Source organism: Pezoporus wallicus, unplaced genomic scaffold (assembly GCF_028554395.1).
Source record: "Pezoporus wallicus isolate ANWC-B61680 ecotype Strahan unplaced genomic scaffold, APGP_CSIRO_Pwel_v1 contig_227, whole genome shotgun sequence".
Classification (NCBI taxonomy): Eukaryota; Metazoa; Chordata; class Aves; order Psittaciformes; family Psittacidae; genus Pezoporus; species Pezoporus wallicus.
In genome coordinates, this window is record NW_026635704.1 from 12,261,019 (window position 1) to 12,333,107 (window position 72,089).

The 72,089-nt window shown below is 37.8% G+C and overlaps 1 protein-coding gene across 1 annotated transcript; it reads right to left on the reverse strand.

Moving 5' to 3' along the window:
* Positions 1–22,024: 22,024 nt before the first annotated feature.
* On the reverse strand, positions 22,025–42,623 carry LOC130592809 (desmocollin-2-like). Its single transcript, XM_057397379.1, has 15 exons — positions 42,544–42,623; positions 39,718–39,920; positions 39,109–39,234; positions 37,721–37,876; positions 36,729–36,873; positions 35,429–35,595; positions 34,210–34,344; positions 32,748–32,933; positions 31,063–31,322; positions 30,723–30,865; positions 28,994–29,209; positions 27,166–27,402; positions 25,084–25,205; positions 23,652–23,888; positions 22,025–22,892 (listed from the first exon to the last, which is right to left on the reverse strand). Exons 3-15 carry the CDS (start codon positions 39,151–39,153, stop codon positions 22,695–22,697), a joined length of 2,247 nt encoding a protein of 748 aa, XP_057253362.1. The 5' UTR covers positions 39,154–39,234; positions 39,718–39,920; positions 42,544–42,623; the 3' UTR covers positions 22,025–22,694.
* Positions 42,624–72,089: the final 29,466 nt, after the last annotated feature.

Consider the following 72,089-nt stretch of genomic DNA (forward strand, 5'->3'; position numbering starts at 1 on the left):
CTGAGTGCCATAAATAACTAGCATCAAATAGGGAAAAATAGGCCACCAATACTTTTGGGCATAGAAAAGAACTGAGAAAGCACATGCTATTACTTTATTTTTACCGTGTTCCCCAGTCTTCTTTTTAACCTGATTGTGCCTGTGATTATTATGGTAAGCTAAGCATCTGACTATGTTTTGCTCTCTTAGGGTCTGTTGAAGCCTGCAAACAGTAACAGTGCTCTGAAAAACTGAAGTGATTCTGAAACAGGAATTTCTCTTTCTATCTTCATACGTATTCCAGAGGATCATGTAGGATGTCTTCACAAGCTGTTTTAAGAGATATCTGCAAAGACTTTTGTCTCAGCTTTCTACAACAATCCAATATAAGCACTAAAGCAATGTTATACTGCATTAACAGTATACTATTTTATTCTCACATATTATTTCACAGTATTTGGGATTAACATTTTTAATTCTTTATTTCTTACCAATCAGAACAGGAGTAAGAAAAAGTTTTATTTAGTGAAAAGCTTTTTTAAAAGGAAAAGCATGCATGCAAATTTCTATTTGATTATTTATCAAGTATGTTTGGGTGGGGTTTATGTTTTGTAAATAAACATACAGTACAGTGAAACTTCTAACAAAGTCTACTGGAATTCTTTTCAGAGAACCAGTATGGCTGTGACAAGCTTATTTAAATGAGGTTTGATAGGAAAAGAGGGTTTTTTTAAAACTAAGTTTTGGAGGTGTAACTGAAGACATCAGACTCCTATTAGGAATCTTGGTCACAAGAACAGGTAGAGAAAGTTTGTTATTAGCATTTTTACATTCTCATCATTAAGAGGATGTCCACAAGTCACAGATGTAGTATGACTGCTTTTGAGAAGATTTTTCACCTTTTTTCAGTGATGTCTTATGAATGTTTTTTTTTCTTTTTATTTATAAGTGCCCCTTTGGTACCTTAAGCTAAGGTACCTCAGAAGAGGTAATGATGCAAAGTTTGGATATTTCTATGCTTTTCCAACTTCTGTAGAGTTGTCAAAATAGTTTATTTTTAACAAAGACAAGCCTGAAGTATCAATATTATCAGTTCCACCTTGTTCATGTTAGATTACTGGTGAATTCATATTTGTTTAAACAAATTTTATAATCACAGAATAATTAGACTGGAAGGGATCTCTGAAGGCCATGCATTCCAAACCCTGCTCAAAGCCGGTCAAATCAGGTCCGAATGGTTAGGCTGCACCTAACCATTTAAGTGCACCTTAAACCTCAATGATTCCCAGCCTATTTGGGCACCCTCATGTTTGACTATCTCATGAGAGATTTTCTTTTTGTTTGGTTGGTTGGGGTTTTTTGTTTGGTTTGATGTTTGTTTTGATTTGGTTTGGGGTTTTTTTATGTTTTCAATAATAATAATAAAAAATAATCAGAATTTACTGTTTTCCAATTTATGTCCAAGATGATACAAGCATTGCATCTTGTTTTATCACTATGCACCTCCAATAAAAGTCTGAAGGCATCTTCTCTGTATCCTCTGATCAGATAATTAGAATTAGAATTCCATTAAGAAAGGCATACATGAAAATTGCTAACAATATGTGGTTGATCAATTTTTAAATTAATTATTCATATTTGAAAAAAAATACTGTGTAGGTAAAATGATATAGGCTGCATAAATTCCAATTCTTTCATCAGCTAATTTATTCACCCTCTGTTTTATGAAAAATATTTTTTTTAAAAAGTAAGAAATCAGCTAAAACTCATAAATCTTTCAAAGCTTTATGAGATCTAAATATATTAGATAATTTATTCCTAGGAAGTAATTTAGCCACTTTGACTTATAATGGAGCTTGAAGTAGGGAAAACAGTATCCTCCTAACAAAAATCAGACAGATTGGTTCCTAATTACAATGTTATACATTCCAGAGCCATGTAGTCTTTTGGGTTTTGTCTGTATCTTTCTCTGAGAAGAGACATCCATATAAAACAGCTGCAGCTCCAAAAGGACTTTCAGTGGTAAATTGATTTGATTGATTCAAATTTGATTACATACTGGAAACACATTTAGTTCAAGTTAAGCACATTAGCACACATCAGCTAGAATAAAATTCAAATTGCTTCTTTGTTATTCATTAATGAAACTTAATGACTCCAACAAAACATTAATGAAGAAAAAATATTGGCTTGCATAATTCCTTTGGAAAAAATTAATTAATTGTTGTATTAAGGGCAGCCTACTCCATAGAGTAATTACTGAAGCTTTGGTGGAGAATTACTTCATGATATTTGTTTTGCAAGCTGTTGTTTACTCCTTTCATTTCACATTGATTTCGCTATTCGGATAGTATATTTTTCTTGCAGAAGGAAATTAAGCACACTTTGAAACGATGATCATAACTAATTACTTACAATTGATAGGGTGACTGTATTTTTACACTCAAGCTGATAACATGATGTTTACCACATTCAGCATCTATTGGAAAAATGAGAAAATTTGTCTAGACATAATATATGAAGTCAGGAAAGACTTTTGCAAGAGCTGATTTACCACTTCCAGTGGACAACAGAAACAGTCACTTTGGTTCAGCTATATTTTTCTAACAAGTACAAAATTACTTCCGAATCCATATTTTCTTCCTGTTAAGTTCCATTAAGAAATATGTTAGAACTTTCCATAAGATCTTAATATTAAGACAACAAAAACATCCTCTAGAAACAATTTTTGCTTTTGTCACATGTTTGACAGCTACGAACAGAAATTTTATTTCAGTGAACCTAAAACTTTAAGTAGAGCTAGACCTAAATTAAGACAGAAATCCCTACAAGAGTCAGGCAGTCAGAGCTGTAGTCCAACCAGTTTTCCCTCACAAGTGTTTTAATCTTTCCCTCACAAATGCTTTAATCTTATGGGTTTGTTTGGTCTGATGGAAGACTAAATCCAAAGCAGACATTTACAGGTGAGACACTGCAGTGCATATTTTCCTGGCTTGTAGCATCCAGAACTAGGGACCAATTAAGGTTTTAGTCTGCTACTTACACAAACCATGTAAAAAATGCTCTGCAGCTCTCACATGGGTCAAAATTTCTTTATCATGGAAATCAGATCATCATTGGAAAGAAATTGAAAGAAGAGACTGGTTTCTCAAGGAGACTGGAGCTTGCCCTAAACCCCAGAAGAAGGAAGTGTTGTGAGGTTCCTGTACCCATTCATCCATCCACTGATGGTTCCAGCATCCATCACAACTACTGTAGTATGTAAACAAAGCACCCAAAAGAGGGTTCAAAAATGCAACAAAAAAACTGCAGAGAATTTTTTCTCTCCTTTTGTTCTAGGTTCATGGTTAGGCATGTTCCTCCTTTTACTTTATGCTCATGGCAGAACCATTTCAGTGGAAGGAAAGCATGAGACAAGAAATAATTCAGTAGGGCACTTGTTAGTGAGAGAGGTAGACTGAACAGATGAGGGTACTACTGTTTCTCAGGTGAGCATTCTATGCTACTTCTTCATTCAACCAGACTTTTGGAGAAGGTAGACACTTATGCAGAGATCATAAGTGCTCATCTCAGGATCCTGGCCCTATTCTGTAAATAAGGCAAATAGAAGGTCAGTATGTAATTTTTGCTTTTAAAGGTGTCTTAGTTCTTCATTGGAGCTAACCCTTACCTAACAAAGTTAATTTTAATTGAAACCTGACATGAAAGTCATTTTGGGCTTAGCAGCAGGCAGTATCATGCAGTAGTCTCGTTGACAGCAAAACCGAAGTTTGCCTGGAGGTATACAGTTGACTGGAGCCAAGTGTCACTTATCTAACAGTGGACAGCCATGAAGAAGAAAAATAAAAACCCAGCACAACACTTCCTTTAAGGGTTCCCCAAGGGCAGTAAGATTTTGTCTTGGTGTGGTTTGGTTTTCTTTCCTTTGCTGGAAATGAAATGTTCTTTTATCAGTGTTACGTGAAAGGGAAATGTGTGAGTGAAAATATTACAGACTTCTAACCAGACTCCCAGAAGAGCCAGTTCACTGAACACTTGCAAAACTTTGCAGGCTTTACATGTAAAGTGGAATCATATGTCATCATATGGATAAAACTGTACAAAATAAATCAGAGTTTGACTGTAGCTGGCTTCTCATTGCTGCTTAGAAATTTGGGAGGTTTAATGAACAATACTTTCCTATTTAATTGTTGCTTTAATAGAAAAGCAAAAGCTGCTTATATGACTTTTAGCATTTCAATCACAGCCGATGTACTGTGTATGGCTTGGGTTTTCTTTTTTTCTCACTTAAATTAGTTTTAGCAATTCCTGTTGTCTAACTAGTAAAGAAACTGCCTGACCACAGGAGATATGATCCAAAGCTTACTGTAATTTGTGTGATCTTCTCACTGCATTTAAAAGTATTTGCATTAAATTTTGTATCTAGCAATATGCATGGAACAGATTAGGGTAGAAAACAGATACTGAAGATGTGTTAGTTTAGGTTGTCACAATTTGAATAAATTGCTAAAATCTTCTAAAAATGGTTTTCTTATGTGGCTGCTTTTCTACAAAAATAAAACCCTCTTATTTTACTACTGAGGCATGAGACAAAACACTGTATTCAGTTCTGGTTTGTGGGTTAGGAGGTCCAGAGAGGACTTTTTCCTATTTTTTCCTAGTTAAAAATGTAAAGGACACTTTTTTTTTATGTAAACTGAAGTAGAAAATTAAACTCTACTACTAGAGACAGAACTTTCCTTCATCATGGGTGAAAAGGAGATTAGTAAAAGACTTAAACTTTCTTTTCATTTCATTCATCATTTTCACTTCAGTCTGGTCACTAGTATGTCAGATTTTCCAGTGAGGCTGAGAATATCAAAGGCTTAGGAGCTTCTATGACTTCTACCAGTTGGCAAGCACTGACCAGCACGACAGCCTGGATATTCTTCTCCTTTTGCAAGAGTAGAGCAAAACCAGAAAAGAATCTTAAGAGAAGTCAAAGTGTTACAAGGGATTCAACACTTCAGTCTTTCTCCTTAGAGGCTTTTTCAGGCCAGCAGCAAATGGAAGGGGAAGAAAGAAATGGTGGAAAACAGATTTTTTTTTTGTTTGTTTTGTTTGTTTGTTTGTTTTTATTTTCAATGAACAAACACCTAACATACCACATGATGGCAGCACAGGCTGAAAAATACAAAAGAGTTGCTGTACCCGGTAACCCTGACAGAGAACATAAACTAATGTTGAATCTCCTGTCTAGCAAATGCTTTCGAGCGGTAGGGTATCGTGGAATGCAAATGGCTGCAAAGTGTAAATCTGGGCTTTTCCTGTACACTACTCATGCCTGCGGAGAGCACTTTTCCAGTAAAGATCCCCTTCTTCAGTTCCTATAGGTGTTTCTGCTCAGAGTTATAAGGAGCTACCATCTGCAGTGAACTTCTTTTATGTTCTCTCCACCCCAAATTATCTGTGCATTCTTTAAACAGTAATTGCTTCAGTTTATTATGCACTTGATGCACTCTGGGGCCTGCTCCACCCTCACATGCTTAAGGTTATGGGTTAGCAGGGCAGGACATGCTTGAAGGCAGAAACTGGTTCTAGTAGTAATCTTTGCTTTCTATGTACAACAGTCTCTGGCATCATTTTAGAAAACTGACATTTCAGAAGGAAAAGCAAAACGAACCACAGGAAAGAAAATAAGCTGTAATTTTACCACCTGATTAAAGGCAAGCTTGGAAGCTGTGATGGAGAAGGGACATGGAGAAGGGATGAGTTTGAAAGCTGAGCAAGGTGCCGTTCCCTGTTGCCTTTTTAACATCCCTTCTGGCTTTGGGGGGATTCCTTTCTGTCCAAGCTTAATCCTTACCATCTGACTTTAAGCTCCTTTTTTAATCTGTAGCTGATTAAGAAGTATATAATAGACACACATGCCATAAATAAAAACATTAAAACCATAAACTTTACAAACTGAAATAGAAGTCTAGAAACAAAGCAGATAAATCTCTTTATTGGGATATGGGATAGTGATGTTTTTTTAATTCCATTTCACCCTAAAATTATGTATGGAGTTATTTTTGCAGTTTGAGAGTAACTGCAGATGTTTAGTCTGCGTTTCGCTTGTTTGCAATAGCCCAGAATGCAGTTTTGGGTTGGAACACGTATTCGGAACTCTCTACTGCCATCGGATGCTGCCATCCTGAGGCCAATTCTCTCAGCGCACGTTAACCCTGCAAATTGCTGTCTGGCAGTGCGGGATTGCACGCTGTGCTCAGGTGCTTAGTGAAATGTAACTCCAGATCATCATCTGAATCTGTTCAAAACATTGCCATTTCAGAGGTAAATCAAGATAATTTTTTTTTTTTAATTCCAGGTAGATAAATGAAATTTATTTTTTAATAAGCACACAAGCTTCTATATTGTACTTCTGGTTTGTATTTTTTGTTTGATACTGTGCTAATTACTATTTTTACAACTGAAGCCTATTTTGATGCACTCCTTTAATAGATGTGTATAATACTGTCTGATGCAATTACTCTTTGCCTTTTATGGACCATGCTTATCTGTCTGTAACTGGGGTATAACCTATAACCTGTTATCTTTGAGTCCTAAATGCTGTCCTAGTATTCAAGGAATGAGTATGCTATCTTCATAGCTGCATGCTATTCCTAATGCATGTTTTGATCATAAGAAAAAACCTGAAATTAAACTTAATATTAAAGTTAAGCAGTGAAATACAGAGGGATGGAAGATTACTCGAAAAGCTTAGATACTTACCTAAACCTTTGTAGGTTCTTTCCTTTGTGAATTCACGTGCAATATCTTTCTTCATCGACTGAGTCATGGAGAGTGCTGAACCTATTTTACTACATCTGTTTCATGGAAATGTTCATCTTGATACTCATTCTTGCACCTGTTCTGCTTACCTCCCACCCCCATATACTCCCTTGTTTCCCAAGGAAGGCAATTAAGAATTTCCCTGGTTAGAAACTGAATCCCACAAGTTTCTGTTACAACTCACCATGGCAGAACAGATGAAAGATTGAGTGTAAGGTGAGATTTATTCCTCTGTTCAACTGTGTATTCCTGTGCACCAGGGAGTTCATCTGCTTTAGCCCAAATGGCAGTGGGAGTTGAAATATAAATCAAGTCATGTTATAGACTAGACTAGTAGTTCATGTAGTCCTATATTTTGCTTCTAAAATTGACTGCAAACATTTTAAATGATGAAGCATAAAACTTGCTATTATTGCCAATGAAATGGCTTGTTTCTAGCTAGTGTTGGTCTTACAATCTGAAACATGATAGCTTTAACTTTTGTCTCTGCCAGACTCCCTAACATAATTCCAGTGTTTTCTCCTTTAATTAATGCATTGAATGCTTTATAACTAATTGTGTAAGTGATCATCGGATACATTCAAGATGGTGTTCTACTGACAAGAAGCAAAAAGTGGAGCTTCAGGATGTGCGCTTTCTACCAGAGGATACCAGTTTCCCAGGCTCTCGTTTAATCAATGTGAAATTGCTGCTACCAGGATCTTCAAGGAACACTGAAAAAGCTCAACTAACCTTCTTCCCAAGGAGCTGACAGCTGGACAGTGGAAAATGTAGCAGTAAGAGGTTGTGGGACAGGATAAATAAAGATTCCATGCTCTCCATACTTACTGTTGCAGAGTACATTGAGCTGTAAAACTGATTCAGTATCTTCATGCTATGATTTTAATTTAAACCAAGAATACATACAGCCTGTAGCTAGACCTTTTTTAGTACTTCTGCAAACACAAATACATTAAATATGGAATTCTAATGTTTTTCTGCAAGAGTTTCTTTGGGGAAACTTGAAGGTCTAGATCCAGTGAAATTAAGTTCCAGAAATACTGCCAACTCTTCAGGCAAGAATTGGTATAAGTCTTTTTTATATCCCTAAGTACATGCAATTAGATCTGCATCCTTTTTTTTTTCTTTAAAGCAAATTTATGGTTTGATCCAATTCTTGCCTATAGATTTCTTAGTTATCAACTGAGAAGTGAGCTGTCGTGGTTTAAACCCAGTCAGGTAATTCGTTTGCTCACTTCCCCCCCTTTCTTGCCCTCCCCCTGCTCTTGGAGGGATGGAGAGGAGAATTGAAAAGAATGCAACTCCCACGGGTTGAGATAAGAACAGTTTAGTAACTAAGGTATAACACAGATCACTACTGCTACCACCAATGATAATAATGATAAAGGAAATAACAAGGGAAGAGAATACAACACCTCAGCACCAGCTGACCGATAACTCGCCCCCCTCAGCCCGACCAAGCTCCGACCGATACCTCCTCCAACCCTGCAGTCTCCCAGCCCTTCCGGCTAACTCCCAGTTACATCCTGGGCATGACGTGCTGTGGTATGGAATACCTCTTTGGTCAGTTTGGGTCAGGTGTCCTGTCTCTGCTTCCTCCAAACTTCTCCTCCTCCCTGGCAGAGCATGAGGCTCACAAAGTCCTTGGCCAAACCAAAACATCTCTATCAGCTCTGTTCCCGAGCTGAAAGTCAAAACACTGCACTGCACCAGCTACCAAGGAGGAGAAACATGACTGCTACTGCTGAACCCAGGACATGAGCTTAGAGAAAAACAGCGTGTAACAGATTTATGAGAATATTGTAATTAAAATACTAATGGTTTGTTGTAACTTGTATAATTATGAAAATCAATGCAGTAAAGACAGTTATATATGAATATTAGGAAAAGAGAAGTACAGATTAATTCAACAGAAATACAGAACAATTCTCTTTACAGTAACATGAAATAAGAAACATTAAGTTTGTGAATAAGTGCTTTACAAAACCTATAATTGTTATTCAAAAAAAAAAACCAACAAAAGTCATCTTTTATTGTAAGATGGATGCAAATTTTTATACTCCTATGAGTACACAACAGAAACAGTGTAAAACATAGCACCGTATGATAAAAGCCAGGTGGAATACTTGCAGTGCTGCTGCATCTGCTGACAGGAGAAGCAGTCAACTGTGTTAGGCATTGTTGTACATTTGATAATGCTGTCTTTCACCTTTCAATCAAATGCTTCTTTGGTTCACTTCTGTCATGGTTTAACCCCAATAGGCAGCTAACACAGCCACTTGCTCGCTCACCTGAAGCAGGAAGGGGGGTAGAGAATCAGAAGTGTAAAAGTGAGAAAACTTGTGGGATGAGATAAGGACAGTCTAATAAAGAAAGCAAAAGCTGCACGCACAAGCAAAGCAAACCAAGGAATGCATTCACCACTTCCCATGGTCAGGCAAGCATTCAGCCATCTCCAGGAAGGCAGGGGTCCATCACACATAACAGTTACTTGGGAAGGCAAACATCATCACTCCAAACATCCTCCCCTTCCTTCTTGTTGCCCATCTTTATATGCTGAGCATGACACCATATCATCTGGAATATCCTTATAGTCAGTTGTCGTCAGCTGTCCTGGCTGACCCCCTCCCAACTTCTTGTGCACTCCCAGCCTACTCACTGGTGGGGTGGAGTGAGGAGCAGAAAAGGCCTTGGCTCTGTGTAAGCTCTGCTCAGCATTACTGTTTTGTTACCAAAACCACCCCTAACTTATCAACACTGTTTTCATCACAAATACTAACCACAGCACCATAAAAGCTACTATACCCCAGACAAAACCGGTACAACCCTTTGCTGATGTCTTTCATGCAAGTGGAATAATTTAGACTAAAGCTAAAACTGTGGCAAAAGAGGTTGTTTCAGCCAACAAAGAAATAAAGAAATAAATAAATACAGTTATTGATTAGAATGTAGAAAAGATGTATGTTAAAATGAGGAATTAGACAAAGGTCTTCTCTCCTCTGTCTGTAGGTACTTCAACTATTCCAATCCCACAGGCTGTGTGTTCCTGTGTTTTTCACTTTTCAAGGTGAGGGCCAAAACCAGACAATGAAAAAGATGGAAGAACAAAGAACCTTCACAAGCAAGAAATGCAGATTGTGTTGATGACATGTCCTAAGCAAGCTAAAATAAAGATCCACCTCTCAGCTTCTGAATTCCTGCTTCCAGGCATTCACTGATCACATTTGTAGTTTGGTGTTCTGTAATAGGTTTTTCATTTTGAAGAGTTTAATCCTCCTTACAGTTTAATCTTCCTTTCAAACATGATTCTCTGACGATTGTGTCGACCCAGTTGCCTCACAAGGCATTGTATTTTAATGTTATTTTCTAGGAGAGTAACTAAAGAGTCTTACATCTTTTGGCAAAATTAGTTTTACTGAATGCCTTATGTGGCAGGAGCCAGCTCTAGTTGCTCAACATCTCTCTTCTCCTATTGCATATATGTTTGATCTTGTCCATGACTGAGTCACTGTGCGGGAAATTTTGCAATCATTGTTCTTTGAGAATTTTTATTATCATAGTAATTTTGTTGAGAGCCAATTAAATCATGTTGGTAAGACATGTTTGGACAGTAGAAGGAGAATGCCTTGTAGCAGCAGAAAAATACTCAGTAATAGTGTCAAATCATGTCAAGCAGCAAACCTCAGAAACAGATGCATGTATTTCAGCTTGATTTTTAAAGCAGGTTGCATGACCAAAATAGAGACTAAGAAGCAAGCTGACGTAAACTGGATATTTGTGCATCTGGTGATGGATGAATAGGTAGAAGCAATACTTCTAATATATTCTTGTCCTCTTTCTTTTCCCTTTTACTTTCCCTGTGCATTAAAATTGTAATAGTTTTTACCTAAGCTCAAAGATGCAGTTGGTGCAATATTTTAACTTTTTTTTTTTTAACTTGGCTTGAAAATTGTTTTGAGCAACTCATATTCACACAGCCATTATCTCCATTTAAGCTAGCTAGTTTTGATATGTGTCTTCTGCCTTGATCTTAACTACTTTTAATATTCTCTTCGTTCTTAGTATGATGCTATCAGTTGTCCCAGATTCTGCACCTACTATGTCATCAAAAGTTTTGTGTGCTTCATAGCAAGACGTTCACCAGTTCCTGCACAGCTATATACTTACTAGTTGATCCAGACAAATAAACCCTGTTTTCTTTGTGCATTCGAGTTTCACAGCCTGGGGTACATGTGACCTTGACTTAAATGATATCAACAAATTTCTCATTTGATGTTTTCTTATTAAATCTCTTTCTGCTTTTATTGAAATGAATCTGTCTCTCCACGTGGAATGCCACAGATAAATATGGTAGCTGTTGCTGAAGGCAACTAGGAAAATATTATACCCCATATATTTCTAAATTTAGTGACATTTGATAAGAAGTCCATGAAGAACCTTATGCAATATTCATTTAAGGATGGCTTCTTACTGTTTCAGACAGAAGAGAGGTTTATAGCAGATCCCAGATCTTACATTCCTGTGATAAGCTGCTGGGTCATACAATCCCTGCATGAGGCAAGAGTGCCCCAGTCATTGGAGCACTGTCTACGTTGACATTTTTCTCCAGAGCATTTTGAAGTGGATGTCCCAGTCATCCCCACCTGCTGCTTGCCAGTGCAGTTCTCAGACCAGTTTTGATACCAGCAAACTGGATTTGTTTAGGAGGAAACTCAATCAAAAGCTTTCCTTTGTGTGTTCATCAAACACACTCATCAACCCAAATGAAGCTGTAAAGATTCAGCCAATGAACAGCCCTTTGAATACTCTTTAATCACAGGAAGGGGACATTCAGGTCAGGGACCCAGGCTAAATCTTGACTGAGGCCACCTGAAATTGCCCTAACCATCTTCTGCGTGTAAACAGAGGCCTTGGCACCAAGTGCTGTGATCCAGTGTTCGTGTGCAAGATTATTTGCTAAAGTAAACATTAGCAGGAGCCAAAGACTCCTACAGCCTCTGGCTGGATTAGCCTTTTAAGGTCTGGTTGCCCTTTTGTGTGGTGTACAGTGAGATTCTGGAGAACCCACCTTGTGCTAGCGATTTCCAACTAACTTGCAACAGTCCAGCTGCTGGATTTTAAATGAAATGTTAAAACTGAGTGATTACTCCCTTGTAACCAAATAGATCTATGCAGATCACAAGTAATCTCCAAACTAATTTTTGAGAGTCTTATCTCACAATAACGAATTTATTCCACATTTTACTCATGCAAAAATGTTTCAGCTTACTTTCAGTAGAAGAGTTAAGCATAGTTTCAAAGTTAGGTCTGTTCTCATGATACTTAGGGTTCTCTCAAACTCATTCTCTTTAAAACAGACTGTACATAGAAGTTTATTAAGGTATAAATGTTGTATGATTTGCCTATTTTTTGTTGCATTGTCCATCACAGTATGGGCCATAGAGAGGAAATACATACTCTGCATCGCCTGGAATGGATGTGTTGATTATCAGTCTCTCTTATTCTAATGTCACAAAAAGTCAATTAATACTTCCTATTTTTAATCTCAGTTTACATACATCTTAGTACATTTATACTCTACCATTATGCCAATAGCTAAATAATGTTCTGTTCCCATTCTTATTGATCACTTTTTGCATTTGGGGAGGGACTCTTCATTAGGGACTGTAGTGATAGGACAGGGGGTAATAGGCTAAAGCTTAAACAGGGCAAGTTTAGATTGGATATAAGGAAGAAGTTTTTTACTGTGAGGGTGGTAAGGCACTGGAATGGGTTGCCCAGGGAAGTTGTGAATGCTCCATCCTTGGTGGTGTTCAAGGCCAGATTGAAGAGAGCCCTGGGTGACATGGTTTAGTGGTAGGTGTCCTTGCCCATGGTAGGGGGGTTGGAACTAGATGATCTTAAGGTCCTTTCCAACCCTAACCATTCCATGATTTTCTGCCTCTACCCTACACATGTTCCTGTCATTAATGAAACCAACTTTCATTTGTAGCTGTGCTCCTTGCAGACAGTAACAGTGCAGCACCAATAACTTCATGCACAAATGGCAAGGAAGAGAGTATTCTGTCAGTCAGGTCTGTCAGTCTCTGTACTCGCAGATCTATGTGTACACAAAAGTGTGTGAAACTGATGGCCCAATACCTTGCTGCAAATCCACATTTGGAAATATAACCACTACTTCCAGGATCAGCTGATTACACAGGCTATCTCCTGCTTAAATCAAACCATGCTTTTCAGCTGCAATAACAATTAATCAAACTTCATTCAGTCTGTTACAACACCTACCCTCCTTTGACAGATTAAACCATCTCTTATCGTTCAAGCAGAACTAACTACCTTGGAACTATTTAATTTTCCAACAACTTGCAAGGTTCATTTTCCCTGCTAAAGTCACATCAAGGAGATTCTTCATTCCATCTACACATTTTCCTCTTTTTTTACATATGCATTATCATGTGCATGTACATCTCCCCCAAAAATATAGGAAGCATTTAAAGGTTTGGAAAAGGAGTTCCAAAATGTGTATTTATCAGAAGGGTGGCACTGCAGTTTACTCCAGCAAACTGTCACAGAAAGCATTAGGATCAAAGGATATTCGGGTGTGAGCTCCAGCTTTTCTGTAACTATCAAATTTCAGAAAATTTATAGTGTTGCATTTCTGGCAGGCATATATTTCATCACTGGCTGGACTCCGGTCTTCCCTGCAAACCCATTCCCAGAAAAACAACATAGAGCAAAGCTTGCCTGGCACATTCTCCTGGCCTTGACACCTCCCATGACACCTCAGCAGCAAGAGCTGCCTCGCCAGGGTGCAGAGCTGAGAATGGTGTAGAGATGTGCACCACTGGTACAGGGAAGGATGCAAGAAATGAGACTGATACTGCTGTCAGAAACTCTCATTCCTGGCTACAGGTCATCCTTCAGTAACAGTTTCAGCTGGCCTGTCCTCCCACAGGCTTCCTATTTTAATGGGTACATTCCATAAAAAGAATACGGAGAGCAGAAATCACCTTTTTTAAGTAAGTACTCTGTCGGATACTTAGAAAGAAACACATATTCCTCCAAAAGCAGTGGCTCTGAGATCTTTCATGCTATGTGTCATACCTTACCCTCATACATGAAATGCAGTACCAAAAGAGGGTGTCAGTGCCAATATCTAACAGAAATCAGAACAGACTTTGACAAAATTAAATAATTTTAATAATAATGGTGATGGAGGTAGACTTTCATCAGTCACTGTTGCACCTCATTCAACCATAAAGGGAGCCTTTTAGTGAACAAAGAGGGCACAACTGTTTCTAACAACTTCCTGTTACCATTTTCCTGGTGGGAATGAACCAGGCTTTCTTTTCTCTTGATAATCATGTTACAGACCAGTGTAATCCATGCTACACCATCACCAGGACACAAACAAATGAGACAGCTCTTCTAGGAAACATTCTCATTACATAAAACGTCACTAGGTGATGAAAAAGTTTTGGGGGTTTTGTCCTGAATTTATACTGCACACTAGGCTTAATGTCTGACCTAACAAATTTTTTCTCCCATGTAATTTTTTCAGGATAGATAATAACTAATGAAGCTAACACTACAGAGGTTATGACTGGCTGTAGTGCTACCTCACATAATGGTATTATCTTTGAATTTCATTTTTATATTATTTCCTTCATCATTTTTAATTGTAAAAGATTATATGCTGTGTAAATTCTTGTTGGCTTAAAAGCCACTGTGACTCTGGAGTTCTCGCTGTCATCTGGTTAATTCAAGTTCTGAAGAACAATTAAAATTCTACCTTCAGTAACACATGTAGCTGTTGATCATCAGCAAAAGCTCTTTGTGTTACCACAGAATATAGCAGTAGCGTGAGAAAATCATGTATCCTTCATGTATAGATTATTATCTAAAGGCTTCCTGTACTTACTTTATGTTAGTGCTACACATTTAACTTCTGCCCTTTTATTTTTGTTACTGATGTAAGTGACTGCTTGAGCTGTGTACAAAACAAAACCCAAGTTATAAAGTGATCATAAACCCATGTGTTAGGTGGCAAGGAAAAGGTGCCAACTGTTTTTGTGTTGTAGAGCACAGGTGGAGCATAAAACCTAATCACATACTCTTTGATCTGGTCAAATTATAACCTCCTTAAAGAGGGAGGAAAGAGATGGGTCTTTATGGGCCTATTTGATCTGTTTAAGCGTTTGTGTGATAAGTTTGTAGTGGTTTGGTTGTAGTTATGGGATGGCTTAATTATAGGTTGATCCAGCAAAGCTACCTGTACTTAGAGTTGTGTAATGCTTCCTTGTTTGCTCAAGACTACTTTCAGTCACTCATAATGATTTCAACAGATGAAGATGATTTGCATTGAAAATTTAAGTTGTTTGGGATCAGTTGGAGGCTTATTATTTTCTCAACAGCATATTTACTTTTAGCTCGAAAATATAATGCTTTCTTAGAGAGTGGAAAAAAGAAATTAAAACCATCACATACACGCAACATAGTTGTTGGAAAGTTTCAATGTCTCTAGCTTTTTAAATAAAAGCTTGACTGTTTCCAAGGGATTACTCTACTGTCAGACATCAGTATCGTGCCTGTCACACTTGATCAAATTGTGAGTCTGATTTGCACTTTGCAGATAACTCATTAGTGTCTGTTGGCTCATATGTAAAGAATTAGTTTTCTGAAGCATGTTTCATCTAAGAATATTTGAGGTTGACTGAGACTTTCCTTTTGGTTGTTCCTGTAACCATAGGCCTTGTAACTGAAATTAGTTATACAAGTGAGAATCATTTGACCAAATGGAGACCTTTATCTTCAGATTAAATGAATCATGATCCAAAACTCCATTGTCAAAATCTCTGCTAACTGTAAATTCACTGTAGGATAATTACCTTATTTGTAGGTGTCTACACTTTTAAAGGCTTATGCTAAGTTACTTGCTTTTTCCACACGTACCTGGGACTGCCTCTGCTGGGCAGAAAGCCCATGCAGATTCAGATGACACAGGAGATGAACGGAAAGAAGAGATAGTAAATTGAAACAAAGATGTTTGACATATGAAAAAAAAAAAAAAAAAAGACCTTTGGAGAAATAAGGGATGATAATAGTACTTACACAGTGACATGTCCTGGGGCCAGGGCTGAGAACAAAGAAAGCAAAGGAGAAGACAGAACAAGGGTAAGAGGGATGTGGAGTCTATAGCTTAAGAGGCCAAGTCTTAAAATAGGAGGAGGAGGCAAAGCTGAGAACAAAACAAATTGCTCTGGGAGTTGTTTGAACATAAATAATGTTGTTAGCCAAACCATATTAATGTAGTACGTTGGAGCTGAAGTACCTGCTGGTGGAAAGAACTGCATGCAGAGTTTTCAATGTGCTCCAGCCCAAAGAAGACTATAGATGTTTGAAAACTGTGCAAAACAATGTGCCACTTCTGTAGATCTTGCTCAGGTTTGCTGATCACTGATATTACCTGGGCAACTTTTAATCTAGAAAAATCTGATTTTTGTACATAATTTCTTTTAATGTCACAGTTTTATCTGAAAACATTACAGAGGTTTCAATGAGTATTTGTATTGTTCCACTGAAGAGTAATAATCAATGAATATTTGGGTGTAAATCAACTATACTTTATGGGAAAACACACTCTACCCTTGAGCAAAGAAACCTACTAACATTGTAAGGCCAAAACAAAAAAAACATGGCAAACAACAATAGTTTTCATAGTAGTCTATTTTCAGTATAAGTAACTCTGATAGACAAGTCAGGGCCCTTCTCATCTCAGGTACATCTCTGTTCTAATAACACAGACATTTTAATTTAAAAAGCTTGCCTTAGATGCATTCAGAAATCTTTGAGAGGGATTAAAAGAACAAGAATAGCACCTTGTGTTATAGCCTTCTGATAAAAGAATGCTTTGTCCCCTTACCCCTCCCCTGAGAAAATACTTAAAAGCAGGAAAAAAGAAAGATCAGCTGGAAACTCTAAAGCACATTTTCATCAAGGTGCTTAAGTATAGACTCAACTTGAGGCCGACTGAGGTTGACGTGACTCAATTTCAAGCCTTTTTTCTCTCCCCGCTCACAAGTTTCTTCCCAGCTCAGTTGCCCTAGCACTCAGAACTGTGGATGTAACAACCCTCTACTTCATGAATATGGCCAGCACACAAATGCTGAGCTCAGTGCTTTCACACCTCCTGCTCAATGAGATGCCATGGAGTGCCAGGGCACATGGAAGCCCTCCAATATGCTTGTGTGCCCACACTCACAGAATGGTTTGGGTTGGAAAGGACCTTAAAGATAATTTAGTTCCAGCTGGTGATTTGGAACTAGCAGGGATGCTTCCACTTGACCAGGTTGCTCAAAGCCTCATCCAAACTGGCCCTGAACATTTCCAGGAATGGGGCAGCCACAACTTCTCTGGGCAACCTGTGCCAGGGCCTCACCACCATCACAGTAAAGTTATTACTTATATTTAAACAAAATCTACCCTCTAGTTTAAAGCCATTCCCCCTTTCTCCTATTACTACTTGCTTTTATAAAAATTCCTTTTCCAGCTTTCCTGTAGCCCACCTTCAGGCACTGAAAAGCTGCTATTAGGTCTCCCCTGAGCCATCTCCAGGCTGAACAATCCCAGCTCTTTCAGCCTGGCTTTACAGGAGAGGTGCTCCAGCCTTGTGAGCATCTTCATAGCCCTCCTCTGGACCCACTACAACTCCTCCCCTTACAGGCCCCACAGTGTCAGATAACACAGGGCTGGAAGGAATAGCACCCTTTGTATGAGCTATAGCTGAAGCACATCAGTTGCCTGAATATTGACAGCATGTAATGAGGCAGGTTCATCCCCCTCAAAGCCGAAGAGGAGTCAGGTGTGCTGTCAAGAGAAGCATCAGGGCTGACTGACCTAAAGCCATGCAGATACACCAGAAGGAAGCAGCGAATGATAGCAGTGGGTGACTCCCTGCTCCAAGGTATGGACACACGCATTTGCCAACATAGCATGCTGTCTAGAGCACTGCTTGCCAGCTGAGAGCGTATGAGCAAGGATTAAAGAGCAGACCCATATGGGTGACAAGGTAGTGAGCATCTGCTATGGGCTCCTGACCAGGAAGAAAAAGTGGATGAGGCCACATATAGACAGCTAAAGGCAGCCTCCCATTTCCAAGCCCTGATCCTCATGGGGCACCTTAACCACCTTTCTCTCTGCTGCAGGGGCAACAGAGAAGGGCATAAGCAACCCAGGAAGCTCCTAGACAGCATTGATGTCAACTTCATGACACACTGAAAGAGGAGCAAGGGAGGTGCTCTGCTAGACATCATACCAACAAGGAGGAGCATATCAAGGATGTGAAGGTCAAAGGCAGCCTTGGCTGCTGTGACCATAAAACAATGGAGCTCAGGATTCCAATAGGATAGAGTGGGGCAAAAAGCAAGACCACAGTGCTTAACTTCAGGAGAGCAGACTTTGACCTCTACAAAGACCTGCTTGGTGGAGTCCCATGTGATAAGGACCTGAAGGGAAGAGAGTCCTAGAAAGCTGGATAATATCCAAAGATCATCTCCTCCAAGCTCAAGAGAGTTCCATCCTAATGAATACAAAGTCAGGCAAAAATGCCAGGAGGCCTACATGGATGAACAAGTTGCTCCTGGGGAAAAAAAAAAATCAAAAACAAAAAGCCTATAGAACATGGAAGCAAGTACAAGGTAATGTGGGAGGAATACAGAAACACTGCCTGAGTATTCAGGGGTGCAGTTAGGAAAACTAACGTCCAAATGGAAATTAATCAGGCCAAGGATGTCAAAGACAAGAAGAAGGGTTTCACTAAGCACAGAGGTGACAAAAAGACTAGGGCAGATGTCATTGCAAGGCCATTCTTGGCAATATTTGATCGATCATGACAACTGGGGAAGTGCCCAATGACTAGCAGAGAGCAGGTATCATTCCTATCTTCAAGAAGGGCAAGAACTACAGGCCAGTCAGTCTCAGCTTGATCCCTGGGAAGGTGATGGAGCAGCTAACCCTGAAAACTATTGTGCAGGTACATCAGCAGTAGTCAAGCATAGCTTCACCAAGGGGAAGTCATGCTTGACTAAGATAAACATCTGTGATGAAATGACTGGCCTGGTAGGTGGGCAGAGAGCAGTTGTAATTGTCTACTGGGATGTAAGTAAGGCCTTTGATAGTCTCCCATTAGATCTCATAGAACTGGTGTTGATGTACAGGCTGTATGAGCAGAGGGAGGTGGACTGAAACTCGCTTAAAGACCAAGCCTAAAGGGTTGTGGTACGCAGTGCAGTCTGGTTGAAGGCCAGTAACTGGCAGCACACACCAGGGGTCAATATTGGGTCCAGTCCTGTTTAACATCTTCATTAATGATGTAGAGCACAGTGTACCCTCAGCAAGTCTGCTAATGACACAAAACCAGGATAAGTAGCTGATATGCCAGAGGGTGATGCTGTCACCCAGAGGGACCTCAACAGGCTGGAGAAAGGGGCCAGTAAGAACATCATGAAGCTCAACAAGAGAAATGTGAAGTCCTGCACCTGGGGAAGAACAATCCCAAGCATGAATAATATGGTTCCTCAATCATAGTAGCACAGCCATCATACGATGCCTACACTACTAATATCCTGCAGCTTTATGACTGCCAAACATCTGAAGTTTGGGTTATCTGCTTCCACTGGTTTTCATGAAGAGGTTTTGAAAATAGGCACTGTGTATTTTCTGTAATTTATCAGTGAGGTGACAGAGTAATGCTTTCAAATTTTAAGATCTTGAGTTCATCTAATGTTCTGTGATCACTTTAGAAGCACTAAAAAAGCCCCATAGGCAACTGGCCAGCTTGCACTATAAAACTTCAGCTACAACTCCTTAGTGCTCATGCTGCAAGGAGGACATGATCAGAAATTCAGAAATCCATACAGATCCCCTTTAGAAACAGGCATGCTTATCTTTCATGTACAAGAAATGACTATTTTCGTAGATACTTTTATTTTGCAAAACATTTATTACTCACTGTTGTATAAAATATACCTAAAACATTTTAAGGTAATGTTGACACAAGTAGGTAGTTTGCAAATTACCTAGTTGAAAAGAACAAATCTTCACAATTTTTAAGGTGATTCAAGACAGTAACAGTGAGTGAATTATACATTTTGAAATATTTCATTTGTAAGCTTTACACAAATGTTATTTGGTACTAGTATTTGTAAACCTGAACGCTTTGTATACAAAGTTTCCATTCACGTGATTAGAAGATACAATGAAAAGAATGTTTTACAGTTCATTTTCTAAAGCATTTCAATTTCCTTTCTACTTTTGGTTTTACAGAAATAGCTGATTCAGTTCAGAACTTTAATTTTTAAAAGACACAAACAAGCAGTATTAATTACAAATCTTTCTTTATAAATTAACAAAAATTGCAAGTAACTCATTACTGGTGTTTGTTGAAATGTAAAAGAAAAAAATGAAAACATTTTTAAGGTAAATTATACTAGAAAATATTAGTTTGATTTCAGTATTATAACTCCTGGGTGGAAATTTGGCAAACATCTACTTAAAACAGCCAATGCCAATTCAATTAAAGTTTACACAAAACTGGTTTATTTCTTTACAAGAGTGCTACTACTATATTTCATGAGGCAAGAAACCATATTTCCAGAGGTTTCTCTATGACACAGCCCAAGTAATTTTCTAAAGAGTGCATTCAGTTATTTATCTTAGTTTCTTCTGAACCACAGGATTTTTATATCATTAAAAAACAAACAAACAAGCAAACAAACAACAAAACCTAACCAGCAAACATTAACGGGGGGGTGGAGAAGTAGGAGGAAGAAAGAAGACATTAACATTACCTTAAAAAGTGTATATCCGATAACTAAAGATATGAGACACAAAGGGGACAGATCTTACCTGGCATAAAGACAACATAGCTCCACTGGCATCAGCAGAGCCACCCTGACTTACATCAGCTACAGTTCTGCCTATCCATGTACAGCAAAAGCCATTTATGTTAGTGATAGTGTTCAGAAGTACTGTTAATACACTACTACTAACAGTGTTAGCATGCATTTTTTAAAGCAAGTTCAGAACACCTTGGTTCTCATCTCGTATTTTGTTGCTGGTGACTATTGCTCTTACCACTGACAGTGTATCTAGTTCAGGATGAATTCATCATGACTTTCAAATGGTAGACTAAAATATATTTAACATTCATCTATGAAGTTATTAACCACAGCTAGTTCTTATCAGAAATATTCTGAAGCCCATTTACAGTGTGACACAGGTGGTTTTTAAAGTACTATTTTACAACTTTGGTTAAATTTTTATACTGTTACAGATTTCCACTCACCATAATTTGTGCTGAATAAACTGCAACCACTGGAAGTCAGCAGCAACTGAAATTTAGAGCAGCATGACTATTTGTTGTTAGTAATAATTTCTTTTACAGATCATTAACTATAGAAAAATTAATTAAAAGTATCTCCCTAAGGCTTTTGTTTACAGAGCAAATCCTAAAAGCAGAATTCTAGGAACAGAAAAAAGTAATTGCACAAGTTTTTTATAGTCAGAAAGATGTTCTTTTAAGGCAGAAGAGAATTCCTGGAGTGCAGAGGACAGATTACTTAACTAGGAGTACAAATATTAAAAACATATAAAACCTGGGAAGCAGAGGCTGAATTCCAGAAACGCTTAAGGTAGCATTCAGGTCCTACTACTATCATCTGCCAAAGCTATCTCAGGCTTTTGGATATATATATAATGTATATGTATGCTTAATCTAGTAAAATAACAAATGGGATTCAGATGATTTCTGCCAGAGATCTGTACAAATGCTCACCTCCACAACCACCACATAATATACTCAAAACAGTTTATCCAAGTGTAATTTTGAATCTCAAATAAAGCTATCTGTAAAATACATTATTAATGCAGTGTATGCTCAGGTCACTTGAGCTCTATCTTCTGTCAAGTTCTACTTACAGAAAGAAACAATTTAATGAAGTCTGTAATAAGGCAAGTATAAAAGGTAGAGGTAGCTACACTGGACAAAACTCTTGGCAATTTTCATCATTTCTGTAATGATCCTATGTTAAAAATCTCAAGAAGCTGAGGTACAATCTTATGTCAAGTAAACATGAGATTTGTCTTGCATTCATTTGAAGTACAACAGTTACCCCTATTTCCTGATTTTTTTTTTTTTATTTCCTTAAAAGAAAAATACATACTCGCATACGATGCTGATACCCTATGTGTGGATGCCATAAATCCCTTAGGATAGCAAGTTTGATGGGTGGTAACCCATTAGGAGAAAAAAATATTTTTAATATTATTTTACATATATACAATATATATATATTTAATTTTCAATCAAAATATAAAGATTTCTAATGTATTCATCAGTATTTTAAGTGAAAAATGAAAAAGTGTTTTGCATCTCAGTTCATATAAATTAAAAAATTAACAAGGTATTTGAGATCCACCAGTAATGTTTTTTGGTTTATTTCTACAGAATTAAAACAAAGAAACAGTAAGTTAAAAAGCTTTCCTTCTCCAAACCCAAATGTAATAAAATCTTGAAGCTGAGTAATTAATTGAAAGGACAATACCAGATTTTGTACTTTAAAGCAATCACAAAGAGTAAGAAATGGAATCTAAGTAGAAACTATCATTATTATATCAACATAGTCCAAAGAAAAAATATTTTTAATCCCTTATTTTTGATGGAGTGTGTCTAGCAGAGATTAAAAAAAAAAAAGTTGAAAATTAAAGTTAAGTTAGTTACATTCTCACCAGTCTATACTAATTTGATAAACCTCTCCCCCCCCCCATTTCCAAAATACCTAGTACCACAGAAGTACGACAGCCACTTATTTACAGGTTTTTTTTCAGCACTGTGAAAGGCACATTTATCTTTTTACACAGGTTTCTGCTAATGTCCTAAACTTGGGTTCCAGCTGATCTAAGAAGTCAAGTGCCTCTTCTTCATGCTGATCACTGCAGCAGCCTACAGAGCCAGCCAAGGATCCTTTTCCTTCATAGTTATATGAAAGGAGATAATCTTCAGAGTGCTTCTGTTCTTCATCCTGTCTGCATAGGTGCACCTTCTGCATAAGAAGAGAACACATCTTATTATTTTCTTAAATTGTTATCCTAAACATATTGCATAAAAATAATTTCTTTTTGATTTACCTTTCATTGATTAATTTTTAATCAGAGTGTGTCCTCTAATGGATTCCTACATACAAAAAATGCACATGATTGGTCTATATCATTAAGACTACAAAATATAAGTATTTAATAAATAAATAATTTCTACTAATCATGTATGTAACAATAAAAGAGGAAGAACCTGTTTAAATAACCTGTCAAGCAACACTATCCGAAATTAAAAGACTGATTTACACATAAGCAGTTAGGCAAGGAGTGAGAGTTTTTGATCTCCAAAACATGGAGCAGCTACATTTTTAATGCTGTACATTCATTCCTGCAACACTGCTAAGGTAAGTATCAGGTTTAAATTAGTACAAAGCCAGCAGTTAGAATAAGGCCAACAGACATTGTCAGAAAAATGTAACAAAAGCTTGAGTAAAGTAAGTCTTGTAAATGAAAAATAGCATATTGCCTATAGTTTAAGCCAAGAAAAGAAAGTTATTTACACTTATGTCTAAAATAAGGAAAGGATGATTTTTTGAAAGGGCAATATTCCAAAGGGGATGCAGAGGAGCAAAGGAAACAAAAACCACAGAAAGCCACCCTCCTAGCACAAATACATGCCTTCATTGAAATGTATGCATTTATTGACCATAGCCTACACTCAAAAAAAAAAAACAAAAAAAAACACCAAACGATTTGGGAATACTTACTTCACCTAAACGAGGATGTGTGAAATTATGCCATTCTGAGTAGGAGTATCTACATGTATCCATCATAGTCTGTCCTCCTCCTTCTTTAACTGATCCCAGAGTCTGATGTCCACCTCCTTTGACTGATTCCAAGGTATGCCCTCTTCCTTTAGTCATTTCAAATGTTTGTTGATCTCCTGTTTTTATTCCATATCCTCCTTGATCACATGTATTCTGTAGAGGAATTATATTGTGATCCTAAAAAAAAAGATGCAGCAGTGGAGAGACCTTTAATTTTTTAACTCAAAGGATGAAACAGCAGTCAGGAACTGTCAATACTGAGAACTGGGAAGTCTCTACCCTTTTTGAACAAAAAGCTGTACTTAGTGCATAAGGATCACTAAGTGGTTTTTGGAAAGAATACTATCACAAGGAGCAGAAAAAAAATCTGCAATTAAATATGATATGAGATACAAATACTGAATCTTGAAACCAATGAGAGCTAGTTTCTTAACATGTAAAAATAATTGGTTTTTTCAAGTCAACAACCTGTAAGCCACTAAGCCAAATATAGTCATATACATAAGTTTCATTCTGTTTCTTCACCCATTAAGTTCACATAGCAGGTTAAATGTGCTAAAACTAGTACACAGTTAGATCACAAATTAAAACTACATTATCGGTTCATAATGGCACTACATTATGTTTCATAGGCAACAAGTTTGACACTTTTCACCATTAGGAGTTTTTTCAAGGTGAAGTTAACTGAATGGTTTTTAAACTAATCTCCTTTTCTTGGGGAGGGCAAAGTCAGAGGGTGGGAGACAGAGGAGAAAGGAAAGAGCTAAGTTCTTGTGTATGAATGAAGTCTTGGGCTGGACTATGTTCATGGTAGACTGAATCTTAAAAAAAATTTAGATGCCAAAAGCACAAATATATTTCATGAACATGGACTATTTGATTATTTACTATTCACCCACCCCCCACCCCCCCCCCCCCCACCCGGCTCAAAAATCAAGTGTAGTTGGGGTCATTTTCCAGAGAGAAGGCAGAAACTGCACCTGCAGTAATGTTCTACCACAGACACACATTTGACATAGGCAAAATAGTAGATTTCCACCTAATGTCATTGCTGAAAATGACTGAAGAGATTAAAAAGTTCACCTGAAATTTCCAACTAAACAGTTAAAGTCTGGAAGGATTATAAGCAGCCAGGCTAAGAACTACAGGATATGTTCAAATATACATGGTACTACCAACTCAGCCTAAAAAAAAGAATTTTCAAGTTCTTCTTAAATAGCAAAGCACACCTAATGATCCCTGAGTGTATTCTTATTCGTATTGCTTATTTCCTTTACCAGATCACTTACTTGAATGTGGTCCTGCTCTCGAACTGAAATGCTATGGATACCTTAATTCTACATTAGTACACTGAAGTAAATAGACAACTTACCATCACTTCTTCTCCTGGAGCTTCTGTATTTGAAATGATTAAATTATGATTGGCACAATCATCAGTCACATGCCTGTGCATTACTCCAGAACCACAGCAGCCACAAATTGTGATCAGGATTACTATAGAAAGGAAATAAGTGAGGAAAATACTATGAAATTTAACTCATAATGGTATCTTCTGTCTGACAATGAATTTTCCAGTAGCAGCCTTTTAAAATGCCTAAGCATCAAGTATAGGTTAAAAAATACTTCATTTCAAAAAACGCCCATACACAAAACTGTACATATATACATTTTTTCAAACAGTACATGGCGTTTTCACTATACTGGTGAACTATGTCACTCTTCTAGAACATATCTTGGTTTTCCCTAGAAGAAATGCAAGCATCCTTTATGAAAACACTGTGACTGCGAAATTTCACAGTAATAAACTTAGACCAAATCCTGGTGAAAAATCATATTTTGTGCCTACAAAGTTATACATATTTTTCATTTATGAATATGAAGATGTCAAATTATATCATAAGGAACTATGATAAAGTCCTAAGCTAAAGGCCCCAATACCAGCAACTTCTGCTTCACAGAAAGGTCAGCAGAACCCTGGAGGACTTCAAGCATTATGTTACAGAACAGTCTTATTTAATTCCTTGTTTTCAGTTTATCCCTCCTATACTACTACTTTGTGTTGTCATGGAGACTCAGCCAGGAATTACTTTATATAAAAGACTCACAAGCAACCAATACCTCTCCTAAACAAAGGATTAAACATTTCATTCAGAGAATTCTCTCTCCTTCTGTTTTCAAGTTGATAGCTTAAAAATAAAGAAGTCCGCAAGGAACAGAAGAGTTCTGCCTAACTGCCCACTGAGCAATCTGATCTCTGAACACGTAAACTCTGGATACTGGCCAAGAGCTACTTTCAAGCTCATTTAGCTTCTGCAGCTGTCAGTGAGATCTGCATCAGCAGTTCCAGCAGGCTGCTGCCTCATGCAGACAGATGGGAAGAAGACATCTATGACAGTACTGACTAGAAGACACACAGAGTAAAACCTAGCCACAGTAAAATAATGGGTCTGTCTGGGAAGGCTGCAGTCAAAGGGTAGTGACAAAAGCTAGCTGACGTTTCACACAGTCCCCCTACTGAACATCCCCATATCTGAAAGCTACACCTCTGGGCTGTATCACAAATTGGGTACCTGCTCTCTTGGCATAAAATATGGACCTATCTTATCCCCAAAACGCGTGCAGGTCCCAGTGCTCTATCTACTTGAGTAAGAACAGGGGGAGAACTGAACAGGGGCAAGACAAGATGACCATTAATCGAGAAAATGGAAAAGAAAGAACTAAAAACAAACAAACCACAAACAAACAAAATGCGAAAAGAAAAAAAAAACAACCAAAAAAAAAGATCTAGCTTTGCTATTACACATCACAGCCACCATCACACTGGTTAACAGCAATATTAACCTGCTAAGTATCTGTCAGTCTTTGGGCAACTCAAGTAAAACAGTATGTTTTCAAGAATTTGGTCCATTGCACAGGTATCCAACCTGTCCTTCAATATTACACTGGCTCTTGTAAAATCCCTTGTGAATGTCTCAGATACTCCATGTTTTAATCCATGACACAAGAAAGGTCACAAAAAGCTCTTGGAAATTGATTTCTGCATTCCTATAAACAGAAATGTGCATCCCAAACCCAGCACTAAACTCACAAAGTTTGCTGTACTTGCCTCAAGGCAAGATCTGATAAGCACTACAAATCTCACCCTCTTCTGGTTCAAGTTCTGAATGCAGGTTTTCTGGCCTTGCTAGCATGAATACATAGAATATTTTACATAAACTGTACTTAGAAGAATAAACAAAAATCTACACACAGTAACTGCAGGAGAAGATGAGAGCAAGAAGCTTGTGATACAGATACAAACTGAGTAGCTAGATTAAGTCAGTGGTGACTGACATACAGCTGCCTAAATAAAGAAAGAAATGTTTGAATCAAGTTTGAATCAGGTGCCTTTAGCTAATTTTAAAATTAAGTATTTTGCATTTAGTGTTAAAAAAAACAAAACAAGTGTACTTACACAGCAATAACAGTGACCCTAAGATCATTGCAAGGATGGCCCACACGCCAAGAGTAACATTTCCACCAGAAAGTTCACGGCTTTGGCCACCATTGCATTCGGTTGGAGTAACACAATCACAGAGGTTGACTTTTATGTGGTTCTCTCCTACCTTTCCTCCATTATCAATCACACTTATAGGAATATCATATGTACCAAATGGAATATCACCCTTTGGTGAAAGATATACAGAATTATCTGAAAAGAAAACAAACAAAACAAACAAACAAACAAAAAAAACAAACCAGAAGAAAACAGGTTTAGTGTTAATAATAATTGAAATTCTGTTGTCACAAATGTGAACATAGTCACAATATTCCCTTTGGTTACAGCTACACTGCTACCAGATCTGCATTAGCTAGTTTAAAGCTAGCTCAAATGTGTCGACACAAAACTACATCTTGAAAGCATTCATACATTCAGCACCTTTTAAATGTTAGAATTGAAAAAGCAAACCTCACACAGCTTTCTGAAAACATATGATTTGAAACTCTCATTCAGTTGATTATAATAAATGAAACTATTTGGGCTTACTAGTAAAGACCATCAACTATTTATTAAAAGGACTTACGGTAGTGTGGGTGGAATAATTGTAAATTTAATTTATACTTCTTCCACTCTTTAGCTCTATTGCTATATTCATTGGGAAGTAAAATCCATTTAGTCTACTGCCCTCCACAGCAGCAATGATTAGTGACCATGTGTTTTAAAGGGCAAAAGAAATCATTTGTGAGAAATATGTACAAGACAGACACTGATGTATATAATGTTGCTTTATGATGAGATATATGAAACTACATTTATCATCCAAATATTTTTTTTTTTCAATTTGCGCAATACAAACCTTAAGGCTCTTAGACATCCTTGCTGTCTTTTGCATTTCATTAGTGATGTTGGATGGAACATCCGATGAGAATCGGATCCTTTTCAGTCTAATTCATTACAACATAGCAGCAAATATATGTGCTGCTCTTGTTGCCAACACCTAGCACCCACCAAGAAACCACCATCAGCTATAACTTCTTATATAAGCAAATTTTAGGAAACAGCAATTCCTTTGCTAATACATTATTTAACTTCTATTGAAATTATAAAAGTTAATAGAAATACATTAAGGGAGATAGTAATGTTTTCTTTCACCCAGCTCAGCTTTACTAAAAATGTGCTGGCTAACTGCAGTACTAAGAAAAAAAACCTGCCATGATTTTTTTAGTCAGCATCTATTCAATTTTAGGTAAAACTTCAGTTTTCCAGTTCTCCCCCATAAATAGCAGCTTAAGAAAAGTTGAATTTTTCTTTAAAGTAGTAGTCATTTCATTCTTAAATTTCTTTTAAATTATGATGACACACTTCATTATACCTATTTTTATTCTCCCACCTAATATTTTTACATCATCATTTCAGACAGCAGCTGGTAGCTGACCCAAGGATGCTGGGGACGGATTCTGGTTTATGCTTTAAGAGGCAGAACATACTACCCTTCTCATTCCTTTTGTGATGCAAACAGTGCCACCTTCTTCTGCAAACTGTTTCAAACCCAGGACAGTTAAAATAAAGAATACTTTAGCTGTTTCCCTTTATTTCTGGCATAATCTTGATCTCCTCCTGTATAGTAAATGAAACAGAGGAACCACTGGAGATTATCAGGCCTACCTTGTCAGCCCCACCGAGTACACCAATACCTAACATACATTCAACTAATCTATTCTTATAGTCCCCCCTAGGCAGATGTAGCAAAGGCTCCTCTGGCAACCTACAGCAAAGTGAGGAGGACAAAGCATTAAGTTACCATTGTGTCGAGTTATCTTCCACATGGAAGCCAAGCTACGGTCAGTTATGCGATAGACGAAGGGTGTGCTGTAAGGAGACTCATCACCATCCTGTGCAGTAAGGCAGATCGGTTTTCTGTCTCTGCACATGATATACTCAGTTTTGGTGATTCGTGGGTAATTCTTGTTCCCAGGCACGATGAAAACCTGAATTGTCCCAGTGCCTGTTTTGCCATCTATGAGATAAAAATAACTACTTATAGTACTTACTTATAACATTCACATATTTATTTCTACTCCAAACTTTCACAATGAAATGTCGTAAATTGTAATATCCAAGTTCAGAAGTAAGGTGGAAAGCAGCTGCTGATCTAGCCAAAAAGAGAGAGAGGGGCTCCCAGAGATTGCTCTTGGCTGCTTCTCTTTGTTTGGCTGGTTATAGAATGGATCAACAGCTCCCAAAGTTCCATATTCTGCATGTGCACACAATGTATTTTGCTGAGATATGTGTGGGCACAGATAATATTCTATGATGATAAGAGGAGAAAGAGCCCATAAATCAAGGATAAAGGATGCAACACTAAACTGAGTCAAAAGCAGAAAGTGAAGATTTCCAGCCTTTTCACTTCTGGAAGGAGGAAATAGATTACACTTTCTCTACCCTCCCTTCCTTGGAACACAAACACTTTCAGAAGTCCTCTTCCCTCCGAGTCAGTTGTTTACTTTTTATGCAACAGAAATTCTAAACAATTTAAATTCATATTATCTACATTTAATTTGAATATGCAAGCTTTAGGTTTAGAATTTTTAGCTGCAAAGCAACTTTCAATGGTCTGCTCTCTACTCCTACTGTGGCTTAAGCACATAAGGGCTCATACTAAATCCTGCCACTGGATTTATAAAGGCAGTCTATTTTTCCTTTTTAATACAAGATACTTATTTTAGAATTTAAGGTGTGGCCTAACATTTTTTTTGATAATCTATTTGGTACATTTAGCACTTGGAAGTGAAAGGTCGATTTAATCTTCTTGCGTACATGATGTTAAGGCAAAATTACATCTTTCCCTACAATAAATGCATATACACAAATTAATCAGAAATAGATGATCACTCACATTAAGTCAGAACAAAAACCTGTTTTAGAATGAGAATCTGAGTTTATAACCCTTCCTTTATGATTAGAGTAATATGTGACAGCTTATCACTTGAGCAACACATAGTGTTAACACTGTTACAGAATCTAGAGGACTGAGAATAAGAGCACAATAACACACAGCAATGAATACAGCTATTCTTAGAGGTCCTTAAATTAAGGGTTTCTAAATGCATGACACCAAGAAGTCAAACAGAGCATGAAACAGAAAAACTTGCAAGGTTAACAACTTTTTCCAAGGAGTTCTCTCTCTCCTTTCTTTTATCAACTTCACAGCTGCCAAGTGGTACCATTTAAAAAAGAGCTGGGAAATAAAAGGAATGCAATTCACAGGAAAATCCCTCAATTTAAACCTAACTGAAGGATTTTAAATGGGAGCAGATAACTTTTAAAAACATTGAGAATTTGCCCCAATTTTTGAAATGCATTCCCTACTGTATAATATTCCCTAAGCATTTGATAGAGCTATCCCAAAGACAAGACAAGGGACTATGTGGACCTCTGGTCTGAAACAACATAGCTGTCCTCATTCTAAATTTTCATGTAAGTATCTGTTACAGAGACCACAAGGAATACCAACAACATTTAGTACTCACTTCTGTCTACTGCAAGGACTGTGATATTGCATTGACCTCTTCTCATATCTCCTACATCTCGGTCCAAGACTTTAACAGTTCTGACTTCACCCGATTTTTCATCTATGTTGATCCAATTACATTGTCCAGGTGCTATCCGGTAGCTATCAAGAATAACTTGTTCGGTTAAAGATCTCAAACATATACACACATGTATGTACATACATACACATATAGATACATGTATTCACATACACTCGTGTGTGCAGATGCACCCACACACATACAGCATCAACAACTATTTCTCCCTTCCCATATCCCACTCATGCTGTACTATAAACAAATTAGTAGCTTTTCATACCTTATGCCTTCACTATTTCCAGTTTCTGGATCTTCTGCTACGTATCTCCCAATAGCTGTTCCAATGTCCTCACATTCTTTAACATCTATGCGTAACAGACAGGGTTTAAACACCGGCCCCTCATCTACATCCAGGACATGCACTGTAACAGAGCTGGTGCTCTGGGAAAGCTGTTGTGAATGTGGTGCCAGCATGTAGGGTGCCTCATTGTTGACTGCGATCACAAGGATCCTTTGCTTGGCATTTTCATAGTCCAGTCCCTGTAATAAGAGGTGGGGTGTTGTTTTTTTCTTTTAAACCAATACAAAACTTGGTATTGTTTCCACTGCCCAACTATTAAATAGATAAAACTGTACCACATTTATTTACAAAAGAAGTCAGCTATCCTTCTGGAACATCCAGCTTGACACAAGGCAAAGGGGCATAATATGAAAAAAGTCAAGTTCTAAGTTACTCAAAGAAAACCTGAGGAACTACCCCTAATAAGGTAAGCAGCACCACTGTAAAATTTTAGGTGAATATTCTGATAGTCACTTAATAATCAAACCAAGATAAGAATTACATGTGGTAGAGGATTTTCTAATCCTGTATCTAGTTGGCTGGGTTTTTTTAGGTTACGTATACTTCCTTTCCAACACAGGTGAATCATGCTTCTTGCTAGCATCTACATTTACTTCCTAGTAAGACTTCATCCATTGGAAATACATCTGAACTATCTGAAGTTGTGGTGTTGATCAGTATCTTCCATTTATCCTTCAGACAACTTCTCCAGTATCACTGTATGCCTTTAATACAGCTATTTATATCCTAAAGTCATAATACTCTTTAGTTTACTACAGCATTACTTTAAACATAAGAAATTTTAACAGAGTCTGTATACCAAGGATGTAGCTTTAGGAAAGGTTCTAATAATTGCCAGCAACAAAAAAACAATAAATAAACCCCCCCAACTCTATCCTTATGATTTACATTTTCAAAATTAAGTATTAATCTTCCCTGATCCTTAGAAGTTACTTGCTATTGCAGTTTTAAGAGATAATAAAAAATAGCCGGGTGAAGCATGATGATAAAGGACAACCCGATAAAGAATGCCCTGATAAAAGGACACATCTGTAAAGTACTAGGTATAACAAGTAACTAAACTAAAATGTAGTCTTACATGTACACGGACTCCCTCACACATTAAAAAAAGCAAACCTGAAGTCACTACCCTGCAAAATAAAACCTGGAGAGGTTTATCCTGAATTAGTAAGTTCAAACAACTCCCACAGAGGGCAAGGCTAGAGAAGGTGTTCATCCTTCCCCTCCTTTGCAACACTCCCATTTCTCTTAAAAACCGAACCATTAAGTATTCCTCACTTACATCCCTAAGTATAAGCAACTCCAACTGTGGAACCAGGCAAAAGCACCAAGCTATTCTGGAATGACCAACCAAACGGAATTCCTTGAATTACGTGCAAAACTGCGGAGTAGTCTGGGTGTTGAGTTTTGCAGGTTATGAACCCAGCATATGAACCCAGCTGCAGCGCATTATGCAATGTGAACTAGAAGAGAGTTCAGATCAGGAGAAAGCGTGATTTGCCTGATAGTTACTGATATTCGTTGAATGAGTTCTAGATTATTGGTTTTAAAAGCAATACCTGAAGACATACAAATTTTCCTCTAGAAGCTCCATTTCTACATACCTTAACAACACACAGTATTCCTTCATTTGTATTTTTGTCTGTTGTAATTTCAAAGGACTGATCATCATTTCCCTTTATAATTTCATACACTGCTCCTGAGCCAGGCGAGCCAGGTTCATCAAGATCAACAACAGAGACTCTCAGTATTTCTACGTTCACTCTGTTTTCCTCCACTCGTGTTTCATACTTGGAGTATCCAGAAAAAAAAAAAAAAAGAAAAAAACCAATCTGAATTGAAGAATACCATTCTATGATGCAGGACTGAAGAACACTGTATTTAGATAAGACTACTTAAACCCAAGGGGTCAATTTACCAAGTTGCTGTAATGATTTACTTTGTTTTCATGCATTAGCATAATTCTCCCACTTCTCCCTTACACCCTAAGTGAAACAGTAAAACCTCTCCTGACAGCACAGATGAAATCTCAGCTCCTTCATACACTAATATAACTAAGCCTGGAATTCTCCTTCCAGGAAATGTAAATTAGCACAGTTCTCCCCAGTTACCTCAGCTCTACATGCTAATTTGCCTACACCATCAAGCTCAGCATTAGAAAAGACATGGGGATAAATTAAAAAAAAAAAAAAAAAAACATATATATAAAAACCCACAGGAACTTGAAGGAAAGCCAAGAAGAGTGAAATGCATCTGTACTTGGACAGCAAAGGATGAAAGGATCCTTCCCACTTTTTTATTTTTTGAAAGAGTTACGTTATCTGTGCTTCTTGAGCTTATACAGAATAAGAGTGATTCTGAATTAATATTACTGATGATATTCTACAGTAGTGAATGAAAAGGACAAGGTATGTGTGCCTCATGGGTAATGAATTATTTTTTTATGAATTTCATATTACAAAATCTCCCATGGTATTTTGGCCTGTATATGTTGCTATTAAGACCTGCTCTCATAGAGATGGCTGCAATAAGCAAAGACTTAAGTATGAGTTGTAGCTATTGGTGAACAAGAAGTGGTTTAAATAATACTTCTGTGGATGAAAGAGAAGTTGGAAAAGATAGAAAACTTTGGTGAAAATACTTTCATCTACTTCATCGACACTAACTTTTACATTTGCAATAGACAAGTAGCCAAAAGCTGGCCAAATGGTAACAAGGTCATGACAATGCTTAGGAGTAAATCTGTCCTCTCCCTGAAAATGGTTAAATTATGGGATTTCTAAGACTATGCATTGCAGCAGAAGTGAATGAATGAGTCATGTCAGCTTTCTCTCAGAACATAAGGCAAATGAATCAAAGCAACTAACATAATAATAGGTCTAATTAACAAACAGCACATCAACGGACAGGGTGCTTTGAAATGTCTATACTGGCATTAGCTGTCTCAGGGCATTAGGCTTCACTGAGGGACTGCCCTTCAGGAAACTAGAAAGGTGATAAAAATAGGCTTTTTTGGAGTTGGTTCCCCCTCCCCCCCCGTTTTAACAGACATTTAAGAAGACTTACTTGCATTTGTTTAAAGCATGGTGCATTGTCATTCATATCTTCAATTCTAATGACAGCAGTTCCTGTAGTACACAAACCAAAAGGCTGGCCTGCCATATCTCTCACTTCAACTAACAAAGTGTAACTGTGTACCAGCTGAAAAGAGGAATAAAAGCATAAAGAAGTTTGGCATACTCATTCTTCAATCACATAATTACACACAAGAGTAGAACTAAATATTTTACTACAGTTCCCTAACTCTGCTCTAAATTCAGTGCCTGGAAAAAGCATTAGGTTTCTTAGGTGGAGGAAAAACACCCCTCCTGTTCCACACTTCATAGATTTATCATTAGAAGATAGGCAGTAGACTAATTTTATCAAGCCTTTCTTCCCCCAGTAGTCACTGTGATATTTTCTTTAGTAGTCACAGTGAGGCTCAGACTCACTGCATTTTTCCTTTGCTACAGAAGTTGAGCAGTGTACCTGCAACTACACAATTCTGCAATTCACTGCTAACGTGGACTTTCAGCCATGAAGCAACATAAGTATGCCAGAATATGAGTCCTTTTATCCTCAGAAAAGATGTACCTGCAGCAGTGATTTTCTTCTAGAACGACTGTCTTATGCTAGAAATATTATTTTGAATAACGCATGCCTGTCAGATTTTCTAGTATAAACGGTATCTCACAGCACATTTTACCCCCTCCCATAAAAAAAAATCCCAAATAAAATAATAAGTAAAACCCCTGTATCTTATTTACTTGAAAGTTAGCTGATAAGTATAAATGGTTTGCACTTTAATTTTAGGAAATGTTATATTGCTGTTTAGCTTCAGATATCAGAGATATTTCTGTTAAGCACATGATGACCAATTACTTCCAAAAGAGCTGGTTCATTTACCCTGTAGAGAAGCAAGCAGCACCTCAAACAAAGCTTGATTAGGAGGAAAGAGTGGCTCATGGGATTCATGAACAGAAAAAGAGTGAAAATTCATGGGACTTTCAATCCATAGGTCAAGTAAGAGAGCAGTGGGAGGTCTCCTGCAAAGATTAGCTAGACTATGGTACATCTATACAGAAATTCTTTGGACAAATTACAGATCTCTGGAAAGGTTCAGAAGCTTGTTAGCGAGGGAAATAAAAATCATAAACAATTATTTGTCAGGTGATTCCCATGCCAGCAGTTAAGAAGCTATCTGTGTGCACTAGATGACAGCTAAACATGCTTCAGAAAACATCACCTCTCTGTCCAGCTGTGGCAATAATACAGCAATGACACCTGTGTCACTATGTAAAGAAAATGCTGGAGTTACTGGTGGATTTTGTGACACAATGCGGTATTTCAACGTAGTATGCAGAGTATAAGGCTCATCTCTGTCCTCCGCAGTCACCTTTCCAACAATGACACCTGTGAACACAATACAGCAATTTTTTGTTCCAGAAAAATCTGGAAATAATCAAAAGCTATTTGAACAGGTATTTATATTTTAGATACATGAAAATAGCTTTAAATGAAAATAATATTAAAAACACAGTAAATGGTACTAAAATACAGTAATGGCTTTTTTTTTCTTCCCTTCTTAGACAAAGTTGAAATTATTGAGCTATCAGAAATAAATACTAAAATTTCTAGATTTCAGTTAGTGTTCTTGACAGTGTGTTCTAACTGACCATCTCAATCACAGCTGAAGAGGAGTTGCAGGGAGAATGCAAAGGGAAGGTTTAGTCCTGCTTTGTGGGGAGAGCTGCTGTATTTTATGCCTATAGCCCCAGCAGTTTTGGAACTCCGCTTTATATCAGCAAGTAGAGCAGCTCAGATAGTGAAATGCAATTGATGTTTTGGGGTGAAGTGGAAGATACTTTACTTCCTTTTTTGTGAAGCGCATTAGACTTTCCCCACTCTATAGCCTTAGCCTAAGAGATGAGCAACGAAGGGTATACGATGGCTTTTGCATTCCTTATTCTCTGAGGTCCACCTTCCCCTCCTGCTTTTGTCCTCTGTAACACAGACAAGTGAAGTCAGTAACAGGCAAATCCCTACCTTTTACAAGTACAGGCAGAAGCAAGACTTTGTTCCCTCCTGTCCTCTCTCAGGAAAAGTCCTTGGTTCATCAGCTCAGAAAAATGCTCTAAGCTTAATCAAAGGCCTTTTACACCTTAGGACACATCTAATTTAGTTGCTTATGAAACTAATTGTTAAAAACTGCTGTTCTGTCAATCAAAACATTTTATGGAAACAGGCGTCTTGGATAAAATGAAAAGAATAACATTCGGAAGTTCTTAGAAACATCAAATAATATCAATTTTTAAAAACTTCTACTTGAACAATGCTTTTCAATATGATTGAGATGGCATTTTGGATTTTCTAATCCTTAAGAAATCTTGATCTGCTCTTTGCAAATTCTGTCTTTGCTGTAAAGAAACACTCCTTAGGAAATGCCACTGAAAGTGATTAAAAGGCAAGATTACACTTAGTCATACTGGTATGCAAATGAGCGGAGTAGTGGTAATTGCGTTTACTGATTTAGAACAATTTCTTACCAGGTTTGGAATTTTCAGGGACAGAAAACTCAAAAAGGTCCTGTGTAAAATATGGAGCATTGTCATTATCATCCTCTATCCTGATTGTATGCACAAGTGGTACCTCTGGTGAATAACCATCTGGAGTGGTTGCGAAGCAAATGATCTGTAAGACATAAATTCAATAATTCACTTCATCCTTAAGCAACATAAAGTACTATTACACTTTCAGTTCAAAGGAGGAGTCAATAAAGTGAAATATAGCATGCAAAGCTCAAGCCCAGGCTCTTCAGCCACATGAAAGGGGAAGTGACTGATACCTTATGACAGCAACACAAACCCTTTAAATGCTTTCCAATCTTCCCCCTTTCCATTCCTTGCACTACAAGTATTTGAAAATATTTGGTAAAAATACTTTTACCAAAAATTTTGATGTAAATATGTCTATTTAGAACAAAATCAAGAACAGCAGCAAAACTATTTGTCCATTACAACATAATCTAATTTGCAGTAATAGTTACTGCAGTAATAGTTACTGGAAATTACCTAACTCTTTGGAAGATGTTTCTACTGCCTTCTTACACATCTCAGCCAGCAGAGAGAGCAGTGTACCTTGCTAACAAAACACTGAAACAGCTTGAGAAAGAGAGGCTCAGGTCTATAGTTTCTCATGATTTTGTTTCTATGCCACCTTACCAACCTTCCCTGAAAAACTCTGGGATAACTTCAAACTCTTCTCAAAAGTGATGTAAATCCAATAGCTCACTTATGCTGTAAATTATAGCATAAATAGCTCATTTATGCTGTAATTAGAGTCTAAGTAATAAAAAGCAAAACTACTCTGTAGAGGCAGATGACCAGATATTTATTTGTAACTGATTTTCATCTCTGTAACACCAAAGATATTACTCAGATCTTGTCTGCTCCCAGTTTTTCCCCTGTCACCCAGCCTTCGAATACATGTACAACAGAAAAAAAAGATTTAATTATATTTGCACACTTTAGATCTATACCTGAAAGCTCGGATATTGTTCACGGTCTACTGCACGGGTAGCAAAGATATTCCCAGTTTCTCTTTCTATGTAAAACAAACCCTTTGGATCTTGATCAATTCCTGGTCCACTTGCAGAATAGTAAATGGTGTAGTTCTGAGCTGTGTCCGACTGGACCTATAAAGAATGCATTTTTTAAGCCTAAGGAAAACAGCATCATCCTTCTAATGTATTTCCCCCCTTTTTCACGACCATATTTAGCACAAGCAGGAACTCTTTGAAAGAAAAAAAAAAAAAAACTTGATATACCTCTACTTCTTTACCAGCTTAAACTTCACAGAACAGCTTGCCATGCAATTGCTTTCCTTTTCAATGTGTGTATATTGGGGTAGTTAATTCATACTCAGAAATGTTTATGACTATCAAACAATTAAAGAAATAACAGTGTGCATAAAAAAAGTGTTTTCAAATCTAATCTCACTAGAATACTGCACAAACAAGGCACAGTCAGATACAGATGGCTTACTGTTTCTGTCCCTGTTCAAGAGATTTCAGGTTTAGCGCACCCACTGAGAATGTGGTTTGCAACAAGACAAGAAAAAGCAAAGTAGGAAGGGAGGAAATAAAAGGAGAGAGGAAGGAAGGAGACTGCCTATAGTCCAGAGATATGCCAATTCAGATAGTCTCTCTGCATTTTGTTACAAGCATCAAGGAGGTGACATTAGCAGCTACCTATTTAAAAACACTCCCCTCCTCAAGTACTTTCCTTACCTATTGAATGCCGGAAGTTAGGAATGTAAAATTAGTAGAAGAATAATTGCTCTTCACAGACTCTGTTATTACACTTGTCTCTACATATCTGCTACCAGCCTCTCTGTAATCTAGTGAAGGCTAGATGGATCTATGATAACTTTAGTTCTTGCATTTCTCTTTCACGCCTACTTGTTTTACAACAGTAAGTACTTTTCCTAATAATATAGGCTATACTCAGTCTTCAATGCTACAGGTACACACCTCGTGCTCCAGAAAGGATGTAGACACGCAAGTAAGATTTCCCTTACCCTGTGTTTACAAAACCATTTTCTAGGCAATGTTTTCTGGGGATTGTTGGGCTTTTTAATTACACACTTTATTGATTTCCAAGCCAATGAGCTCTCTTCCAATAGTATGCCTCTCTGCTTTTACAATTTTTACACACTTCCAGTTCATCCCAACAACTGTGATCACAAGTTGCTTCAGCAAAAAGATCTCAAGATACACACTGAACAGGACAGAACAAGACAGAGGAATAACAGCAGGAATGGCATCAGTAGGGAATACAAGAGAGCTCACTTTTGTTCTTCTTTTATCATAAAAGTCACACACAATACTAGTTTGGGTCATAAAATTAGGATTTGTATAAAATATACCTGCTGTATTTGTAGTGGAAAAGGTCCCAGTGAGTTCTCTATCATAACAGATGGAATAGGGCCCCACCTTCTTTTAGTTCGCTTGAGAACTGTATCTCTAGCATGCCTGGTCTTCTGTGTCTGGGCCTAGAAGATAAAAAGACAGGTAAGAATATACCCATATATTCTTAACTTCATGTATTTTTGCTTAGCTATTGTTCTGAATTTTCATCTTTTTTATCCTCCATTTCAATTTTCCCACTAACCATTTTTTTCCAAAGTCTTAACTGCTGATTATGCCTGTGATAGTATTCCAAGAGTTTTTTCATTCATTGTAATACTTTGCATGATCAAAATCTGCTTTAATTGCTCAAACATGGCTTTTAAGATTCTTGACATTCCTATTAAGTTCCTTGCTTTCTTCCATTTCCTTGCATCTTCCATTTCAGAAAGGAGCTCTGTGTTGACTTAAACAACACAGTAATCAACAACTGCTAAATAAAAATACACTCTAACCTATAGTGCTTTGCCTAATTACTTGATTTCCAAAATTCAAATACAATTACTCAGCATGAAGCTGTACTCTATGATACAGTATTTCAAATAGGGATCTTGTAGCTAGAAGCTCACCTTTGTTTCTTCTTCCACCAAGCTAACATGTATTTTCTTTTCTACTTGTTCTTGAATATCTTTAAGTAATATGGCAAAAGTCTTTTTCTCAGCAGACAAAGAAACAGCAGATGTTGTATACACAGAACCATCCTCCAGAATTTTGAAGTTTCCATCACTGGAACTGATAAACTCTGCAGACTGAAGGCATTCTTTCAAATCAACTGTAAAAAATATATATATTCAGACAATAATTCAGACAGTGAGACAATAACATCCCTCAGAAAACAAAAAAGAAATCCCTAAGTAAAAATTACATTTACTGACACATGGAATCCTCAAAAATCTGCTCATTCCGCATTTAAGCATCACAAATATAGATTCTAGAACTCATTTATGCACGCAGATTTGACCAACACCACTCTTGTGTTCAGTGTTTCCTAAAGGATATGGGTGCTTCATGATTATCTTTCAACAAGATGCTATTACACTGGTGAAACTACTGAAGCATGAGAGATGAACTAGTATGTTTAAATGCAAAAAATGCTGGAGACACGCTCATTACTGGATCAGTAGCTATGACATTTGCCCCACAAAATCAGTGAAAATGATTAATTAATGCAAATGCCTAATGGTGATACTAAATCTTATAATTTTTGCCTTCAGGAAGAAAACACAGACTGGCACAAAGTGATTTAATAGTCTTGGGAGGACAAAAGCCTTTAAATTATGAAGCAGACAGATGGGAGAGATACAGAGTAACTCTAGAACAAACAATTGGCAATTTTTTCGTATGCACCTGATAGAACCCCATGCAGTTTATAGCAAGTACCAGGTAAGTTCAACATACTTCTTGGGTATTTTTTTACTGTATTTGCTATCTCTTGTGGCTACAAAAACTTTAATACACTTTAATAAATTCGGTTCATTAGCAAGTAATTCAGCACTACAGCTTGAAAATAACCAAAATCAGGATGCTCATAATGAACTGCAGTAGGGCACAGCACTAAACAACAAGGATTTGGCAACCTGAAAAAGATGAAGGCCAGAGACCTAAATGCTAGACAAATGATCCTTGCAGAGTACAAGATGTGTCAGTGTCATGTTCTCAAAATCAAAACTTTTCAACACTCCTTCAACGATATGATAGTGGATAGCACCTTGTTCTATGAAAGCTGACTGCAAAATGTAGACTCAGAATTTCACCCCATATATGTAGTTGATATTTTCAATAAACTAAATTTCACATCTCTTTCAAGAATGCAAAAACAGATTGGAAGCATAATTTTAATTATGACACGATTTCTTCTTCTCTTCCTTCTGAAGTCTGTCTTTTAACTACTGAACTAAAAAGTTTTCTAGACTTTCTATAATACTGCAGAAGTGGTTCCTTTCCTTTGTCAATGAAAATTTAGTATTGCAGAGAATACCAATGCCTCACTTGAAGGTGTTGCATATCGCTGCATATTACAGCACTGCATTTCAAAAAATACCAGAGTGGAGATTTTGTTTCTGTTGCGTGAGTCAACATTATGCTCAGTTAGCCACAGCTTTGTGAGATCTTTTTCTTTACAGCTTCTTGTATTGTGTAATTCAGAAATATTAAAATACCTTACAACAAGCAGGAAAATCCTGACTCATTTTATTTTCAAGGTACGGTCCTTGTATCAATGCAAAATACATTATGCTTTCTCAATAAATGTTTAAGTAATGTCTTTCAGGCTATAAAAGTTCTGCTGAATTTTTGTTTTAAAAAAAAGCCAAAACAGTTAATTCTATTCTATTCTATTCTTATGCTCTCAACAATATGCAATTCCTTTCATAGCACTATAATAACCTGAAGTTTTGGGTTCATGTAAATTAAGTTTATTTACACAGAGAAATGCTAAAGTCTCTGAGAATTTACTAATTACTTAAACAGCTGTAGCAAACTTTCATTTTAAAAAAATAAGAGTAAGGGCAGTGAGCTTTTATTTTTAAAGCTGTATTTTCCCAGCATTTGTATGTGATGAACTACTGATCCACTTTACTTGTCCCTTCTATAGGAACTTGGATTAAGATCACAGATTTGGAGTATATTCCTCTGTTGGTTTAGGATTTACACAGGAGATCTCTGAATCCTCAAATTCAGTCTCAGCCCTGTTGCAGCTCTTATGCCACACCTGTAAAAGCTGCCCTTCATAGACTGGTCTGGGCTAAAAGAGAAAAAAAAAGGAAAAGAAAACTAAAACCAAAGAGGAGTGTGGTGTTTTTTTTCTGGTCTCCTCTATTCCTCCCAGTAAATTGTGAACTGCCATAAATCCAAAACAGACCATCCAGTCAGACAGGAGCACTCTCCCAAATGAATGTACATGTAGGACATCTTTGCAATGTGTCCCCTCGCGTGGCCTGAATGTCCCAGCACCACTGAGCAGTCAGTCACTTGTGTGTTTCACAGAGCAGCAGCTTCCGGGGGCTTTATTGTGTGGATTTTGTCTCTTTTTTTTCCTTTTCCATTATCCAAATGACTTACTACTTTCTTCATATGACTCTGGGGGTTATGGGTGCACTTTGGAATATCAAGCCACTTATATAAATATTAAGCCTTAGACTAAAAACATTAGACTCTCTCATTCTTGTTTTAAAATAAACACTGTAACCTGACAATAGCTGTTTATGCAAAAGTCAAATGGAGCTGGCGCTCAAATCCGTAACAGGGCGTATCCTTCACAAAAAGGCTGATCCAGCTGTTTAACTGGCTGTCCAGTCATCCATTCAATCCATTAAAAAAAAAAGGTTTCCTTTACTGTTAACAGCATTCCCAGCAAAGGTGCAATGTTGTATTGATAGGACCTTGCAGTTTCTCACCTCTGCCAACTAAGGTTTCAGCCTCTAGTTCAGAAGGAACATGAAAAATTACTGTCTTGCAAGCTTCACAGCACAAACTCAGTACCTAGAAAACAAGTTAAGAAATCATGAAAACAAAAAATAATTACATGGTATTTTGAATAACAACTACAGACACTGAAGCTGCCTTTGATTCATTTGTTTTTTAAGACTAGCCAGTTCAATAGCAGAGAAAGCTCTCAAGCTAAAAATTCAGGTACTATGCAGCATAGCATGTAAAGTTTCAAACTGGAAACGATCTGACTGCTGCTCCTGGATCTGTCCATGGCTTCTGTTTTTTCTACGAAAAATCACACAAGCAGTGACATTAACAAAAGTTCTCTCTCACTAGAAGATTTCACCTACACAATTACTTCAGTAGTGAGAAGATAAAATAAGGCTTGGCTGTGCATTCCCTCCAAGCGCATTCTTGGTCGATTTAGATCCAAGGTCCCTAAGTATTAAAAATCAATCCATTAACACTCAGTTCAGTAGAACTGTGGTGATGCTTAACATTAAAGGGACAAGTATCTTATTAAAACCACATGACGACACCTGCACTTCCATATCACTATGCATCTTCAAAGTACGTTCTCAACAAACTAATTAAATCTAGCTTCAGCAATTAGATATGACATAAATAAAATGCCGTGTATCACATCAGTCCACTCCCATATAACCACTTACAAAATGGGGTCCTCCTCAAAATTCAAATGAATAGTAGACAACCAGACCTTTTTATAAAAAGAATCATGCGGAAGTACAAAGACTTTCCTCAGCACAGAGCAACGCAGTCCTATCCTCAGATATATATATATATATATATATATATAAATGTGTATATATATATAATGTGTGTATATATATCTTGCCTGACTTCTATTCAGATGTTTAAAACTGTAATCCAAGAATCACACAGCCAATTAAACAAAGAAATAGAAAAATGTAAATAAATGCATTCACCCTTTTAAGTATATTTTTTCCTTCAGGATGAAAGTCTAGCAAAAAGGAAAGTAATTTTTATTTTGCACATACCTTTAGGATTAAAGGTACATAAAAGTAAATAGCTAATGGAAATTCTGAAAATGACTTGTGATTCTTATTTAGAAAATAATTAAATAAAGATACTTTAAGATCTTTAAGACATTAGGAACCTTCAGAAAAGCTATGATCAGCTAAAAAGTGAAGCTGAAATGTGGAATTTAACCATTGCATTAAAGTAATTTAAATGTGGTGTCTGCATCATAAAAGCTCTTTATACTGTTCCTTATATATATATATATATACACACAGAGAGATATAAAAATACTTATACATGAAACAATTTAAGCATTCCAGCTTATGTATTAGTGCACGCTTTCCCTATTGACAGACACTTACTAAAACACTCTCTTCTGACAGACGCTGTATTGACTTTTAAGTTATTAAATCACACCATCTTAATACGTTGTTCTACGATACTTTAAGAATAAATGCCATCTAATTTTGAAACACTAATGCCAAGTTAGTCTGGAGTCAGCACGAAGAACTATTGAGAAGTTAATCAAATGTAAATGGCAGCTACTTGTGAATACCAAGATACAAGGGAACACCAGATAAAAATAAGCCATGCTGTCCTTTACACAAATAAGTCCCTTAAGGAATTTTGGGGGTTTGGGTGTTGGGTTTTTTACTCGATAGATGAATTTCTTTTACTTCCCCCCCCCCCTCCCCCATGTATGAGTAAACTCGCTTGGGTTTCATTAGCAGCCTAGCAAAAGCAGGCATGCCTAGTGTCTGGAATAGTAACACTTTCATTAAAATGTACATATATAATTAATATAAAAATAATAAATTCAGTGCTTCGACACTACCGAGTATTTTTCTTTCGGGCTCAAACGATCAGAAACGGGTGGTTTTTGTGTTAATGCAATGATAATAGGAAAGAAAGGGGGTAAGAAACAAAAGACAAATCACTTTCATTCATTAAAAAGAAAAAAAAAAAAGATAAAGCGCTTTCCCCGCTCTCCCCGACAACGGCTTTTCTGTAGCTGATAATAATCTACAAATACAGTAAACTGAAGGTAAAGGAAATGGCTGAAATTGTTCAACGCACATCCAACTCTTCCACGGGAGCTTAACGCCCTCCGCACCACACGCATGACACTTCCCACAGAACGGGACAGCCGTCGGGCGGGGGGGGGGGGGGGGGAGCAGAAAGGGGAGATCTAAATAAAATGAACTGCGGTTTCATTTTTTCCAACGAATGACCAGAAGTATCATTAGCGACCAGACCGTGTGTCCCCCGCGCAACCCTACGGCAAAAACCTCAACCAAAAGCCACTCTACCACCAGTCCGAAAGCTAACTGAACCACTAACTGGCTTTCTCTCTCCGACGAAGCCTCCCCCGACACGCCGGCTGCGGCACCCCGAGATGCCGCTCAGCCACCACGCTCCCCTACGCGGGCGCCCGCAGCGGAGCGCGCCCCCCGCAAGGACCCCGCCGAGGGGAAAGCTTATTGGGAATCAAGATCAACACGCTATGGTTTCGCGGTGAAACAAAGTAACAGAGCGCACGAAAAGCTCCACTGCACACCACAAGTGCGTTACCGGACTCCGCGCCAGCGCACCCCCGCTCCGTTCTCCCTTACGCCCCCCACTCACTCCCTTCTCCGACCTCTTTCTCACTCACCAGGATGCCGACGACGAGGCAGGGGACTGTAGGGGCCATAGTGCTCGGGGGAAGGTGGCAGCCGCCGCCGTCGGTGCTGCCACGGCGGGAGGGCGGGCGGACGAGAGAGTGCGCGGTGCCGGCGCAGGCGGCGTGTCTCGGCAGCGGGCCGTCTCCCTCTGTCCCCTCCCGTCTGCCAGAGGAGCCGGCCGGTGGGGAGGGTGGGACCGCGCGGAGCGGCAGCCGCGACTTTAATTACTTTCTTCTTTTTTTTTAACCCCTCTTTAGGGTAATGCCTGTCCCGGGCACAGCGCTGGGACACCCCGCCCGCCCCGCCTCGCTCTGCCCTGCCCTGCCTTGCCCGCCCACCTCTGCGGCGAGGCAATGGTCCTCCCCTTCGCTCCCCTCGCTGCCCTGTCGCGGCGCCGATTCAGCGCTCAGCGACGCGCAGGGGAAGGCGGGGAGGCACAGCCCCCCCTTGGGCCCGCACCCCGCCTGCCCCAGCTCCGGGGCGCGGAATCCTCGCGCCCCAACGCCGTAGCCCTCCCGGGTCTGCGCAGGGTCCGTTCCGTCAGGGCAGTGTCAGCCCCCGACCGCCATGGCGCGGGCCCGGCTGGGGAAGGTGCGCCGGGCGGATTGGAGGAGTGCGGGTGTTTGCTGGGAACTGGGTTCAAGGGTTACTTCGACTTTTGGGGCAGATTTGTTTTTTTGGGAGGGTTGTTCTGGCTCAGGCCGCGAGTGCTCACCAGGGTTTCGGAGTGGCTTTGAGTGAATAATGGCAGAGATAATAACAATAAAGTTAGAAATGCCGTTGCACAGCACAGGCAGGAGGTGAGCTTTCGGAGGAAACGCCCTGCAACTGAAGACCTTTCAGCCTCAGTGGGGCAGGGCATTTCTGTTGCAAGCCAGTCGGTACCGAGATTTTTATTTCATACTTTGCTTCAGAAACAATACTGATTTGCAGCTTTTTTAATCTGCCAATCGAAAAGAAGATCAAGTGTATTGGTAAATACATTTCAGTATTTATGTTCAAATGCACAATTAAGAAAAAAAAAAAAAAAACAGAACCTTCCCGTTTCTTACTATTTCAACATAATAAAGGGCATCAATGACAATGTTGTGTCTGAAAGCATAAGACCTTCACTTCTTGAGGTCACCAACACTGCTAGTGGTGAGAAGATAGGGAGAGGTGTAACCATCAGGCAATTGCAGTGGGACACTTGCACATCTGTGTGGGTATAAGAAATGATAGAATGGCTGAAACCACAGCCATGCTCCCCTCTAGATGTTTGGGCAGTCTGTAGAGGTTTGAACTCAATGGATTAGTTACAAATGCATCCAGGGTGTGGTGTGCTGGGAAAGCAAGAGGTAGATTGAAACTGTTCCTTGGGCATAGGGCACTTCGATAACCTATGATAAACTGTGATAATGCTCTCAACTGTGTGCTGCAGTACACCGTGTGTATTGCAGACCAGCTCTGCTGATGGTTGCAGCATAAACACAAAACATTGTCCAAACTCACATTGTAATCCTACAGACTAAATGGAAGCAAAGGAAAAATGGGTGCAGTTTTTCTTTTTTTTTTGCTGTTGTTTGAACTGGTAAAGCCTGATTTGTCATAAGCAGCCTCATGTTCTTGGCCTTCAGTCGTCTTCACCTCTCATGTCCCACCTCCGGTGTTCATGTAAGCGCATGACAAAAGCCCACAGTGCCCTGCAGTACCAGCAGCTCTACCCAACCTGTCACTTTGCCACAGTGGGTTTCACGGTTAAGTAGTAAGCATGGGGCCTAATTTCTAAATGTTTTAATTCGTTATGCTCTGTTCAAGCAGTTGTAGACATAGGAAGGGAATGAATTTGTCTGGACCTGCAATAATTTCCAGAAGTAATAACCCAGAATGCTAACCTTGTGGTCAGAACTTCATTTTTTGAGCTTTTTAGTTCTTTGTTTAGTGTCAGTGTGGGATAAACCCACATCTGTCAGGATAGGTGCCTAGACTCGGTTGACCCAGACTCTCTATTCCAAGCCTTAATTAACAGTCTTAAAACTCTGGCCTGGCTTTGTACCACTGCATTTTCCTCCTCCTACATGATGATCAGTATTTGCAGTAGCACACTGGACCCCCACACTGAATGTGAAGCTCCTTCTAGGGTTGTGAGAATTTCAGGAGTGCAAGGGGGGGGGGGGCGGGTAAATACTGGCAGGAAGGATACATGGAGGAATAGCAGCAGGGGTCGTGATGCCCTCAGCCCAAGGCTATCTGAAGTGATAGCCTTGTTCTGATTTTTCCTGGCCGTTGGCTTATTGCCGCAGCAGAAAGCACACTGGGCTGGATAGGCCATTGGGTATGACACAGCATGTTGGTTGCTCATGTGCTCCTGTGCTTCCATGAGCTTCTCCTAGAAAATGTGGAGCCTTTCTTAGTGTCAGTAGCATCAAAGTTGCTCTGCTGTTCAGAAATCCAGTTGGAAGTTCCACCAGAGTGAGTAAATGCCTTTCCATCACAGCACTTTTTAGAGTCATTCATGCCTTCTTCATCACCAGGAAGTATTTGTACAGCAGAGAGTTATTTGAAAATGGGCTGGCCTGCCCATCAGAAGAGTTAGGTTGTGTAACTGCAGTAAATCCTTGCCCTGTGTGTTCTGTCCGTGAGCTTGTGGACACATTTCAAGGCCTTTGTTTGAATGTGAGGAATCTCCCATAGCTGGAGCTCTGCATTAACTTTCTTCCTTTTTAGTGCTTTTGACCTGGGTTATGCATGGATATGCTTATATTTAAAGCACCTGTGAGTGCATTCTTAGGACTAGAGTCTTATTCCTTAATAAGAATGTGAGGAGAAAAGCAGTCCTTTGTTTCATGCTACTTTTGGCACAGAGACCCTACAAATGTCCATGAAAGAGTCACACTGTTGCAGAATGAATCCTCCAACCATGTTAGCTCAAAACTTTGATAGCATTACGCATCACAGACTTGAAAAAAAAAATAATTAAAAATAAAGTTATTTGTAACTTGATTAGTTTGGATCCCACTTAATGTATGGGATTATTAAAGAGTAGGATCAGCTAGCATGTGAATACATATGAAATATTGGAGAATTATCATGACTTTTGTAGAGGGAAATTATATCTCACAACTCACCAGCAGTTCAATGCTGGACTCAATGAGCATATTGCGAAGTTTCACCTAATCAGTGCTGGAGAATTCAGAAAGTTTGATAAAGCCCATCACCAAAAAATCCTAGTGAAAACTGCAATAGGAGGAGAGGTTTTACTGTGATCATTGATTGTTTAAAATGAGGAAAAGAAGAATCACAGAAGTTGTGCTGTAGGGGAGGCTGACGGCTGGAACCTGTCCATGTATTCATAAAAGATATGGGAAAGAAAATTAAGAGTAGCATAGTAACAGTAGAGAAACAGTCATATTCATGACAGCCAAATCTAAGACTGACTGCCCAAAGTTACACAAGAATATTACCATACTGAGTGAACAAATGATAAATTGATAACTGAAATTTCCAATTAATATAGTAATGGAAAGTTTACCTAAAGTGAAAAGAACAGAATGACACTCTCTAGCCTTGTGGTTACCTTGCTGAAAACAGATTTGGGATAGTTCTCTGGGTGTATAGTGAGCTCAGTGACCAATGTCAATCAAAGGAAAATAAAACAACAGCAATTATTTGGAAAGAAGCAACATAAACCTCTTTTTGTTTAATTTTATATATTCTCTGTAACCACAAGTATCATCATGTTATTAAAACCAGTTTGCAATTCTGTTAAGCCATTTCATAAAAGGATTAGTAGAAATAAAAACAGATTGTGAAGAATAAGTGGAGCAGGATTCTTGAGCGTGGAAAAAAGAAGTGGTGTGGTAGAGTCTTCAGTATTGGTAATGATACAGAGAAGGTGAGCTGGGAAGGACTGCTTACTGTTTCTCATAATCCAACTATCGGAATAAATAGACCATGGATATTAAAAGCAGTACCACCTTTGGTTCAGAAAGTTGTAAAATGCTTATTATTGGAAGTTGACAGGGTATATGGCAGGAAGGTATATTCAATTTTTTTCTGATTTCTGTTCTTTCTAGAAAGTCAGATAGTGCTAAAGGCAGCAGACTATTGAGCTGGAAGAGCAAACCGGTTATACTCTGAACTGCCTAAGGAGCATCTAGCTCCTTAAGTTCCTTAGGCAGTTCAGAGTATTTTCCTAGCCAGCTGTGCTGAACTCCTCACAGCATGTAGAACAATGTAATGCCAACAAAGGACTGGGAAAACATGGAGGCCACTTTTCCCTGTGCAACAGGATGGTGCAACCTTTGCTAGTCAAGTAACTGAGAACCTGTAGCGAGATGGTTTACGTTGGAAGCATGCTTGGATGTGAAATTTGCTTCCTTGATAGGCCAGTTGAGAAGACAGAGTCCCAGCATGTTTTGGTCAGGGGTTTCTGTTACTCTACATTGTTAATAAAATGTGTTAAATATTCTTAATTTAGGTCAGGCATGCTAATTACCTGAAGAGTGCCTGAACAATAAACAATAATGACCCTGAGAAACTAATTAGCTTTGAAAATTTGGCTTTCTTAATCATCAAAGAAGATGGGGTAAAGCTCATCTTTAATTTAGAAAATAATTATTATCAGTGGTCTGAGGCTTTACACATTACTCATTCCCACATGAGGGTAGGATTGAATAAGACTCCAGAGCCTATAACCTCATGCTTTTGCGCTTGTCTTTTTCTCATAATGAAATGAAAGCATACTCTGAAATTTAAGATTAAATCTCCCATTTTGAAATTGTTTTCATTTAAATGTTTGTCTAAATTTTAAGTTATATCAGTTTTACATCACAGAATGTTTAAACGTATATTCTCTGCTGAAGCTAGCTTTTCTTGTTTGTGCTTAGCAATTCTCATTATTTGTGTATCAAACCCACTATTTGCCTAGCAAAAGATGGACTTTTAATGATCTGAGTGTACCTGTTGTCACAGCAGAACTTGATTTTCATGTGCTTTTTTGGAACTGGGAAATAATCAGGTATTTCATTGTGCTATTTCCAACAAATGCTCGATAATTTTTCTTTGCTGTTTAAATATATATATACCTTCAGATCTTTATATAAAAATATATTTTAAGAAGTTGATACATTTTATCAAATAGTTTTTTTGTTTTAATAAAATCAATTTAAATACAGATAACTAATGTTTACACTAAATCAAAATAATTTATTTAATATTTCATGGGCCTATTTAACACTAGGATTAAAAAAAGTCTCTCCAGGTGAAATGCTAGGAAAATAGTGGCTGCCATGTCAGTTTTCTTGGAAGTGAGGAACCTGAATATTCTACCTTAAAGTGACAGTGAAAGAAATATCAAAGTTTTTCTTGCCAGGCTAAAGCCAAAAAACAAAGGGAAAAAAGAGCTCATATTAAAAGTAGCTTCTTTGAAATTAGATCAAAACTGTGTCCAAAACAAAGGATTTAAAAAGAGGTGGTTCATGATGAAGTGTCGTAAACTAACAATGCAAAATATCATCAAGAGTCTTGTAAATAAGAAATTCAGTGCAGCTTTTTATGTGTGTTTAATAAGTTCCTCTAAATGCTGCTTGTTCCTCTTTTGTTTTGATATGACAAATGACAGAGAAAAATCTACCATGGGTGATACAATCTAGACAGTCAAATAGTAGCTATGATAAGAACTAATGGTGTTTATAACCAACTAGTCTTTACTATTACCAAAATATAAGTATTTGTTTCCTAGAAGTGTACACACTTGGTCCTGAATTACAGGAAAAGACATAAACAGCTTTTAATGCAGAAATGCCCTTCACAGTAAAAGTCACTGTTGTTTCAAAGAAAATCCTAAATTATTACTAAGGGGCATTTGGAAAGCAAGTGGAATCTTAAGAATTATTAGCGAAGGAAGAGAGGATGCAAAATAGAAAACACAATCATGCCACTGTGTAAAGCCATGGATTTACACTTGGAATACTGCATGCTGGTCCAGTCATTTCTGCTTATGGGAGGCAGAGAAGCTATCAAGAATGGAAATAAAAATGAGTGTTTCTCATATGATGAAGCTAAATGCAGTATCAGAAATGTAAGACACTAGGTGGAAGGTCAGAGTTTTGAGAAAAAGGATGATGACAAAGTTGCAATGTAACAAGTGACATATAGAGAATAATAGGGAATGTTTAGTCACAGTTTCTTGCAAGCTGAGAATTTAGGTATCAAATGAAATGATCAGACAAAAGATATAAATCAAATAAAAGCAATCACTTTTATTTGTATAGTAAATAGTCCACTCAGTGCTATCATATTATGGAGGACAGCAGTATATATATGTCAGGAAAAGGGTAAACTAAAAATAAAACAGGGTGTGTTCATCTGTGTTTGCTAGAGACATGAGTATAAACTCTTGGCTGTGGAAGTCCCTAATCACTGATTGGCAGAGTTGGAGAGCATACATGGAAAAGACCATGCCACACATGCTTTGCTTTGTGTACTTTCCCCCCTAAACATCAGTTACAATCTGCTGTGAGAGGCTGGATTAATATAATAGACCTATAATAGGCTGTGGTAAAGCAGTTTAATTTTATTCCCCTCTCATAAAGTCTGCCAAATTTTCCTAGAGATCTAGCAGAGTTGAGGGTTCTAAGTGATGGGAGACAAATGTGATTTCTTCCCTTGTAAAAGGTCATAGGGCTTATTTGAAGTTGGATTTAGTTCTGTATCATGCTTTCTTTTCTATTTTCTTAGTTACATAATAAGCAAATTATTAGAGTAGTATATCTAAATGGGAAAAAAAAAATCGAAAATAGCTTGCTAAATACTTTTAAACAGGAAGTATTTGTTCTGCACAGCTTTATTTTGTCTTACATCAAAGATGCATGATAAAATTGCATAGGAGGGGCTGATATGGGAGGTGCTTGAGTATTATTATTCATCAAATATTTTTTTCCTGTACTACCTTTGCTAATCCTATGACTCCTTTTTACTCATGTCATGTATTAAAACTGAAACTATCCATATCCCTTGCACGTAAGTGAACAATTAGGTAGAAATGTCTCGAAGAGGTTATTTTACCAGAACAAAAGCACTCCCCTAGCACATTGGAGGGTTTTTATAATCTGCATAACAGAGTTCAATATGGGATAGAAAACTCATTGAAACTATGAAAAAAGTACATAGTAGTCCAAATTATGGGAAATTTTAGATTTCCTAGACACAGTGTTAACAAAAATAAATATACAAGTTACAGTAGTAAGCAATCATACCATGATAACAGTTCAATATCAGACAGATTTTTTTTTTACTGATTAAAAGAATGTAACTGCCATGTTACATTCACTTTAAAAACATGAATCTTAATTTGGAGCGGAGACTGAGCAGTGTGAAAAGTTGTCTGGGAAAGTAAACTTGGAATGGATGACCTCAGATAGATTCAAAACTGCCACAGTAGGTTCAAAAGCAGGGTGACAGGTTGGTAATAATTAAAGTTTCAGATTTCAGGAGACCAAATTTTGGGGCTGTAAAGCAACTAAGAGGCTCCCATGGACTGAAACATGAAAAAGAATCACATGAAGATAAGATTTCCTTAGTCTGGGCTTGAGTGTAAAGCAGGAGTAGTATGTGGATAGGGTAGAACCATGGACCTGCCTGGACCAATAAAGACCTAAGTACAAGACATCATAAAGAACCAGGGATTTTACTGAAATGGGAAGGTTATTGATCTGTCAGTCAAAAAGTGGAAAAATACAGTGAATTGTGTGAATAGCAAAATATCTATCTGAGCTAGATCTTCCAAAGAAACTAAAGGAAATTATGAGGTTTCTAACCACACTACGATAGCGATAATATGAAGAAGACAAGTGGGGACATATCCTCAGGATCAGGTGGAGAAAAAGGGACATTGAATATGACCGATCTTAATGCTTTGCCCCAGTTTTAATATAAGAAATTATATATACAATTAAGGAAAGATTATCCAACAAGGACAGGAAATTGATATGATCACATCTATGGTGGATGCAAAAGTAAGCATGTATTGTGTGAAATCTGAACAGCCTGGGTAATATCCAGTAACAGTGATTCTTAAGGAACCTGCAATTTGGGGAGTGGTACTTTATTTATTTCCATTAGAGAATAGTAAATATGATAGATATATATGAAAAGGAAAAGTGGGATATCCAACAAAATTTTTCATTTATCCTTAATACAGTATGCTGTAGCAAATTCTGAGAGGAAGACTAACCAAAACCATATAGTTTAAAAAAGATAAATTCAACATGATTTTGGCAAAAGTAGATTGTGTCATGTTATAGTATATCTTTCTTTTATATCCTTCAGCTGGGATCAGTGTGGACAATTTAATAATCTAGATTTAAGTAAAGCATCTATTCAAAGGAATTAAAATTAATATCAAATGAAATGAAAGTGGGAATTAAAGCAAGGACTATGGAAGTATTATCATGATAGCTGAAGGGAAAACTACAATAAGATATGTAGATAAGAGACTTGCCCAGCTGGATAGAGGCTAGAAATTAAATTTTCCAAGAACCTTAAAAAAAAAAAAAAAGCCTTTAAAACAGTTCTGTTTAATATTGTTATTCATGATACTGCTTAAAAAAATTTAGATTAATATTTGCTTTAATAATCCATGCTATGGATGATGCAGTGCTTGAAAAATAGTGCCAGTGTTGATAGCAGCAGATGGGTCACACATTGTGAACTGGAATTAGAAAAAGAGGATAAAATAGCATAGTAGAAAGCAATGTACATAGTAACTAAATGCAGAATTTTCACTCTAAACAGAAGGCTTATCAGCTGGAGTTGGAACTTCAAGAGGGGGAACTGGAACTTCAAGAGAGGGAACTGGAATTACTGGCAGATCACAGGACACTATCCTGTCTAGAATGAAAGGGAGTCATTTTAAGATTACAAAAATTATTTACAGTAAAGATTGAGGAATTGTAGCATTAGTGTCACTTCAAGTTTTTACCATCCATGCTGTCCTCCTTTCCCTTAGCTTTTATTGCTGAGCAGACATCACAGAATCATAGAATCGTAGAATAGTTAGGGTTGGAAAGGACCTTAAGATCATCTAGTTCCAAACCCCCTGCCATGGGCAGGGACACCTCACACTAAACCGTGGCACCCAAGGCTCTGTCCAACCTGGCCATGAACACCGCCAGGGATGGAGCATTCACAATCTCCTTAGGCAACCCATTCCAGTGCCTCACCACCCTCACAGTAAAGAGCTTCCTCCTTATATCCAATCTAAACTTCCCCTGTTTAAGTTATAACCTGTTACCCCTTGTCCTGTCACTACAGTCCCTAATGAAGAGTCCCTCCCCAGCATCCCTATAGGCCCCCTTCAGATACTGGAAGGCTGCTATGAGGTCTCCACGCAGCCTTCTCTTCTGCAGGCTGAACAGCCCCAACTTCCTCAGCCTGTCTTCATACGGGAGGTGCTCCAGCCCCTGATCATCCTCGTGGCCCTTCTCTGGACTTGTTCCAACAGTTCCATGTCCTTTTTATGTTGAGGACACCAGGACTGCGCACAATACTCCAGGTGAGGTCTCATGAGAGCGGAGTAGAGGGACAGGATCACCTCCTTCGACCTGCTGGTCACACTCCTTTTGGTGCAGCCCAGGATACAGTTGGCTTTCTGGGCTGCAAGCACACACTGAAGCCGGCTCATGTTCATTTTCTCATCAGCCAACACCCCCAAGTCCTTCTCCACAGGGCTGCTCTGAATCTCTTCTCTGCCCAACCTGTAGCTGTGCCTGGGATTGCTCCAACCCAGGTGTAGGACCTTGCACTTGTCATGGTTAAACTTCATGAGGTTGGCATCAGCCCACCTCACAAGCATGTCAAGGTCCCTCTGGATGGCATTCCTTCCCTCCAGCATATCAACCAAACCATACAGTTTGGTGTCATCGACAGACTTGCTGAGGGTGCACTCAATCCCACTGTCCATGTCAGTGACAAAGGTGTTGAACAAGACTGGTCCCAACACCAATCCCTGAGGAGCACCACTCATTACTGGTCTCCAGCCAGACATTGAGCCATTGACCCCAACTCTTTGTGTGCGGCCATCCAGCCAGTTCTTTATCCACCGAGTGGTCCACCTATCAAACTGATGTCTCTCCAATTCAGAGACAAGGATGTTGTGTGGGACAGTGTCGAATGCTTTACACAAGTCCAGGTAGATGACATCAACTGCTCTACTCCTGTCCATCAGTTCTGTAGCCCCATCGTAGAAGGCCACCAGATACGGTAGGGAATATCCCTTTGGTCAGTTTGGGTCAGTTTTCCTGGCTATGTCGCCTCCCAGGATCTCGCCCACCTCCCGCCTACTGTTGAGGGGTTTTTTGTTCAGGAGATTGCCTTGATATCATGGAGCACTGCTCAGCAGTAACCAGAACATTGGTGTGTTATCAATACCTTTTTAGCTACCAATACAAGGCACAGCACTATGAGAGCTGCTTTGGGAAAAATTAACTCCATCTCAGCTAGACTCAGTACAGTAATCAATATTAATTCCAGAAAAATCCATTAGTAGTTCATCTACCCTTCCTTGTGTATCCACTGGGGGACATCACAGAGATTTGACATTTGTTATAAAAAGTTGAGGCTTTTAGCAAAAAGCTATGTCTTGGGGCGTGTTCTCTCTACCTGGAGAGAGAAGAAATGTTTCTTTGGCCTCTGGTATAAGAAGAGCATGAAATATTCTGAAATGATCCAGCCCAAAGAAATAAAATATTAGGCTTTCTAAAAAAAGATGCAAAAATAAAGAAGGAATTCCAAAGCAATGGCTTCTACTGGGATCTGAGGGAAAACTACTTTCTGATCCTAAGTGTAATCATTGATGATATTTTATCCATGACTTTTGCAAGTTTTTGATATCTTCAAACCTTCAAAGTAAGAGAATAAAAATTCCCCTGGAGTCTAAATAGTGCATCATAACTTGTAAAAATTGCTTCCTGTCTCATACACAAGTGAACCCATGGTCCATGGGGTAAACCGATTTCAATAAAAGACACTGTAACAAATATTGCCAGCATATTAAAAGCAAGTATGAGTCTGTAAAACACTTCATAAATTTTATCAGCATTATTTAAACAATGAAGGTTTCTTCCCTATTTTATTGCATTTGAAAAGCACCTACAGGGTTTTACTCTCTTAACAGTGACAGACCTTATACCTCCAATGCCTTTCATGATTAGGCCTAAAAATCTCTCCAGCTCAGATGACTATCCAGATGAATTTTAAAGAATAATCATATCCAAAACTTCCACTTTCATAGTTTAAATAGACCTTTTAACTTTCTGAAATACATTCTTTTATTATTACATTAGCCTTTCTCTATTTACGTTCAAATTTATATTCTTTTCTAATAATGTCTGAAGGGTTGCACATAGAGAACAAAACATCTTTGAAGAACACACAGTTTTGCTTTGGACCAAAAAGAAATTTTTGCATACTTTTGATTACTTTCATATTGAGTTACTATGTATTATGTATGTCAGATAATTATAACAATATCCTTATAAAATCTGATATTGATATTTTTCCACTTTAGTGAGTAGATACCACTTTCTGTTTATTGTTGAAGTTTCAGGGTCTTGGAAATGTCATCATCCATGTGGAGGAGTAGCGAAAATCCCAGAGTTTCACTCTCAGAGTTCAACTGTAACATTCATTTAGCAAAAAGCAGTAATACAATGGAGGTAGTCTGAGTTTCCTTAGCTCCCAAAGCCACAGAAAGTCAAGCTCTAATAGAACAGATTTAGGAGACATTTGAAACAGGGGACTTGAACAGTGTGAATGCAACACTACCACTGTCATAGAAGTGTTGCTATGCTGATCTGTGAAATGATGCTGCTGATTGTCCTTAACAACTATTCTACATTGACCAAGTCTTATTCATGCCTTTTGTTCCTCCTTTCCCTCTCACTCCCTCCTTTTCCCTTTTGCCTTCCTAATCTTGTTGGTTTGCTGGTGGTACTAGATCAGGCAGTGAACCCTCTCAACTCACTAATAAGCAATAATTTGTTATTTGTCTTGCATTCATGACACTATATTTATTCTGGACTTACTTACAACTTTATTAAATTCCCCATCATAAAGAATACAGATGCTATTCTTCTATCATTTAGCGTGGTGCAATTTCCTAGACCTTAATTTTTACACTGATGAAAACTCAGGAAATTTAAGGAAAGAATCTGACATAAGCTTTCTTTAGTTCTGCAGAAATAAAGTTGATAATACTTTTTAGGAGTTAATCTCTGTGCACACAGCCTATGAATATTGAAATTGTCCTTTAAGCTTAGCAAATATTTGCAAATATATAGACGTAGAATATACAATTAACACTGTATTATTAAGGATGCTTTTAGAATATGGATCACTATAGAATAATTTCCAGTTGAAGCAAAACAGTAAATAATTTTTAACAAAAAATATTGATTTACTGACAGACTTTTTATGATGCTTTTGCTTTGATTATACTCTATGCAGCAATGTAATAACTGATGCAGTAGCAATAAAAGGAAGATAATAGAATAGCAATATTGTGATGTGGATGGACAGAGTATAACAAAGGGTAAGAAGATTAATATTAAGGACCTAAATCTAAACATATTTTAATAATACAGAGTTCTCATCAAATATGTGAGACAACTATTATCAAAGTAATGAAAGAAACTTGATGGAACGCAGCAAAAGGCAAAAATGGCAGTCTGACATTGAAAGCTTGCCAGACCAATTGTTGTTTAATTAATGAATCAAGCACAATTTGTTCAGGCAAATGAGGTACTGTAGTTCAAAGTTGCGTGTTATTATTTTTCTGGTAAAAGATTTGGCTAAGTTCCTAATAAATTAGTCTATCTTTCAGACTGGTTTCTGTTGAAAACAGAGCTATAATCTATGTGCATATCATTGAACTGTAGACATGTTTCTCTGTTCTCTTTCCTAAAGCATCAGATGAAGACCTTTTGTGGAAGGTTAACTTTCCTTCCACAAAGAAGAGGAACTTTCTAAGAGAAATGTCAATATTTTATGTATGTCAGTAATATAAGGAAAAGCTCTGCAATTGCCAGTGAGAAAAAAAGCCAGAATGGTAAGGAGTCAAAACTGTTTGGGATTCAATGTGCAACCACAGAATGACCCAAGAATGCTTTTCCTCTATTTTTCTGTGTAAATTCATTATTCAGGTAATCTGATTATTTAAACAGAATCACAGAGTTAATTTAACAAATGAGAGTGTGAATTTAACAAATGTACATATGTCCTCACACCTTAATTTTCTCATCATCAAGAAGAAAATCTGTTGAATACTGTAGAGAAAACAGTAATTTGGCAGCATTTATATACTGTAGCATGTCAGAAAAATAAAATTGTATTACAGACACAAGGAATAAAGTAGAATTACTAAACAGGTTTGAAAATCTTACTACATCTGGTGCTACTTTTGTAGCTGTATTGTTTTGTAATTCTATTACTGCATCTTGTACTGCTACATCTAGTACTGCTACATTTAGACTGTTTCCTTGCCCTGCTGGATACAAATATCCTAGGGATAGGTGTCTATAGGTGTGTAGAGAAATGTATGCAAATAGCATAAAGAAAGTGAAAAATGAGTTACAGAAGTGTGATGCTTCAGCTAATGAATGGCATACATTAGCCTTGAGACTCTAAATATAGTCATTTGCATTGGTAACCAAAAAAAGGCCTTTCCTTTGGCAGCTCTGCATAGACATTTTTCATTCTGTTTCATTCATTGTGGAATCTTGCTTTCTCACATACAGGTGAAGGCAGCAAACGAAGATGTTGGCAGTGGATTGTTTTACAGCATTTCATCTTTTGTTAGAAGAAAGAAATAAATCCCAAGGTTCCTGTGGCTTCTCTTGGCTGGTACTTGGAAATCTGTACAACTCGAACATACTTCTTCATATACTTCTTCATTTTCCTCTCACATAAATATTTGCATTCAAAACAGTTTCCTACAACATGCTTCTACAGTGTCCTTGAAAATACCCTCCTACTGGAAACAGCATAAATCCCAAGGAATTGCTTTTTTTTGCTTTTTTTTGCTTTTTTTTTAAAGTAGTAAAATGTACAAATACAAAGGATTTCTGAGAACTACAACGTTTGGAAAGGTCTCTGCGCAGGGAACTGGGAATCATGAAAAAGAAGTAGCATTTCTTGTGAGTAAGGAAACAGATAACTGTTTAGCAGAAGGGGAAGGAAAAAGAGGGAACAGGAAGTTTTGAAACCCAAATTCCAGTGTTCTGCTACTGAAATCCAGAATAAAACTGGCGATACAACTTTTATTTCACAAATACAGCTTTGACATATTACAAAATGTTTTTTGTTTTCTAACCAATTTTTCCTTTAGATCATTTCCGTAAAGGTGGTCATGTTACTATCATTAGGCCAATTCAATTCATATGAATAGGAATGTAGGTGAAATGCCAATGGCCAATTTGCTTTAAGCAAATGGCAACTGGAGCTTCTGTGGGTACAATTAAGTGACACAGTGGTACCAGTACAGTTGGGAGCTTGAAATACTTGAAGCCAGTACTTTGGCTGTCTTACTACTACTATTGTGTATGCATCTAGAATTGCTACCAAAAATATGGAAAGGGTTTGTAAAACCTTATGTTTCAGTAAATATGGGATGAAATTATTAGGGCTTTCTGAAGGTATTAATGAGATAATGAGCACTCTCTTTATCTGTGTTCAAAAGTATAGATTCATGATCGAACAAACTCATATATCAGTGTGACAAGTTCTAGAAGAAGGTGTTTCAAAAGTTTTTATTTTTATACGTGCTAGAATTAATTCCATGAAATAAATAGAAAAAATAAAAAACTAAAAAAAAAACACAAAAACCAACTTGCTTTGCTCTCTACTATGTACAGTTTCAATTGGTGTTCTGAAATTAATGTTTCAAGAGAAAGTTTATTCTTTGCAGTCACTAGGGCTAGTACACTATCCACAGCATATAAATTGTATACCTGACCAGATGATTTTTCTAAGTGAAAGCTTCCTACTTAGATTGTTTACATTGGGTTCTTTTCAGTTTTCTGTGGCCAGTAAGGAACAAAAATAATTAAAATATTTAGAGATTACTTCATTTCAAACAAAAGATACTGTTTGCATTGCTGATTTAAGAAAACCAGGAAGATAATGCATCTTTTTGGGGGTTCTTAATCTTGACTTGAATGATTTGATGTTGGGTATAACCAGTAAAATCTGTACTTTAAGAACTAATACAAGTCTTTAAGATTATTTCTTTCTCTGTTGTCTTTAGTTGGCTTCAGCACTACAAGGTAGGGTTTGCCTGAATTCATGCTAGTCATTAGAATCATAGAATAGTTAGGGTTGGAAAGGACCTTAAGATCATCTAGTTCCAACTCCCCTGCCATGGGCAGGGACACCTCACACTAAACCATGCCACCCAAGGCTTCATCCAGCCTGGCCTTGAACACCGCCAGGGATGGAGCATTCACAGCTTCCTTGGGCAACCCATTCCAGTGCCTCACCACCCTTACTGTAAAGAGCTTCCTCATATCCATGGAAAGAGAAGCAGCCCTGTCCTGCATACGCTGGAGCACCCAGTATGGAAGGATAACATGTATAACCCTCCCATATATCTCCATGTGGGAGGTTGAGTTGGCTGCTGTCTGTGAGGCAGGTGGTCCAGATTTTTGAATCCAATCAGCTGATTAGGGATTTTTCAGAGACAAGAGTGGGAAGAGAAAAAAGAAGTTTCTGGACCTTTTCTGACACTTTCTACAGCCTCTTGAAACTGCCATGTCCTGTCCTAGATCTTTCTCCAACTTCATAGCCTACAGAGACACTGAAGTTTTCCAACCCGCAGAATCCACACAGGCCTTTCCTGTTCCCTCCAACACAGCTCATGTATCTCATCGCTATCTCATTGCACACAGGTCTCTCTTGAAACCCTCTGTGTCTTCCTACCTCACCAGATTTCCAGTCTCTGACCAAACTCCCAGTTTCCCCTATCCTAACCCACTTGCATTTGAAATGGTATTTGCCACCACCTAGTTTTGCCTACATTGTTGAGGTGCCTCAAGCCAGTTAAGAGATTAGTTTTGAGATACGTGTGCCCTGAAACATGTAAATAGCCAGTCTTTATCCTACCATAATTCAGATAAATCATTATCTCAAAGCAGCATTCACAGAACTATGATTCATTCATTTTGTTCCCAGTCACCTGAAGTTACCAGAGGCTTTTAACTCTGGTGTGTGTTGGTTTGGAAGACTGGCCAAGAGTCTTTTTTTCTGCTGTTTAGATACTGAAGTCACACTGAGTCATGAACACAATCTCCCAGATTCTCTCATTACTCTATAGGGTGAGATGAGCTTCCTGCAAAAAGGCTTGGTGGTGATGGGGTTCATTTTTGGGAGATGCTTCTCTGTTTTCAGTCACTTCTGGCCTTGCCTAGGGGTCATAGCATATTGTCATGTATTAGATGGTATAAACCCAGGTAATTCTGTGTTTGCTTATTTGGGGAAAAAAAGCAATACATAAAGTGATATTTAGACTTCTATTTTTGCAATTTAGTAATTTATCACTCTTACTTTCCCTGACACTTTGCATGGAAGCATCTTTCACCCAGCTTTAAAACTCTTTCAACTTCTGCCTCTATTGCTGTCCTGTTATTTGTTCTGGCCCTAATATGATCTTTTTGCACTGTTCTGTTACTTTCTGTAGCAATTTCTTCCAGGGATGGAATACCATTATAAAATTAGTAGTGATATCTGAAGAGAACTGACAATCAATAAAGACTCCAGAAATTACCCGTGGAGACTTTCAAAGTTTTCTTCAACTTGTACCATATCTTGAGTATAAGAAAATAAATTGCATTGAAATAAAATATGTCTGTTCGTTGAAAGAACATGCCTAAGCTGCACCCAACAATGTAATGCTATATACCGTCAGTGTTGATTTACAGAACCATAAAATCCCAGAATAACTGAGGTTGCAAAGCACCTCTGGGGATCATTTCTATTTAGAACAGGGTCAGCTGGAGCAGGTTGCTCAAAACAGTGTGCAGCTGGAGTTTTAGTATCTCCAAGGATGAAGACTCCACAAACTCGCTGGGCAACCTGTGCCAGTGCTTGACTACTCTGATAGTAAAAAAAAATTTTTCTTTTAAGAAGTGAAATTTCCTGTGTTTCAGTTTCTCATTGCTCCTCGTCATATCACTGGGAACAACCTGGCTCCACATTCTTTCTTCTTGTCATTAGGTCTTTAAACATCCAGAAGATCCCACCTGAGACTTCTCCAGGCTCAAAAGTCACAGCTCACCCACTCTGACTGCATGCCAAATGCCTCAAGATATTAACCATTGCTGTGGCTCTTTGCTGGACTTTTTGCCCCTTGTTTCTGCAGCCTGTCAAGGTCTGTCTGGATCGCGGCATAACCCTCGTGTGTATCAGCTGCTCCTCCCAGTTTTGTGTCATCTCCAGACTTTCAGAAGGTACACGTTCTGTTCCATCATCCAGATCAGTAATGAAGATGTTTAGCAGTATCAGACTCAGTATTGACCCCTGCAGTACTCCTGTAATGCTGGACTTCATGCATCTGTTTGCAACACTTTGAGCCCAGGAGGTGAGCCAGTTTTCATTCTTCCTTACTGTTCACTTTTCTAGCCCACATAGTGCAATATTTTGTCTGGGGATGTTACTGGAAGCAGTGTCATAGGCCTTGGTAAAATCAAAGCAAACAGCATCCACTGTTTATTTTCATTGTCCAGTGAGCTAGTCATTTCATCAGGTTGGTCAGACAGGATGTCTTATAAATTCATGCTGACTACTCCCAGTCACCTTCTTATCCTTAGTGTATTTGGAAATAGCTTCCAGGATTACATGGTCAATCACATTCCCTGGGATTAAGGTGAGCCTGACCAGCTTGTAGTTGCCTGGATCCTTCTGTGTGGCCTTTTTGAAGATAGGAGTGACATTTGCTTTCTTCCAAGCCTTAGGAACCTCCCACAATAGCCACAGCTCTTCAGAGATCATTAAGAGTGGCTTTGCGATGTCATCAGCTAGCTCCTTCAGTGCTCTGTCCCATGGATCTGTGTTTGTTCAGTGTGTTTAAATGTTCCCTGACTTGATCCTTCTCCACCGGGACTAAGACTTGCTGGCTCCAGGCTTTCCTTCTGATGTCAGGGATGTGGGACTGCTGAAGGCAGGTCTTACCAATAAAGACAATGGCAAATAAGGTATTGAGTACCTTGGCCTTTTTCATGTCTTAGTGGAGAAAGCACTACTAGAATCAGCAAGTGAACACAAGTTTCCAATGCAAGGCATCAACAAATCAGAGTTACTATGGCCTCAGATATAGAGATTGGGGGGGGGGGGTGGGGGGTGGGGGGAACAGAAGATCTGTATCCAAAACTGGTGAGAACAGTACTAGAGCAAAGTACCTGATTCTTATGATAAAATCAACAGATAAAACCCAGCAATTATTATTTGAAAATTGGTAGATACTCTATACTATGAGAGATTTTAAAAGATCAACATGTTAAATAATAGGGGTGGAGGAGGAGCTGGAGACTCACGCTTCTAAAGGTCTCAAACCAAGAGCAGAAAAAATTCAGAATAAAAAATTCAGAATTCTTCTTAAGACCAAAAGGATTTTTAAGTATTTATCAAGCAAAAATTACTGGGTCTAGTGGTAGAGGAGTTGACCGGTGATGTAAAAAAAGGTCAAAATATCAGTTACCAGAACACTTCTTATTTCAATTCTCAGAATATTGAATGGAGATTGACTGTTACTGTATACCATATGACACAAAAGAAACTGAAACTTTTAATGGCAACTAAAAAAGAAGAAATCTTTTTATGCTTTTCATAATTTTAGTCATATATAACAGTACATTCTTTGTGTTGTTAAATAAAACCCCTCATGCAAATCTGAAGGCATTGCTAACACTTATGGCTGCATTTAACTGGTGAGTTTGGGTGTCCACAATGCCTCCTGCAGACTTGGCTCTGGCTTGCCCAAACAGGGAACTATGTAGCCATACTGACATACAAAGGGCTGTCCTCATGCACAAGGTCCCATTCAGTGCAAACCAGGACACAGAGGAGAAGAGACAGTGGGAAGTTGGGGTGGTTTTGATTTCCATCCGGTTAGGGTTTTCTGCTTGGTGTTGGAGCTCTCCCAAGTCTCACTATACATGCTATAATAGACATAGAATTTTTATACTACAAAAGGGTGTTTTCAAATTACAAAATAAGTATTTAATTTTTGATAGAGAGTAGAAAGATACTTTAAAATATGCTGAAAATAATCTCATGTTTCACTTTGCATATGACTTTCAGATTGCTTACATTTGGTCTTTTTTTTTCATTCACTGTATAAAGCTCAGAAATATCTGCAAATGTGTGACCAGCTTGAGAAAACAAAACAAAACAAACCATCAAACAAAAACCAACAAAAAAAAACAAAACAAAAAAACGACAAAACAACACCTTACCTTGCATTACTAGAGCAAAATTTGAGTTTGGAAATGGGCATCGCAGGCCCCAGTTGATGTTTTTACATTAGTGAAGATAGACTGTCCCTGCTGAGATAAATTTCAAGTTCCACAGAATTTTGCTACGGTGTTCTGGTTTGGTGTCTACAGAAAAGCCCCCTTGTACTTTCTATAATGTTTAGAGTACATTTTGGATAAAGTTACAACCCCAGAAGTATTAATGTAGAATGTTTTCATCCTGACTGCACCCTGCATTAAAGTCTTGAAATTTTAGTTTAATACTGCAAGGGTTTTTCCTGTAAAATCTCAGTATTATGGCTTGCATTCACAAGAAACATTAAAACTCTGACAATAACAACAATTAACAGATGAAACGTTTGTTTAATTATTGCATTGATCGGATCTTATTGTGTCATGGGAAGAGGAAGCTGACCAGGTCCACCTCATCCACCCTGCGTTAGTGATACATTCATTTAATATCACCACATTAAGTGGCTTATACACACACATACAATTTTCTTTCACTCACTCATGCTCTTTCATGTTATTCAGTTTTACATGCTTTACAAGGATAGGCGTGGTTGTTCCTTTATTTTTCTAATTCCTTTGCCATGTTCTGTTTAAATTATTCCATTTGTAAGCACAGACAAGTTAATACATGTACGTTAGTTTCGGCACACGTTTAACATTTATTAGTTTAGATGGTTTCTGAGATTGTAAAGGAAGATGGCTGCAAAACCAAGATACTTTCCAGTCTAATTAATTTATACTCTTTCTTGTAATCAGTTTGGTTTATGTATCTTTTCTCTCCTTCATTTGATCTCTGCTTTTGTCTGATACTCAAAAGAATGAGCATCATATTTTAAAATGAAAATAAAACAGTTTTAATTTCCTTCTTTATTGCATTGCTATGAGTAAATGACATTAAGAAGCTTTTATCTTTGGTACGTTATTGCACTGTTGACTACCACAGTATAAAACAGAGCTTTAGCTAATTATGTGAAGATTAAACAGACCTGAGTTCATATTATATAAGAATATCATATACTGTACATAATATTACCAGCACATATATATCTCATTGACATACACAGTCAGCAGATAGAGACCTGCATTGTGAGGGTGCACAGCTGTAGAGACAGCATGAACTGCTCATGACAAGACAAACCTTCCTGGTTTTCCTCCACCTTGAAACTTGTTCTTGAGTTCTTGTGTGAAGAATTAAACTTTATGTCTTTCTTCTAAGAAAGAGTTGGTGCTTCAGGTTTCAAGTTCTACTGTAGAACTCTATTCTGGTGCAACTCAGAACCAGAAATATGGTCATAGCAGTCCTGCTTATGGGCATGACTCTGCTTCTTGAAGTTCTTTATAAAATCTAAGCATTTGCAAAGTAAATGCAAATTAGACGTTGATCTTGCTTTATGACTTTGTGCTCACTTTTTAGAATTCTAAATAAAAATACAAAGATTAAGTCAGTTGTAGAAGAGTCCTACAACATGTTTCTTTCTCATGATAGAATGAGAAAACGGCTTACAGGGTGACACATTTTTCCTAATTTTCCTTCCTGGGGAGATGCAATGAGAATATGCTAATCAGAATGCATGGAGGAAGAAAGAAAAGAAAATATAGGTAAGAAATCAATAATATCCAGTTGGATTTATTAAACCATCCAAACTGGCATTAGAAAAGAGGAAAATAAATAAAAATAACAAATATAAAAGTCAGACATTATTGGCATAGGTGGTGGTGTTCAAACATAAAAGTCAAGATCCCTGAAGTGACTTACCAGCATTACTAAGGTATTTTATTCAGTATATAGAAAATACTTGTCATCAGTTATCCACCTGTAAAACCAAGCCTGTATTTACAGTAAAGAAGTTTACATCTCGGACATTTATGAATAGAAAAGTAATTCTTCCGCTTAAACTTGCATGAACTGTGTTTCTAATATAGACGTCTTGATTGGCTGTTGCATACTGATTTAGGTATTCTGTATGAAAATAGCCTAATAAGATCTGCTGAGGCACCTGTACTGATGCTAAAATCGAAACCTTGTTGTCACTGCCTTATGAGTAGAGATTCTTTCTAACCTCTCAGTTACATTAATTCATGAATAATCTAAAATGTCATTAAATACATTGAAACTGGCAATTGCTATAGAGTTGATGACATTGGTCTTATTCAGACTCAGAAACAAAACAGTGGACTGCAACAGCCTCACCAGCTGATGGTCAATGAAGGCCAAGACAACTTATTCAACTGTTGATGCTCATGGTGCTTGAATTCCTTGCCTTTATCTCTCATCATCTTTACTCTCCAGCCCTCCAGTCTTTCCACATCCTTTGTGCTCCGCCCAATGGCTTTGGGGAAGTCCCCTTTCATGTTTTCATTCTTCAGGGAACCACCATTCGTCTGAGGCTCTCATTATCCTAGGAAAGGAGGTTGCTACTCAGTATGGCGTACAGTGAGTCAGTGAAACTGTGTTTACGGACTTTGCAAAGATAGCACTTTTTTTTCCTGTAGGACAACAGTGTGTTCAAGTCAGCCTCCATCCTCATTTTCTCTCCTCCCGGTCCTCTCCCTTCCCATCCCCAGGGCTTGAAAGGCTGAGTAAGTCATACAAAACGCTGCCTGAAAATTATAAAGAAAATAACTCCAGAGGAATTAGAGGAGAGATAACAGTAGTAAAAGAGGAACATGAGGGACAAACTGAATGGACAGATGGGAAAGAAATTCAGAAAGGAAAGAAAAAAATTAGTGAGTAGAGGAAACAAGGTAATAAGATTGGCAAGAAATAAAATCAAATAATGAAAAAATACAACAAAAAATATGGGAGTATGAAAATAATTAGGAAGCAGGAAAAATGAACCAAACTAAAATAAAGCTACCATGGAAAACCATAAAAATAATTGAATTAAAAAAAAAATTTTAAAAAATTGTTTTCACTGCTGGAGAAGAAATAACTACTACTTTGAGAAATGTCACTGCATAAACTAGGGGCATGATTCACAAAAAGAGAGATATGAAAACGAGGAGGAAAGTTGCAAAAAGTACTCCCATTAAAAAAAAAAAAGTTACAGTGGAAGGCAGAAGAGAAGCAGCTTGGGCCTTTTTAATGCTTGTTCATGCCTCCTTTCCTTGCTGTTGAGCTGTCACTCCCTGAGCAGGGAGTGTTTGGCTAATGGAGTCTCAGCCCCAGGGCAGACAGGAGTGCCTTAGCTCACCCAGTAGCCAGCACCTCTCCCCAGTTTGGGAGTGGTATTCACAGGCTGGAAAGAGGCTGCAGGAGAATCCCAGCAAGGAAAAGGGATGGACAATTCCATACCAAAATTCATGCCCTTTTCCTCTTCCAGACAAGAAAAAAACATAGCTTAGTGTCGGTGTCGCAGCTCAGAAAGCTCTCAGCACTTCTCTCCTGCGTGTGTTTAATATCAGCTCTTGGACTTCGTCATAATTGGAATGGGGAGGCCCAATTTTCTTCAGCAGCTGTGCTGTTTTCAGCTGTTATAAAACTACTGGCATTGTGGCATGAATGCCTTTTTGCCTCATTAGAAATTACAAGTGAATCGAAGTCCTCTGGTGGCTAACGGGGCACCACAGAAGGTGGTTAGGCTGACATGGGGGTTGTACATTATTCAGCAGTCTGACTGATTTAGATTTAAGTGGTTTTCAGTCTCTAAGCAGGAAAGTAGACACGAGGAAAACAAAAGCTTACGTTAGACTTGTTGGCTTGTCTACAGAAGACAAATTCAAGGTCTCATACCCTGATCTGTTACATGCAGCTCTTCTTATGAACTTGGCTAGGTAAAAAACAAAACAAAGGAACATACATACACACACACACGGGTTTTCTCATGTTTTTTGGTTGATCTTCATGTGAACATGTTTAGTGACGTGACAGTGCCAAATTCCCTGCATACCCCAGGCCTATGTTTGCAAGTTAAGCTGCTGCCTTGCACTAACTAGAAATAAGCAAATATATACTGGTGTTTCCCATAAGCTTACCTTTATTTTTGAGTGCATTATACCACATCTTTAACTGCAGAACACCTTGACAAAATTTTGTAAGTGTATACTATCATTTATTCAAATGATTTTTAAAAAACATAATTTTAAACTTCCAGGATATATTGTGTACAAATACATTCTATGGGTGAAGAGATGTTTTGAACCAATTTAAGAAAGTTGCAGCAAGCGATATCGTTTCTGATGAGTTCAGCAAGGCAAGCTCAGTCATGCCAGTTTGGTGAGAAAACTGAACCTCACCCAGCTGTGAGATTTTGCACTGGAACCTCAAAGCATCATGAGCAATTACGTTTGAATGTGGGCAATGATTCTAGCTAAAGCAGCAAAATACTTGGTAAGGGTGAAAAACAATCTACGTAAAGTTAGCTTAAAAGTTGTGGTTGAGGTTTTTTTTTTCCCCAAGAGAGTAATTTCTGAATGACTATGTGAAACGTATGCAGTCTTTGCATGGGTGTACAGGAGGAGATAGGAGTTGCTCTCCCACTTAAGAGCTACCCTGGATGTCCCAGCCTGGGGTGGCAGTGGAGGACCAGCACAGCTTGCGGTGTTGGAGGCAAACACAACTGTGGTGCAAGAACAGTACTGACTGCTTTCAAGAGATCCTGCTTGCATGTAAACACAGCCTGCACCACTAACAGATTTAAGAGCTAGCTTTCTACAAAAGCAATGAGAAAGCAGAGCCACCAACTTTCCCTCTTTTCAAGGATGACTCTGATATGGTCCAGTGGTAAAGTAGTCCTCCATAAGAAAGATTAAACTTCCAGTGCTGGTGTTTATGACACTTTAACATTTAAAAGAGACTTCCTGCAAATTCAGAGTACTGTGACAAAAGCAGATCTTTGAGGGCTGCCACACTGCCAGTGATTAATGGTTTCAATTGAATGATTACCTACCATGACCAGTTAAGACCTTCCTTCAAGGTGCAGCTAGAATATGTGTGGGAAATTCCAAAACACCTCTAATATACTTGGCTTTCTGCCAGGACAGTAGTGTAGGCACAGAAGGGAAATGTTTAGAATTCAGCATCAACAAAATAAGTAATGGTAATAAGAAAAATAAAAGCAAAGTAGTTATAAGTTTGGCTTTTATAGTTATGAAGAGCAGACAGAATTAAAAACCCTGGCTCAATGAGTAATTCATTTACAAAACTCCTATCATTTCTTTGGATTATCTTTCACATCTTTGGGTCATCTTTTCTTTCTTGTTTTCTGTGTCAAAAATTGATATTCAGACAAATCTCTCTGAAAATAAGCCCTGTATATTTGTAATAAGAAACATTCATCAAGACTCAAAGTAAATCCATTTCCTATGAAATGTGGAACTGCTAATGTAGGTCCATTTCAATGCCTTAATAACACAAGCGATATCAATTATCATAGTATTAGGACAAATAAGATAAAATCACAACTGGCAGATTCCAGTTAAACATCTCAAATGCCACTTCAAAATAATAGATGATTTCTATGGTTTTAGTTGCAGGAAGAAGGTGAATGCAAATGCTTAAAGATCAGAATTACAACAAAAGAAGCATTTTTTTTTTTTTTTCCCACCAGTGATATTATTTTAAAGAGCTGTTGCTGTTATGCAATATCACTTGGCATTAATACACTTCAGTGCAAAAGCTAGACTTTCCAGTACAGGTTTTTGGATGAAGTCTCCTATGTTTAGTATGTATATACATTCCATTAGGTATCATTAGAGTATTCATACATCTTTTGACACTTTGAGTCAAATACAGATAGTTTCTTCTTGTATTAAATTATAAATTACCTTACAGTGAAAGGAAAAATTACGTTTCCATGTTAGCATATGCATAAAAAGGAAATAATTAAAATCTGACACTGAATAGAAAATATACTGATTACATATTCACATCAGATATACCACAACCACTTACCTATCAACCACCACCTTTTCATCAGCTTCCTTCCTGTCAACTCTTCATCAATTAAATGCTTTCCATTGCAAATAAAGTTTTAAAAAAATTCCCTTGGCAAAATATAGAAACCAAAAATATACACCAAAACACGCATAAAATATATGAACAAATATATGCACCAAAAAATGTGCACAAAAATATATTTATTCATGAGAAAAATGTAGTCATTTGGAAGTGTTTAATATTAAAAGAGCATATTTATACTGATGACAGAGTAATAAAGTAGTAAAGCAAATTAAATACATTTGGCAAGTCTGTATCCAAAAAAGTCAGTATTATTCTTCTTGCCATTACCTATTATTATATATACATAATTTTTCAGTAGTTTACGTTGTAATTATGGTATTAAGTACCATACCTACACAGAAATCTGTGCGTTGTAGTATTTTATGAATAAGGGGATGATGAGAAAAAGTAGGTGTCTCTATATTAATTTAACACATAATGCAAGCTTCTAATTAGTTTTATATTATGTTAATAGGTAATTCAGTATCAGCTTTATCCAAATACCTTTTGTTCATGCCTGTAAATTAAGTGACTTACCTTAATATTTTGAAAATTTCAGTGTCTTGAAACTAATTTATATGAGTACTAAATTATTGCTATTGCATGCCCTTAGAACTTTCTATTAATACAGAATGAAATAAAAAAGAATAAATAATACTTTTTTTTTATATTCAGTACTGTCTGAAAACAAAACAATAAATTACTGTTATTGGACACTCAGTCACCAGTTCAAAACATCCACCACGAGCCATAGCTAAAGTTGCTGGCTATGTAATAAATTTCAGGAAGTATTCACCTTCGTAAGTCACACCCTAGCTTTCAAAGTTGTATACAACTTACATTTTTTCAAGGCAGTGTTTTTCAATATTACGTGAAAGATACTAAAAAAATTTGCTCTGAAGCATTTGAACTACTAATGTTAACCTATAGCATTATCTAAAGACAGAAGACTTCAAAAGTACCAATTTTTGCTAGTCTGATTTTGGTAGATGAACACTGAGCTTGCTTTTTCCCAGAGATACCCAAGCCAACCATGCCAAGTTGAACTTGGGAGCAGGCACATTAACTGCTCTGTGGAAGCCCTGAGCAGCGCTGACCGCATGCAATACATACAGCAAAAGATACAGCAAGCACATATTTAACTGAGATAGTTGTAGGGGATCCTAAACCAACGCCTTGCCCAGCCTTAGCAGAATTAAGGCCACACTTTTTTTTATCTCCTCTGCAATTGCCCTAAATATCAAGTTAATTGGGGTGGAGGCACCTTTCCTATTGAAGGTGGGCCCTACTTGGGCAGGAATGGGCAATGTAAGGAATCAAGAAGCTTAGTGGTGGAAATACTTAGAGTGCTTAGTCCTAATAAGCAGTAGTTTTAATCTATTATTACTAAT

Excerpts from the sequence above, each read along its gene's own strand:
- LOC130592809 (XM_057397379.1), bottom strand. The coding sequence starts at position 39,153 with ATGATAGAGAACTCACTGGGACCTTTTCCACTACAAATACAGCAG. Across the intron at positions 34,345-35,428 it reads TGCCACAGCTGGACAGAGAG|CTGGTACACAGTTACACTTT; the intron begins GTGATGTTTTCT and ends TCCTCTTTTCAG. Across the intron at positions 30,866-31,062 it reads GGAAATAGTGAAGGCATAAG|CTACCGGATAGCACCTGGAC; the intron begins GTATGAAAAGCT and ends TATTCTTGATAG.